A 70,628-nucleotide genomic window follows, 5' to 3' on the forward strand; every position below is an offset into this window, starting at 1 on the left:
TAGTGGCAGTTGGGGATTTCAATATGCATGTGGAGATCCCCTCAAACACCTTGACCTCACAGTTCTTCATTCTCAAATCCCATGATTTATACCTTCACAGTACCTCAGTTACTCACAATGGTGGTCAAACCTTAAATCTTACTATCACTCATAAGTTTGCCATTTTGAACTCTAAAGTTTTGAACTCTAAAATTCTCTTTAATCATAAGACATGTGAGACAAGAAGAATCAATCAAACAAAATCAAGAGAATAAAAAAAATAGAAGAAAATATAAAATACCTCATTGGAAAAACTACTGACCTAGAAATAGATCCAGGAGAAATAATTTAAGAATCAGTGGACTACTTGAAAGCCATAATCAAAAGGAGGACCTGGACATCATACTTCAAGAAATTATCAAAGAAAACTGCCCTGATATCCTAAAACCAAAGGCTAAAATAGATATCAAAAGAATTCACTGAGTACCTCTGGAAAGAGATCCCCAAATGAAAACTTTCAGGAACATTATAGCAGCCAAATTCCAGAACTCCTAGGTCAAGGAAAAATATTGCAAGCAGCCAGAAAGAAACAACTCAAATATTGGGGAACTACAGTCAAGATTACATAGGACTTAGCAGCTATAACATTAAAGGATCAGAGGTCATGGAATCTGATATTCCTGAAGGCAAACAAGCTAGGACTACAACCAAGAATCATCTGCCTGGTAAATTGAGCATAATACCTCAAGGGAAAAATGGTCATTCAGTGAAACAGAAGGCTTTCAAGCTTTCCTGAGGAAAAGACCAAACCTGAGCCAAATATTTGATTTTCAATATCAAGACACAAGAGAAGCATAAAAAAAGTAAAAAGAGAAGAGGAAACCTAAAGGATAAAATAGGGCTAAACTGTTAATATCCCTACAAGGGAAGGTGATACTTGTAATTCTTAAGAACTGTATCACTAATAGCGCATTTAGAAGGAGTATACATAGAGAGCATGGGTATAAGGTGAATTTGAGAGGATGACAAGAAAAATTAATTAAGGGCTGAGAAAGAAGATAGCATTGGGAGCAGAAGGAAAGGAGAGTTAGGATGGAGTAAATTATCACATATGAAAAGGCATGAAAGACCTATTACAGTAGAGGGGAAGATGGGAGGGTGAGCAAGGGGCATTGCTTGAACCCTACTCTCATCAGTATTGGTTCAAAGGGGGAATAACATGAATCCGGCCTCAGACACTTGATACTTCCTAGCTGTGTGACCCTGGGCAAGTCACTTAACCCCAATTGCTTCACCAAAAAGCAAACAAAAAAAAAACAAAAAAGGGGGGTGGTGGTGGAATAACATGCATAATCAGTTGGTTATAGAAATCTATGCTATCCTACAGTAGAAGAGGAGGTTAAGTAAAGGGAGGGGATGAAAGAAGGGAGGGCAAATTGAGGGAGGTGGTGGTCAGAAGCAAAACATTGTTGAGGAGGGAAAGGGTGAAAGGAGTGGGAGGATAAAAAAAGGAAAAATAAAATGGAGGGAAATACACAGTAATCATAACTGTGAATGTGAATGGAATGAACTCTCCCATAAAACAGAAGCAGACAGCAGAGTGGATCAAAAACCAGAATTCTACAATATGTTGTTTACAAGAAACACACTTGAAGCAGAGAAACACACACACAGAATGAACGTGAGGGACTGGAGCAAGATCTATTATGCTTCAGATGAAGTAAAAAAGAAAAAGAAAAGAAAAAAAGAAGGGGTAATAATCCTGATCTCAAACAAAGCAAAAGCAAAAATAGACCCAGTTAAAAAAGATTAAGAAGGAAACTACATCTTACTAAAAGGTACCATAGACAATGAAGTAATATCAATACTAAACATATATGTACCAAATGGTACAGCATCCAGATTCTTAAAGGAGAAGTTAAATGAGTTACAAGAGGCAATAGATAGCCAAACTGCAGGGGGGGGGGTACCTAAACTGTCTCTTCTCAGAACTAGATAAATCCAAAAAAAAATAAATGAGAAAGAAGTTAAGAGGGTGAATAAAATTTTAGAAAAGTTAGATATGGGGGAGTGGAACCAAGATGGCAGAGTAAAAGCAGTGACTTCCTTGAGCTCTCCCCCAAACCCCTCCAAATACCTGTAAAAAATGGCTCTAAATAAATTCTAAAGCAGCAGAACCCACAAAAAGACAAAGTGAAACAAAATTCCAGTTGAAGACAACCTGGATGATTGATTGGAAAGGTATATTGTGCCAGGGCGGGAACAGAAGAGCAGTTCAGCACGTGCTCACAGGCAAAATGGGCCTCAATGAACCTAGGGCAGGCCTGAGAGGACTGAATCATGGGCAGCTGTGGCGGTTTCTGGACTTCTCAACACATGAACACCATGAACTTAGAAGGTCAGTGGGAAAAGTCTGTGACTGCAGTAAGAGAGAGAAGCTTGGTCCCAGCCCTAGTCCTCAAGCACAGCCCTGGGACAGCAGCTGCCTCCAGAGCTTCCTGCCCACAGACTGAGGGGGAATTGGGGGGCTGATCAGAGGGAGATTGCAGGGATCTCTTTGCCAGTGCTGAGGCAGGAATCTCTTGCTTTGCCTGTGCTTGGATCTGGGCCACAGTTTTGGGTGGCGATCTGGGGGTGAGGAGGAGTGTTGGCATCATAGAGCTTGTAGTGGTGGTGGACAGGAAGTCCTCCTCACAGTTCCAAGGCAGAAAAGAATGGTTGTGGTCACTCAAAGACCTGAGTACTGGCCAGGAAAGAAGTAAACACCTAGCCCTTGATCATACCACTTTGGAAGAACTGAAAATTTACAGGTCCTTAGAAGTATCCCTGAAAACAGCTACAAAAACCCCAAAGCCTGGGGACAGTATATTCTCCACACTGGAAGCAGACCCCTACCTTAACAAAGCATTTAAAAGTCAAATAATTGGCTGGGAACATAAGCAAACTGTTCAAAAAAAAAGTCAGGCCATAGAATCTTACTTTGGTGACAAAGAAGATCAAAACATAAGACCAGAAGAAGACAACAAAGTCAAAGCTCCTACATCCAAAGCCTCCAAGAAAAATATGAATTGGTCCCAGGCCATGGAAGAGCTCAAAAAAGATTTGGAGAAGCAAGTAAGAGAAGTAGAGGAAAAACTGGGAAGAGAAATGTGGGTGATGCAATAAAATAATGAGAAACAAGTCAACAGCTTGCTAAAAGAGACCCAAAAAAATACTGAAGAAAATAACACCTTAAAAAATAGCCTAACCCAAATGGCAAAAGAGGTCCAAAAAGCCAATGAGGAGAAGATTGCCCCAAAAAGCAAAACTGGCCAAATGGAAAAGGAAGTCCAAAAGCTTACTGAAGAAAATACTTACTTAAAAATTAGAATAGAGCAATTGGAAGCTAGTGACTTTATGAGAAATCAAAACACTGTAAAACAAATCCAAAAGAATGAAAAAATAGAAAACAATATGAAATATTTCATTGGAAAAACAAATGACCTGGAAAATAGATCCAGGAGAGATAATTTAAAAATTATTGGACTATCTGAAAGCCACGATCAAAAAAATAGCCTAGACATCATCTTTCAAGAAATTATCAAGGAAAACTGCCCTGATATTTTAGAACCAGAGGGCAAAATATAAATGGAAAGAATCAACCAATCATCTCCTGAAAGAGATCCCCAAAGGAAAACTCTTAGGAATATTATAGCCAAATTCCAGAGTTCTCAGGTCAAGGAGAAAATATTGCCAGCAGCCAGAAAGAAACAATTCAAATATTGTGGAAACACAATCAGGATAACCCAAGATTTAGCAGCTTCTACATTAAGGGACCACAGGGCATGGAATATAATATTCCAGAAGTCAAAGGAGATAGGATTACAGCCAAGAATCACCTACCCAGCAAAACTGAGTATAATCTTTCAGGGGACATTCAGTGAAATAGAGGACTTTCTGGGACAGCTAGGTGGTGCAGTGGATAGAGCACTGGCCTTGAAGTCAGGAGGACCTGAGTTCAAATTCAGCCTGAGACCAAACAGTTAACACTTACTAACTGTGTGACCCTGGGCAAGTCACTTAACCCCAATTGCCTAAAAATTAAAAAAAAAAAAGAAATAGAGGACTTTCAAGCATTCTTAATGAAAAGATCAGAGCTGAATAGAAAATTTGACTTTCAAATACAAGACTCAAGTGAAACATGAAGAGGTAAACAAGAGAGAGAAATCATTAGAGATTTATTAAGGTTGAACTGTTTACATTCCTGCATGGAAAGATGATATTTGTAACTCATGAGACCTTTGTCAGTATTACGGTAGTTGGAGAGAAAAAATTATATGTATGTATGTATAGACAGGTAGATAGGTAGATAGATAGATAGATAAACAGACAAATAGAGGGCATAGCGTGAATTGAAGATGAAGGGGTGATATCTGGAGAATAAAATTAAGGGGTGAGAGAGGATTATACTGGGAGAAGGAGAAAGGAAGAGGCAGAATATGGTAAATTATCTCACATAAAACAGATAAGAAAAGGCTTTTATAGTACAGGAGAAATGGGGGAAGGTGAGAGGAAATGAGTGAATCTTATTCTCATAGGATTTGGCTTAAGGAGGGAATAACATACACACTCAATTGGGTATGGAAATCTATCTTATCCTACAGGAAAATAGGGTGGGGGAAGGGGACAAGAGAGCAGGGGGATGATAGAGGGGAGGGCAGATTGGGGAAGGGGGTAATCAGAAGCAAACATTTCTGAGGAGGGACAGGGTCAAAAGAGAGAATAGAATAAATGGGGGGTGGGATAGTATTAAGGGAAATATAGTTAGTTTTTCACAACATGACTACTATGGAAGTGCTTTGCATGGCTACTGAGTTGTTTGCCTTTTCAATGAGGGTGGGTGGGGAGGGAGAAGGGGAGAGAATTTGGAAGTTTCAAAAACACATGTTAAAAAAATTGTTTCACATGCAACTGGGAAATGAGAAATATAGGAAATGGGGTATAGAAATCTATCCTACCCTATAGGAAAACAGAAGGGGAAGGGGATAAGAAAAGAAGGGGAGAGACAGAAGGAAGGGCAGATTAGGGGAAGGGATATTCAGAATGCATGCCATCTTGGGGTGGGGGGAGAGGCGAGAAAGGGAGAAAATTTGGAACTCAAAATCTTGTGGAAGTGAATATTGAAAACTAAAAATAAATAAATTTTAAAAAATTTAAAAAAGTATTTAAAAAGTTACATATGAAAACTTCTGGAGGAAATTGAATGGAAGTTGAAAGGAATATGCCTTTTTCTCAGCAGTACATGTCACCTACACAAAAACTGACTATGTATTAGGTCACAAACCCTCAAAATCAAATGCAGAAAGGCAGAAATATTAAATGCATCCTTTTGGGATCATAATGCAATAAAAATTATATTCAACAAAGGGCAGTGGAGAACAAATCATAGAAACAATCAATGATTTCATTAAAGAGAATGACAACAGTGAGACAACATACCAAAATTTATGTGATGCAGTCAAAGCAGTACTTAGGGGAAAATTTATTTCTTTAAATTCTTACATCAATAAAATAGAGAAAGAGCAGATGAATAAATTGGGGCATGCAACTAAAAAAAAAAAACTAGGGAAAAAAACAAATAAAAAATCCCCAATTGAACATTAAATTGGAAATTCTGAAAACCAAAGGTGAGAGTAATAAAATTGAAAGTAAGAAAAGTATTGAGCTAATAAATAAAACTATGAGTTGGTTTTTTGAAAAAAAAAACAACCCAAAAAGATAGATAAAACACTGGTTAATTTGATTTTAAAAAAGGATAAAATCAAATATCCAGAATCAAAAATGAAAAGGGTGAATTCACCACCTATGAAAAGGAGATTAAAGCAATCATTAAGAAATATTCTGCCCAATTATATGCCAATAAATCTGACAATCTGAGTGAAATCAATTAATATTTATGAAAACATAAATTGCTTAGATTAATAGAAGAGGAAATAGAATAACTAAATAACCCCATCTTAGAAAAAGAAATTAAACAAGCCATGAATGAACTCCCTAAGAAAAAATCTCCCAAGTCAGATGGGATCACAAGTGAATTCTACCAAACATTTAAAGAACAATTAATTCCAATACTATGTGAACAACTTGGAAAAATAAGCAAAGAAGGAGTCCTACCAAATTTCTTTTATAATACAAACATGGGGCTACCTAGGAAAAGCTAAAACAGAGGAAAAAACAAACCGTAGACAAATTTCCCTAATGAATATTGATGCAAAAATTTAAATAAAACACAAGCAAGGAGATTATAGCAATATACCACAAGGATTGTACACTATGACCAGGTGGAATTTATACCAGGAATGCAAAGTTGGTTCAATATTAGAAAATCTATCATCATAATTGACCATTTCAATAACAAAACCAACAGAAATCATATGATTATCTTAATAGATGATGAAAAAGCTTTTGACAAAATATAGCACCCATTCCAATCAAAAACACTGGAGAGTATAAGAATAAAGGGAGCTTTCCTTAAAATGATAAGTAGTATCTATCTAAAACCATCAGCAAACATTATCTGTAATGGGGATAAGCTAGAAGCCTTACAATAAGATCAGGGGTGAAGCAAGGATGCCCATTATCACATCTATTATTCACTATTGTACTAGAAATGTTAGCCATAGCAATAAGAGAAGAAAAAGAAATTGAAGGAATTAGGATAGACAATGAGGAAACAAAACCATCATTCTTTGCAGATGATATGATGAAATACTTAGAGAATCCTAGAGAATCAACTAAAAAATTACTTGAAATAATTAACAACTTTTGGAAAGTTGCAGGACATAAAATAAGCCCACATTAATCATCAGCATTTCTATACATTACCAACAAAGCCTAGTAGCAAGAGATAGAGAAATTTCATTTAAAATAGTTGTAAAGAATATAAAATACTTGGGAGTCTACCTGCCAAAACAAACCTGGGAACTGTATGAACTCAATTATAAATTTTTTTCATGCAAAAAAGTCAGATTTAAACAACTGGAAAAATGTCAATTGCTCATGGGCAGTCTGAGCCAATATAATGAAAAATGACAATTCTGTCTGTACTAATTTACTTATTCAGTGTCATACCAATCAAACTACCAAAAATTATTTGATAGAGCTAGAAAAAAATAAGAAAATTCTTCTGGAAGAACAAAAAGTCAAGAATATCAATGGAATTAATGGAAAAAAAATGCAAAAGAAGGTGGTATAGCAATACCAGATCTTAAAAGAATATTATAAAGCAGTAATCATCAAAATTATCTGGTACTGCTATGAGCAAATTAGGATAGCATGGAATAGCTTATCTGTTAGATCTATGGATAAGGGAAAAATTAGGACCAAAGAAAATATAGAGAGCATTACAAAATGTAAAATATATAATTTTGATTATGTAAAATTAAAAAGTTTTTGCACAAACAAAACCAATGTAACCAAAATTATAAGAAAAGTAGAAAACTAGGTGGGGGGATTTGCAACAAGTATCTCTGATAAAGGCTTCATTTCTCAAATATATGGAGAACTGATTATAAAAATACAAGTTATTTCCCAACTGATAAATGGTCAAATGGATATGAACAGGCAATTTTCAGAAAAGAAATCAAAGCTATTTATAATAATGAAAAAATGCTCTAGATCACTATTGATTAGAGAAATGCAAATTAAAAAAAGACTTTGAGATACCACTTCACACCTATCAGATTGGGTAATATGACAGAAAAGGAAAATGATGAATGTTGGAGGGGATGTGGGAAAACTGGGACACTAATGGTGTGTTGGGAGAGTTGTGAACTGATGCACCCATTCTGGAGAGCAATTTGGAACTATGCCAAAAGGCAATCAAACTGTGCATACCCTTTGATCCAGAAATATCACTGCTAGATCTATAGGACCCATTTGTATAAAAATATTTATAGCAGCTCTTTTTGTGGTGGCAAGAAATTGGAAATGGAGGGGATCCCCATCAACTGGGGAATAGCTGAGCCAGCTGTGGTATACGAATATAAAGGAATATTCTTGTGTTATAAGATGACAAGCAGGCAGATTTCAGAAAAGCCTGGAAAGATTTACATGAACTGTTGCAGAGCAAAATGAGCAGAACCAGTAGAACATTGTACACAGTAACATAAACATTGTGTGATGATCAACTATGATCATCTAACTCTTCTCAGCAATATAATGATCCAAGACAATCCCAAAGAACTCATGATGGAAAATGCTATCCATATCCAGATAAAGAACTGATGGATGCTGAATGCAGATTGAAGCATACTATTTTCACTTTATTTATTTTATTTTATTTTTTGTTTTGGTCTGTTTCTTCTTTCATGACATGACTAATATGGAAATATGTTTTACATGATTGCACATATACAAAATGAGAGGGGAAGGGTGAAGGGAAAAATTTAAAATCAAAACTTTATAAAAATGAATGTTAAAAATTTCCTTTAAGTATAATTGGAAAAAATAAAGTACTATTAAAAGAAATATCTGAGGCCAGATTTGAACTCAGGTCTTCCTGACTCCAGGACTGGTGCTCTATCGACTGTGCCATCTAGCTTTTAACTAGTCCCTAAAAGACACTAAGAACTCCCCACAAAAATCTAGGGCTATTTAGTAGTGCACAGGGAAATCAATCAATTAAAACAGACATACCCCTCTCAGAATGGAAGCAATCAGTTATAGCATAGTGCCAAAAATGATATTTACAATGAAGACCTTGAGTCACTAAGAGTTCAATGTATGTGTTTAATTTTTTTTTCTATTCTGAACTTAATAAATACTAAATAAAATGGGCATTTCCATATAGATAGAAGAAAGTTGTATCTGAAACTGCAGATCTCAACTATGTTCGGCTTGCTTTTCTTTTTAAGTAGGTAAGTTCAAACTGTAGTGTTCAAAGCTATTTGGCTTGTCTGCACATTTTTCTGGAAAAAAAAGGGGGGGGCAGCTAGATGGTGCAGTGGATAGAACATTGGCCCTGGAGTCAGAAGGACCTGAGTTCAAATCTGGCCTCAGAAACAACACTTACTAGCTGTGTGACTCTGGGCAAGTCATTTAACCCCATTTCCTATCTAAAAAAAAAAAAAGCTTCAATGATTTTCTTTCTTTCTTCTTTGGTTGCCCTATCCCTGTTCCCTGAACACTCCTTCACCTCCCCAGTGGAAAAAGAAAAACCAAGCCCTTGTATAGTCAAACAAAACAATTGCCCAACACAACTGTGTTCAAAAATGTATTTTATGTCATACCTTGAGTTCATCACCTCTTTGTCAAGAAGTGGTTGCCATCCTTTGTTACCAGTTCCCTGGAAGTGTGGTCAGTCTTCGCATTCATTGATCAGAGTCCTTAATTCTTTCAAAGTTTGCTTTATAATGTCATTGTAAAAATTGTTCTTATTGTACCTACTTCACTTTGCATCAGTACATACAGGTTTATCCAGGTTTCTCTCAAGTTACTCATTTTATCATTTCTTACTGTGCAAGAATATTCCATTATGTTAACATATAATTTATATAGCCATTCTCCAATAGATGCACAACTCCTCCCATTTTCTGTGCTACTGAAAAAAAGCTGCTATAAATAATCTTATACATAGGTCTTTTTCTTTCTTGACTTCCCCGGCATAGAGGTCAAGGGGTATACACAAAATAGCAACTTTAGGGGCATAGTTCCAAATTACTTTCCAGAATGGGTGGACCAATTTATAGCTCCACCACCATTTGTGTGCCTTTTTTCTTGTATCCCTTCCAACTTTTGGGACTAAATAACATTCAATTATACTCTTAAGAAGCTGAGAAATGTGCAATGAAGTTTTTAAGAGATTTACTTCAAACTGATTTAAAATACACTATTTTGTCTCCTAGAAAGGGGTTTTAATTATCTGGGAAGTTCTTTTCGTGTTAATGCACTGATATAATAGACGGTATAAAAAAATTTGAAAAGATTCACTTAAAAATAAGCTATTTTTTCTTTTAGAAAGAGGTTTTAGTTATCAGGAGTTATCTGGAAAGTTCTATGCATTTTAATGCACTGGTATGGTATATGGTATTTGGGGCAAAGATGTCACAACATGTCAGTTGAAAGCATTGTCAATGTGACTACATGAATGCAGCAACATAATAGTAGCTTCACCTTCATGATATCTCCTCTCTGCCTTTTTAACTAAAAGCATTTCCTTATTTGTATAGTGATTTCATTTATTTGATGAGAGATTCCAGTCTCTCCTAGCCAAGACCAACAGGTTTCCCCAGCTTTGTCCCCTATACAAAGCCGGGATTTTGGCTCTGTAGAATCATGGAACAATGACCTTCCAAAGACAGGAGCTAAACAGTAACCTAACTGCAACTTCAGCAGAGAAAGCCTAGTTCACACTTGTCTTCAGGGCACCACCTCTCTATCTGGCACTTACAACTCAAACATAGTCTTTTAAAATGTCACAGAGCAATGAAAAACACGAGAAAAGGACAATGTCATAGTCTTTTTATTCAAAGTTTTCATGACAATACATAGAAATATAATTATCCAAAAGAACAATGTAAAAACTAGCTATCCCCTCAGGAACAAAGAAAGATTACTCCAGTGTGATGACCCTAAATACAGGCTGAATGTAAAGCATCCAAACTTTTACAATTTTAATATTTCGCCCTTTTAAGTGTCAAGTTCTACTTAAGCCACCTTCCATTTTTTTCCCATTTCCTTACATCTCGAATTTCCCACACAATTTGCTCTGGTTCCAGTTTTGGTAAAATGCCACTAAATACACTAATGTTTCATTGGGGCATGGAAGTGTCCTTGTATTCTCAAAGGCTATACCAACAGAATTCAAATACTGGCCAGATTCATTCTAAGCTAGAGAGGCTCAAGACATTGAATCAGACTAAATCTCATCTGAGGTTCAGCCTAGGTAAGTCTGGTAAAGGTGCCAGGGGATGAATATTTTTGAACACAGCAACTCACTAGACTTGTCTGCTAAAGACAGGAGGAATTATGGTCTATGCCAGTGAACTTGAGTGCTCACACAAATTAGAGATATTAGGTCAAATGTCACCGGTAAAGCTACAAATGAAAGTAAAAAATGTATACTACCACAGCAGGAAAAGCACTGCATTAGAAGTCAAGAAGAACTGGGTTTGAATCTTGGCTCTGTTACTAGTTGTGTGATCTTGGGCAAATCACACATTGGGGCCTCTGTTTTCTCATCTGTAAACATGAGGAAGTTGGATTAGAAAATGTCCTTCTAGTCCTAAAGTTCTATGATATGTGCTACTTTAAAAAAAAAACAATAGGAAGGAATTTTGTCATATGATAGATTTTTTGTCATTTATAGGGGAAATTTTAATTCTCTAGATTTGGGATTTCTCTTTGCCTTAGTTATGATGGGCAAATCATTCATACCCATTTTCCTGTACAGGGGTGGGATGGTAAATCAAGCTAACATAAATCAACTTTTATCTGGCTAATAGGAGTGAGAAGAGTGTCTAACATCTATTGAATTCGCTAGATGACAGGTATGAGGAAAATCACTTATGTTAAATGAATAATACAAGTAACTACTATTAATTAAGAATCTAAAAAGTTATTTTCCCAGAAAAATATCTACAAAGTCCTGAAACCACAAATTCTTCAATATTCTAAGTTACCAAAATATTTTTCTGTGTAAGAAATATTTACATGTATGCATATCTATGTGTTCTGAAACATATACATTATCAACACAGTGTTGACCTTAAGTATACACAGGAGGCACTTGATAAATTTAACTGGAATTGAATCAAGTCTTAACTAAATTTTCTTTGGCAAAAAAGTCTTCAAAAATTAAGAAAGAACAAATTGAATTTTATCATCAGGCAAAGTAAAAAGTATGACCTAATTAAGATAAATATTTTTGAAAGGGAAAAGTACAAATGTGTAACTCATTCTTAAGTTCCTAGCATGTAGGAAGTAAGTCTGATTCCTTCAAAGACCCCTCAAATTCCACGGGAATTTGCCATTGGTTCTGGGGGGGTAAATTCCATGTATCACTGGCAGATTTTGGAGAATTTGGATCAGTGGAAGGGTTGTTTGTAGGAAAATAACTGTAATATAGGTCTAATGACAGCTATAATGGGTCTTAGTTGCCTAGTTTAAAAAGAACTATCCTATATACTTGCGTTCATGCTACATGAAAAGTAATCCAAATTAACCTAGAGAAAGAGTGGCTAGGATTAAGCACTTGAGTTTTATGTATGTATTTTTAATGATTGCCTGGGAAGAAAAGGAAATGTGTGGTGCTTTCTGTGAAGCCCAAATCTGATAAAATATAACTCAGTGTGCTCAGATAAAGTCCTCAAAATCAGTTCATCTCACAGATGGATCAGAATCTTTGGATAACTATCATGGCAGACTTTGGGGAACAACACAAGACTGGATAAGGAACCTCGGGGGAAATGGGTTGTTGTAGATAATCTGGCATAAGTAAGATATGAGGCCTCCAAAGAGCTTTATGAGGATGAGAAAAGGGGAAAAAGGCAATAGAAACTCATCCAATTTAGGAAAACTTTGTAACTCTACTTTTCAACAATGTTCTTCAGTAGGCATTTTCCTTCTCATTGGACCATAAGCTCCCTGAAGATGGGGTCCATATTTTATTTCACCTTTGTATCCCCAGGGTCTCTGGTGCCTTGAGCACTTAGTGAAAAAGTGACTAATTCTTGGGTTCAAATCCCCTTTCTGTTGATTGCCATTTGTGTGACTCATGACAAGTCACTTAGCTTCCCTGGGTCAATTTCCTGATCTGTAGAATGGGTGTTTGGCTAAATGGCTTCCGAGTTCCCTTGTTTCTCTGGATTGATGTTAGGTACTTCTTGTTTACTTAACTGAAGATGGATTGTATCTATGTAATTAGCTTCATATTTTGCAGCTAACCAGTCTCCTTCCTCCAGTTATTTTGTTTGTTGGCAGCTAAGTTGCACAGAGAAAGCCAGGCCTGGAATCAAGAAAACCTGAGTTCAAATCCAGCTTCAGACACTTATTAGCTGTGTGACCCTGGGCAAGTTACTTAACCTCTGTTTGTCTCAGTGTCCTTATCTGTAAAATGGGGATGATAATAGTAGCATCTACCTCCTAGGGTTGTTGTGAGGATCAAATGAGATAGTAATTGCTGAGCACTTAGCACAGTGCCTGGTGCATAGTAAGCACTATATAAATGTTAGTTAGAATAATAATTATTACTAATACCCTCAGTAGAACACTGAAGATCCTTGAGAACTGGGATGGTTTTTTCCCCTATCTTTGTATCCTCAGTACATAGCACAATGCCTTGTACAGAGAAGACACTTAAAACATGTTTGTTGAATTGAACTGAAAAGAATTATCAGGTCACTTATTTGACGCGATCATTTTCATAACCCTAGTAGGTCAAGAGGCATTTCTGTTACACAGGCCTAGAAGCAAACAAAGGACTCTGCCATCCAGGCCTCTGCTCACTAACTCAATCTAGCTGTTTTCCAGTTATGAGTGACTGAACACCTGTGTCAGTTCTGTGAGCAGGACTCACCCAGGGGCTGGGCACTTTGAAAATATAAAATGGCTAGCTGCAAGTGGAGGGGCTGATTATTATTTTATGAATAAGAATGCTGGACAGTGCTATGCTTGGTGACTCTGGTAGAAGACATGGTCACAGCAGAATTGGATGGAACGGATTCCTGTAAATCTAAATTTTGCAAGGGGCTTAGCGTCCCGGCTCCAGAAACTACAGTCTTTGAGGCTTGCAGATTCGAGGCAGGTGTGAGCACTCTTTCTGTTACTGTCATATTCTGTCCTACTGCTAAACTGGGGACATTCTGAATGGGCTGCAGGCTTGAGCTCGGGGCCAGTAACCTCTCTCTCTCCCTCACGACAACATAGTGTGAATCGGGCAGATCCTGAATGCCTCCTAGACCACTGGCTATGCCACCACTAGGCTGGATCGTGTGTTCGGTGACCACTACATTGCTTTTATTAGTGTGCTGCTGGACAAACTGCTGGTCTACCAAACTAGAGGCAGGAGCATACACCCTCTCTGTGACCATGAGGTTCTGCGGTTGATTGGCATTGAGGATCAGAGTACTTGGTGGTAATGTGGAGCCAGTGGAATAGGAGGTTTCTGTTACGACGATATTACTGGTAGGCAATGGATTGGGGAGGGGTCTTACCACCTTCAGCTCTTGCCTGTTTGATAAAGATCTTTCAGAGACTAATTCCTGAGTCAAGGTCTCTGAAGTTGGCTTGCTCACTGGCTTTGAAGCCTGGGAGCTGGTGCCAGAGAAGGAGGAGTGGGACTTTTCTGCCTGAAGAGTATTCTGCTCATAAACTGACTGTGAAACTGTATTCACACTAGCTGGGGTGGTAAGTTTGTGCCTGAGGCCAGTTTCACTATCTGTCTCTATTTTTTGGCCTATACATATTTCTGCTAGCGTCTTGAACTTGATTCCCAAATCATCCAGGTAACGGTCATCCCAGTCTGCCTCGATGAAGCTGCAACAGCCAATAGAACCATGAAGAGATTGTGTTTCTTCCTGAGAATAAACTAGGAGACAGTCTTTCCCTGTTTGAATTTCATCACTGTCAGCATAGGAAGCAGCTTTCTAAAAAGGAAATGAGAATCAAAACATACATAGCTGAATAATAATGTCACTTTCAAATAACTATATGTATCAGAATTTAGAATAAAGAAAAAAAACTTTTAAGTGAGATCCCAAAATCTTGGGTAGTTTAGAAAAACAAATTCTTTTTTCCTATTTCCTCTATTTTCTTAATTTTATCAAACAAGATAATATATGTAAAGTGCTTAGCACACACACTGCCTGGCACATAGTAGGCTTATTTCCTTCCCTCTCCCTTTCCAACTGTGAACACACCCTTACCAATCTAATACTCTTTAAGTAACGAGAAGGGGGAAACATTGAAAAGAAAAGTGAGGTAGGAACAGGAGAACTGGCATAATTTATAACCATTTAGCCACGGGAGAGCAGAATTAAATTTGTAGAAGGAACTAGAAAAGCATCTTTTGATCTTCCTGCTCCTTCCCCAAACCTATAAATTCAACCAAAGCACTATGGACAGTCAGACACTGTTCTCAAGAACCCCAAACTCTTGAAAGGAACCTGTCCTCATCTCTGCCTCTTACTCCCAACTACCAAGAAAAAAAAAACCCACAAACTACCTCCTTATGGCATTAGAACATAATTTTTCATTAATTAAAAAGAAAAAAAATGTAATAATAATTAGCCTCCTTTTAATTTCCTTTAAATTTCTCATGAATAATTTTAATTATTTGATATATACTATTATATTAATCATAAAATCAAATGTTTCAGTTTGGAACAATGCAACATGTAAAGGGTAGAGACCTATTTTTGCTCATTATTTCTAAACCCGCTGTAAAAAAAAACTGAATTAACAACTGTCTATTTGCTTTTAAGTTGTGACTATTCTTCATTCATGTACACATGATCCCCAAACAGATCCTTACCTCACTGAAGTAGCTTCTCAGAAATTCTTCATTCAGCGCAACAGTGGTTGCCCTGGATCCGTCAGTCCCCATGACTCCAGCTGCCCCCATCGTTGCCGCACCACTCACAGCTCCAACTGCTCCCACAGTTCTTTTAATTCTACTGTTCAGAAGGCTTCTGTGCTCTTCCCATACTCCATCTACCACAGTCACAGTACGATGGCCAGAGCTACTTTCCCTCCTAGTTGTTTCACTGCCTGTCATGACTCCTGTTCTATTTCCTCCTCCGGCAGGTACTCCAAAATTTCCCCCACGATCTGTTGTCACGAGAGATGTCACGACCTATAAAAGCAAAAAGTTACATTGGAGATTTAGGAGGGGTGGAAGATCAGTATGTGGTTTTTAGACCCTGGGACGCACAAGAATATGGGCAGAATGAGTAGGTTACAGTGTTTGAAAGGAACAGGACACTTCCTTGCTGAGAAGGGTGGGGTTTCATTTGGACGGATTCTCTTTCTCTTCATTATGTTCATGGGAGAGCCTCCTGGAGCCTTTGAGGACCAACCCAATGCAAGAGTTATCTAAGTCTGGAATGTTAGGCTAATGCTCTACAATATAACTGAAATTCAAAAAGAAAATAATTTTATAGCATCTACTAGACATGCCTTGTCTTCAGGCGGCGCCCCTTCATTGTTCCATGGATGCAGCATCTCTACAGTATCAGGTATGGCTGTGAAGCCTTTGGCTCCTCCTCCTGCTCCTCCACAGTGACACAGAAGCAGTAAGAGGGGTACAACTGGAAAGGAGAAAAAAATAAGTAGAGGATAAATTAGTTTCCATATGCTAATAATATTGGGCATTCAATTCAGTCTGAGAAATATGTTTGGCATTTACTCCTCACTTTGCCCTGTAACTAGATCATAGCTTGAGAGCTGGAAGGGAGGATATCTAGTCCAATCCCTTCATTTTACAGATGAGGAAACTGAGGCCCAGACATGAAATAACTTCCTTAAGGTTACATATGTGGTAAGTGGTGCACCCTATATTTGAACCTATCTCCCTAATTCCAAATCCAATAGTCTTTCAACTGACCCACACTACCCCTATTTCTGATGCCCTGTACCTCATGCCTAAGTTTTCCCTCTTCATCTTGTCCCTCCTTACACTAAGTTTGTTTTGTTGGGAGCTCAAGCAAAGATGAGGGACTCTTGGCCAGAGGTGTCAAATAAGCTGCCGGCTGGCTGCACTGCAGCCTACAACACTCCTGAGTGCTGTCCAGATCAGATCAAACAGTACTTGAGAAATAAATTTAACAAAATAAATAAAAATCCAAAGAACATGGATAGTGTTAACGTGTGGTTTTCTAAGTCAATGAGGCTCGCAGAGATCTTTATGTATGGTTTAGTGGCTTCCATTTCTATTCGAGTTTGACACCACCACTCTTGGATGCATAATAAGAGTGTCTCAAAGAGTAAAAATAGACAGTTTCAGTTCTATGGAGATTGTCTAAGGTGGCTGCATGTTTTAAAGAAGTGCAGTGACATTTATTCTAGAGCCATCATAGAATATTTCTGTCTCTTCACTATTTTCAAGCCGGTATTCATCAACATGGGCAGCTGGGTGGCACAGTGCATAGAGCATGGGGCCTGGAGTCAGGAAGATTCTTCTCCCTGAGTTCAAATCTGGCCTTAGATACTTCCAAGTTGTATGAGCCTGGGCAAGCCATTTAACTCTGTTTGCCTCAGTTTCCTCATTTGTAAAATGAACTGGGTAAGGAAATGGCAAATCATTCCAGTATATCTGCCAGGAAAATCTCAAATGATGTCGTGAAGAGTTGGGCATGACTGAAAAACAACTGAACAACAAATTCGTTAACAAGGCACTCCTATTTTCAGGCCCTAGTTCAGGGTTTCTTAACCTTTTTAGTGTCTAAGGCCCTCCGCTTTTAGAAGTCTAGTCAAACCTATGGACCTTTTCCCAAAATAATTTTTAATGCGTAAAATAAAGTACATAGAGTACAAATGAAATCAATTACATTGAAATACTTTATCAAAATAGATTAAAAAACCAAATTCATGGACCCCAAGTTAAGAACTCCTGCTCTAGCATAAAACATTTGAATACTATCAATGTACTATTAGCTAAATAATCACAATCAATTTCAAGGTTCATTGCTAAGTCTTAGAGCTTGACAGGTAGATCTCTAATATGGGCAAACTTCTCTAAAAAAAGAATACTCTGAGTCTAAAAAAACAAACAAAAACAACAAATCAAACTACATTTGAATCTTGCTGTGATGTTTCATTAGAGAGCAAAATTTGGTGTAAGATAGGTCTTGTCTTAGATTCCTTACAAATTCAGAAGCACCAAAAGAATCTCACTATAAGGCATTTTTGTATCTTAGGTGGTTTCAGGTCATAGGTTTCCATCTTGTTTGGGTTCTCAATGAAGAAAGAAAGATGACCTCTTTCTATTTTACAGAGGCGGAAATCAATGTCATGAGAATTACTGACTTGATAAGATTCAAACAAGCCTGAAGTTGTGACAAAAACAGAGATGGGTATTTCTGAATCCCTTAGTCTAAGATGGCTGCCTCGGCTTTGGCTCATTCATCATGCCTTTCTTTTTTCAAAAGGTAGAAACATTTATTCTAATAATGGCAGGCAGCCAATTCTGCATTAATCTATTTTGCTGACTTTATGTGAATTTACCATCTTTCAAAATTCCTTTTTAATGTAGAAATGCTGGCAAAAACAATGAGTGTGTGTGTGTGTGTGTGTGTGTGTGTGTGTGTGTGTGGACACACACACATATCTGTAAGGCCACTATAAGCAGTGAAAAGACTGGGATCAAAATATGGTAATGTCTTGGTATAACAGAAGGCAGGCACCCAGGATGTTGTCTGCTGACCCAGTGTTCAAACTATGAGTTACCTGTCAAGGTTCTTAAGATACCAAGAAGTCAATAACGAGAGGTTGTTTTAATACTTACGTAGCAACAGAAGAAGTGCGAAAATCATGAGCCAAATTGCTCCAGCCCCCAGCCCCACATAGGGGTCGGCCAGTGGTTGAACACAGCCACTACCACTCACACAGCTGCAAACTGTCAATGCAAGGATCTGCTTTTCAGGACAGTTTAATCCTTGATTATCACTCACTGACAAGTGGATTTCACTTCTGCCCACTTTCAATTTTCTTGGTATCAACCATGCGCTTGTATCTGGGGTGTACAAAGGAGAGAAAGAGGAAAAAGAAAGATAATGTTTAATAATGGGCATTTTTTCCAGTCACTAAAACACATTCTGCTCCATTCATACATTTAATTTTTATCTCTGCCTTTACTTAATGAGTTTCTACATATAAATCATACAGTTTAGTAGAGAAGGATCAAAACTACATTAGAGCCAAAAATGACTTATTTGGGTGAAATGACATTTCCATTATTTTTTTCTGCTTTTTACAACCCTGGGACGTCACAAGTCTGATGTTTCTTTCCCTACTATGTCACCATACCTCTCATGATGCTGCCTCCTCTATCATGCTTTCCCTGATTACACAACTAGAAATTACCACTCCCTCTTCTGAATGCCTTAAGCATTCTATTTCTTTCATGCTTAAAGCATTTATCTTTAACTGCTTTCAAGTACACTTGGTACTGCTTGACATCAGGAGAGATTTAAATTGCACCTTTCACACTTATGAGCCATGTATTTTGGGCAGTCATTTATCCTTTCTGAGTTTCCAATTCTTAATCTGTAAAATGAGAAAAATAATACTTGTAGCACCTGCCTCTCACAGGTTTGTTTTTTTTTGGTGAAGATCAAATGACATAATCCACAAAAGATCTTTGTAAACTTAAATGTTAGCCATTATCATTGTGTACATACTTTATCTCTATTAGATTTTTAAGTTCCATAATAATTTATACATTCTCTATGGCACCTATAGCATCTTCCACATTGTAGATAGTATCCGAGTATTTTACTATAATATAAATGTTATTATTCTTTGACCACAAAATTATGAGATTTTGCCATACTGACATTAGACCTTTACTTCACATTATTACCATATGCTTGAGATGGGTTTCAACACAGGAATTAGGGCAAACTGAGTTCCTCACCTGACCACTGATTATATTTAAGAAAAAGTGAACCTTCCCTCCTACCTCCCTAAAGCCTTTTCAAAGATAATCACAACAGTTTTTTGGCCTCTAGAATGGGTGGTTTCTGAGTTTTGGTACCTATTACAAGTCTCAACTGAGTCACTGGTAACTCAATAGGGACCTTAAGAAGATTGCAATCATCAGGATGTGAGGGCCCCCTACCCTTCCCACTACTACTAACCACAGCTAGCATTTAACAGATTAGGACTTTAAGGTTTGCAAAGTGTTTTACAAATATTTTCTCATTTTAACCTCAAAACAACCCTGGGATGTATTACTTTCTGTAGCTGCCCTTCCCACTACTAATTATGGCTAGCATTACAGATGTGCTTTAAGGTTTGCAAAGCAATTTACAACAATTATCTCACTTTATTCTCATAACAGCCCTGGGACATAGGAAACTACTCTCTGTAGCTACAAAAGAGAAATTATTCCTTTGTCTGAAAGGCTAGATCCAAAAACATTTTTGGAGCTACAGCGTTTCATTTCAGTGTGCAGATGTCTAATATCTAGGTAAACATGAAAAAGATGAGTCTACTTTTCAGATGAAAAAGGAAGCTGTAATTATCAAAATGAAATGGGGCTTCCGGATTACGTTTACCTTCTTGGTGTCCAAAGTACCAATTCTCTGCCATTCCAGGCGGTTCATCAATGACAGTAAATCTGAAAGGTGAACTATTTGGATAACCATCTAAGTCCTTAGCAGTAACATTCACATACTCTGAATCATCACAGATAGTCTGTACTGGATTTATGAGTTCTGGACAGTTATCATTAAAATCTTTTACCACGATTTCAATGGTGCCAGTGACTGTCTTTCTAGGAACATCTGAAAAAAAAGAAGCATGCAATGGTTAAAATCTTGAAAGAAGTCTGCATTATGTTTTCTTCACAATCAGGTATGAGGAAAAGAATCTCATAATCACATCTTTTTTCACATATTACACACACACACACACACACACACACACACACAAAACTCATATTCAGATGACATAAGATTTTTATCAGGCTCTAAGTCAGAGATGGAGAACTTGTGGCTGAGACCACATGTGGCCTTCTAGGTACTTGGGTGCAGCCTTTTGACTGAGTCCAAGTTTTACAGAACAAATCCTTTTAAGGGAATTTGTTCTGTGAAGTTTGGATTCAGTCAAAGGGCTGCACTTGAGGACCTGTGGCCTTGAAGCCACAGGTTGCCCACTCCTGCTCTAAGTGAATAGAAATGCCAATATACCCTTGGAAGATTATCTGACCTCCTACACAAAATCAGAAAGCAGGTCTGAGTATTAGGGGAAAAAAAAAACATAATGGCATAACTATTTAAAACCCTACCTTTAGTTATAGCCAAGATCTTTGCAAAGTAAGTGCCATTAATGACATATTTAGATTCATAATCAGGAATTTTAGCAAGTTTGATTTCAGATGTGATTGAATCCACTGTGATCCAATTGTCGACATCTTCTCCTTTAACATACCTGTTCAGAGATCACAAATAAAAATGTTTAGGTTGTGAACAAATTAACCATTCTCTTTTCATAGAAAATATGGAAGAGCCAAATTTAAACTTGATGTCAAGAAAAATTTCCTAATGATTACAGACAGGCATCCGTAAACAGAATGGACTGTCTTTCTTTAAATCCCAGCTTCTCATCTTTACAGGAGATTTTTCCCAAGCCGTCTCAGCACAGAGCCTGGAACATAGTAGGGCACTTAATAAATATTTATTGATTGTTTGAATGAAGAAGGGATAGGCTTCCCTTCCATCTTCAAAAACAAACTGTATGGCCACTTGTCAGTTATGTGTCTATTTCTTCTAGGTATGGATTGAACTACATGGCTGCTGGGGTCCCTTCTAACTCTCAAATGCTGAGATTCTTTCACTTCCAATTCTAGGTTTCCAATATCTGTTTCTTTTGCAATGTGCATACACACACACACACACAAACACACACATCTTGCCAAGGGAAACAGTAACTGATTACAATTTCTTTTGGAATGAAGGAGACATGGTGCCCAGACCTAGCAAGGAAACAATCCCATGATACCATAACTTGGTATGAACACATCCAGAGTACTGTGTTCAGCTCTGGGCACCCCATTTTAGGAAGGTCACTGACAAACTGGAACACATCCTGAGCAAAACAGCTGGTACAAGGAGAAGCCTGGAGACCATGTTATAAAGGGTAGATGGAAGGTACTCAGGACCACCTAAGCAGCTATGTTCTGCTTGGCACCAGAGGGCAGAGCTGAGTGAAATGAGTAGAAGCTGCAGAGGGTCAGATTTATGCTCAATATTGAGAGAAACAGGCTAACAATTAGCACTGTTTGAGGTTAGAGCTTAGCACAGTACCTGACACATAATGGGCACTTAACGAATATTTATTGATTAATTGAAGGTGAAATGGACTGCCTCGGGAGGCAGTGGCATGTTTTTCCCATCCTTAGAGGTGTCTAAACCAGGGTAAGTTGGGCTACTTTTCAGGAATGTGAGAGAAAGCATTCTTATATGAGTATGAGTTGGAATCAGTCCTTTCTGAAGCCTATTCAAACTCAGGGATTCCATGAAACTTTTGGAAAGAGGTGGTGCCTTCTCTGAGAAATACAAAGAGTGGGGCCCAGAGACTGATGGAGTCTCTGAATTCCACCATAATTTTAATGAAAGTTAGAAAAACTTATAAAGAGAAAAAACTTAACAAATATCTTACGTTACTTGGGCTACTTGTCCAGTGTCCTCATCGTAGGCTTGAAATCTTCCAATAGTTTTGCCTATTTCTGACCTCTCCATATGTTCACTGATTTGGATCATGATTTTTTTGCTTTTAAAATAAATACCCTCCACAACATTTGTCACTTTGACCTTGATAGGAATGGGTTTTGCTACAAACTTATTTCTAATTGATTTGTGAAATGGTGCTTTGTTGGTGACAATCATCTTCAAGTCAAGAGTCTTCATTACTTCATAATCCACTTCCTAGAAAAGAAAAAAAAATGAATGCCCTTCTGCTTTTATCAAAATCTTCAAGACCTGAACCTAATAGGAAAAGCCATTATTTTCAACTTAAATTTGCAATCAACATTTTCCAACCTTTGAAAACTCGTAATACCTACCTTAATAAGAGTCACAATTCCTTCATTTGTTTGAGTATCTGTTTCTACACGAAAATAACCCCCTTCATTTCCTGAAACGAATGTAAAATTTGCCAGCCAATTATCCGAGCCTACTTCATCCAAGTCAGTTACTTTTATACGCATGACTTGCACGTTTGCTTGATTTTCTTTAATCGTTACCGCATACTACAACAGATGGACACATTGCTTTGCATTAATTATTCTTCATTCAGTCCAACAACATAAGCTGAAATTATGGCATTGGTACACAAACACATATACAATGCCTAGCATAAATACTCACTGTCTCAGATTCAGTCACAGGTATATTGTCATTGACATCTAAAATTTTAATTTGTACTGTGGCTTGATTCACTGGCTTGTCTGTTTTTTGTCCATTTCCATCAGTTGCTGCGACAATCAGACTGTAGTGGCTTTGTTTCTGTTTTTAGGAGTGAAAAATAACCATCAATTAAAGTCAATTACTTTACACAAATATGAGTTTCTGGTATCATGGAAAGAACAAAGGATTTAAAAGAATCAGGAGATGTGAGTTTTGTCTCAGGGTTCTGTCAATTACTAGCTGTGTTTTGGACAAGTCACTTAACCTCCTGGGGCCTCAGTTTCCATATCTGAAAAAACCAAAGGATTGGATTAAATAACCTCCCTCCCCCCTTTCTTTTTTTAATTTTTATTTTATTTTTTGTTTTTGGTGAGGCAATCAGGGTTAAGTGACTTGCCCAAGGTCACACAGCTAGTAAGTGTTAAGTGTCTGAGGCTGGATTTGAACTCAGGTCCTCCTGACTCCAAGGCCAGAGTTCTATTCACTGCACCACCTAGCTGCGCCGCCCCCTTCTAACTCTACAGGTTTATTATCATCTGTTTTTGATTGTTTTCATAAAAAAGCACCACTGTAGCGTTGTGCTGATCTTGGCCTCAGACACTTACTTAGTATCTGTGTGACCTTGGGCGAGTCACTTAACTTCAGTTTCCTCATCTGTTAAATAAGGATAATTACAGTATCTACCTCCCTGGATTATCATGAAGACCAAATGAGGTAATATTTGTAAAATGTGCTTTGAAAACCTTAAAGTGCTTTATAAACAAATGCTTAGCTATTAATGCACTGTTTGCTGGTGTAGCAATAAACTGGTCCAACCACACTATAAAATAATTTGGAATTATGTGAAGAAAGTGACAAAGATGTCCAACCTTTGATCCTGTGATCCCCACTGGTAGGCATGAAGAGGTCTGTGATAAAAAAGGCTTCCCCCAACCCCCAATTATAGAGCAGCACTTTTTGAGGCAGCAAAGAAGTAAAGACAAAGGTACTCATCATGAAGAATGGCTACATAAAATTTGGTGCAAGAATGTTGTGAACTATGACTATACCGTATGAAATTATGAATAGGATAAATACATATTAGCATGGAAAGACTTGTGTGAACTAATGCAAAGAGGAGTAAGAAGAACTGGGCAAACAATATATAAAATGTCTACACAATGTAAATGGAAATAATGACAAAACAACAATGGAAACTGAACGCAATGAAATTACTATTGCCATGGTTGGCTCCAAAGTGATATGAGAAGGTACCTTCCCAGCCCTTCTTTTTATAGGTAGGGAACTATGAGTGTGGAATGCTATACAATGTTGGACTCTGATGATGTGCTGGTTAATCTTGTCGACTCTTAAAGCAGGTGGAGGAATATTTGGGAATATAGTTAATGTAAAAACAAAAAAAAATTAAAAAGATAAAAGCCAGGTGTGATGGTATACACTTGGACTCTCTGCTACTAGGGAGGTGCTTGAACTCAGGAATTCTGGGGAGCAGTGTACTAGGCCAACTGGGTATCCATTCTAAGACCAGCAGCAATATGTGAGCTCCTGAGAGTGAGGGGCCACTAGGCTGCCTATGGAGGGAATGAACTAGTCCAGGTCAGACATGGAGCTGGTCTAAGCTGTTATGCTGATCGGTAGCCAGATTGGATCTGTGAATGTTCACTGTGTTTCCAGGCTGAGGTGAGATAAATAGACTGAGACTTTAAAAAACAAGTAATACCAAAGAAAGATAAAGGGTGAAAAAAGGAATTCAGCAAAACTAACCATATCAACATATCAACCATGTCTGATTTTATATTCATTATTCCACATCCATCATGTCCCACCTCTGCAATGAAGGGAAGAGGAGAGATCTTTTCAACTCTGTTTCTAGTACCAAGCCTGGGAACTATAATTACAAAACATTTAGTTTGTCTATTCTGTGTTTTCCATTTACACTGTTGTAGTAATCATGTACATTATTTTCTTATTTCTTTTTATTTCATTCTGTATCAGTTCATGTAAATCTTCCCATGAGCCTTTGAATTTTTTCTGCTTGTTTCTTATGGCACAGTAATATTCCACTATGTTCATGTATACAGTGTTTTAGTCATTTCCCAATCAATGGGCATACACTTGGTTTCCAAGTCTTTGCTACCACAAAAAGTGCCACTATGAATATTTTAGTGTAAATGGGACCTTTCTTTCTGTCTTTAACTTCTTCAGGATAAATGCTTAGCAGTGGAATCTCTGAGTCAAAATGTAAGGCATTTTAAGTCATCTTTTACATATTATCCCAAATTGCTTTCTAAACTGTCTAGAGCAATTCATATATCCTCCAATGGCACATTAGTGTGCATTTTCTTACTTAGTAACCTCAATGGTTCCCATAGGTTTAATTACCATCTTTATGCAGATGATTCCCAGATCTGTTTATCCAGCCCTTGTCTGTCTCATGAGCTCCAGTCTCACATCACTAAATGCCTTTTGGACATCTGCAACTGGGTGTCTCACAGGCATCTCAAACTCATTATGTATAAGGGAGTTCATTGGCTACAACCAGCCCAGCAGTGACTCAACCAAATAACAAGGATCTAGAGATGCCAGCCTAGAATTCCACACTATTGGCTTTGGACTTGAACTTTGTGGGATTAATGCCAAGTAAGAACTGAGCTAAATTATGAGCCTAATTTTTCTCTTTGTCCAGAGGATGAGATGGTATAGGGTAGATTATGGGGGCAGCTAGCTGGCCCAGTGGATAGAACCGGACCTGAAGTCAGGAAGATTCATCTTTGTGAATTCAAATCTAGCTTCAGACACTTACTAGCTGTGTGACCCTGCGCAAGTCACTTAAGTCTATTTGTCTCAGTTTCCTCAACTGTAAAATGAGCTGGAGAAGGCGATGGCAAACCACTCCAGTATCTTTGCCAAGAAAACCCCAAATGGGGTCATGAAGAGGTGGACACAACTGAAACAACTGAATAACAACAACATGAAGAAAGAGTGGATTGTGTTCCCAACGTGTTGGGGAAAATGTTTTAATATTTTTTTTTCTTACTGTATATCTGAAGCAAAAAGCCCTTTGTAAAAGTAGCTAAGTGGAACTGCAGTGCTAGTCACTAGGTCCCTAAAATTGTGGGGAGCATAGTCAGTGGGGCCTTAAGCCAACTGCAGAGAAGAGAGACTTCCCAACACCTTCAGGGTTCAGGGTTCTACTTTCAGAGAATATGATGTAGGTTAACAAACTTTGCTCACAGAGAGGAGCCAGTGTTGTTAATATTACACAAGCCTATATCATTACTTGAAGAGGGCACTGAAAAACTACATGAATTACAAACCAGGAAAATGATAAATGTTGGAGAAGATGTGGGAAAATTGGAACACTAATGCATTGTTGGTGGAGTTGTGAAATGCCCCAACCATTTTGGAGAGCAATTTGGAACTATACCCAAAGGGCTATAAAAATGTGCATACCCTTTGACCCAGCAATAGCACTTCTAGGGCTATATCCCAAAGAGATCACACAATGGCAAAAGGACCCACATGTACAAAAATATTCATAGCAGCTCTTTTTGTGGTGGCAAAGAATTGGAAATTGAGAGGATGCCCATCAATTGGGGAATGGTTGAGCAAGTTGTGGTATATGAATGCGATGGAATATTGTGCTATAAGAAATGATAGCAGGCTGACTTCAGAAAAACCTGGAAAGACTTATATGGTCTGATGCTGAGTGAAGTGAGCAGAACCAAGAGAACGTTGTACACAATAACAGCCACATTGTGTGATGACTAATATGGATAAACTTAACCCTTCCTGGCAATAGAAGGATCTAAGACATCTCCAGAGGCCTTGTGATGGAAAACGCTATCCACACCCAAAGAAAGAACTATGGAAGCCGAATTGCTATTTTTTTTCTCTTCTGTTGAGTTTTGTTTCCTCTTTCTGATGGTTCCTCCAATTGGTTTTAATTTCTACTTACAACATCACTAATGTGAAAATATGTTTAATAGGAATGTATATGTATAGCCTATATCAGATTATGCGCCGTCTTGGGGAGGGTGGTGGGGAGGATGGAGGAGAAAAATTTTAAACTCAAAAGCATATGGAAGTGATTATTGATAAATCAAAATGAATTAATAAAAAAAAAAAGAAAAACTACATGAATTGCCATAGGGCATACCAGTCTTTGGGAAGTTCTTTTGTGTGTGAACACATGACCACACATTTATTTAAATTAAAAATTTTGCTATTTCATGACCAAAAATAACTAAAAATAGAAGAGCTTATTATCCTTTTTTTCCAAACTCTACCCGTTCCTGAATCTCCCTATTACTGTGGAGGGCACCACCATCTGAGTTACTCAGACTATCAAGCTAGGTGTCATTCTTGACTTCTCACTCACATTCGTCTCACATATCCAATCCTTTGTCAAATCTTGTCATTTCTATCGTCAGAACATCTCTTGTATATGGTCCCTTCTCCCCACTTCCATAGCTACCACAGTCCCTCCTTATCTCTCAATTGGAATATTACAATACTTGTCTGTCTGGTCTTTTAAGAGTCTTCCTACTCCTGGTTCCAAACCATCCATGATTTTCCTTAAGTGCAGGTCTAGCCATGCAACTCCCTTACTCAATGAACTTCAATGGCCCCCTGTCACCTCCAGGATCGACCAGAAAATACTCTGGCATTTAAAGCCTTTCACAATTGGGCTCCTTCTTACCTTTTTCAGTCATCTTACATCTTACTCCCCTCCATGTAACCTACAATCCAGCTACACCAGGCTATTTGCTATTTCTTGAACATGAGATTACATCTCTTGGCTAGAGCTGTGTATGCTGGCTTTTGACCTTGTCTGGAATGCTCATCCTCCTCATTTCTGCCTCCTAGCTTCCCTTGTTTCCTTTAAGAATCAGCCCAAATTTCACCTTCTTTCCCAGTGCCTTCAACCACCCCACCTACTGCGAGTGCCTTCCAGCTAAGGCTACTCTCCATTTACACTACATATATCCCGAACTTACACTTTTTGTATGGCATCCCTGTCATTAACTCGTGAGCTACTTGAAGGTTGGGAAAGGATTTTTGCCTTTCTCTGTTATCTGTAACGCTTGGTACATATTGAGTATTTAGTAAATTTGTGCTGATTGATCGACTCTTTTAGTGGAGGTAATAATAAAGCAAGGTAGAACAATGATAGTGAAATTAAAAAAAAAAACAACAAAAAAAAATGCAGGAGACTCAAATACACATTAGAGAATATCAAAGTACTATTTTACCTCTCTATCCAGAATAAATGCTGTTGTTAGAATCTCTCCTTTGTCTTTATCAAGGAAGAAGACAAAAGGCTGGGCAGGCTCCTGAGAGACAATCTTATAAGAAATTTTGGAATTGATATGACCTTTCTCATCAGCATCTGTTGCACTAACTTTCATCACAAGTGTATCTGAAACACAACAAAAATATTTTCCACTCGATTCAACCTCCTCTTTCCATAGTTTTATACTTGATATGGGCTTTAGTTTAACTTTGAAATTCAGGCTGGAGTTGCCAAATATGTGAAGATAAACCAAGGAAAACAATTCATTATTTGCATTTTGTATTAGAGGTAAGTATGCTTCTGTTTTCCTACCTTTAAAATGTGCATATTTATACCTATTACCCCACCATCACCACCGAGGGCACATATACGCACACACATGCATACATACACACACACACACACACACACACACACACACCCCTTGTATAAACCTTTTGAGTTTTTCAAAAGAAAGATTGTACTTAGCATAGAATAATTTTATTTTTTAAAAATTTATATTCATCATAGTTCTTTTATTCCAATAAGATATACAAGAGTTAAGAGTACACTTACTCAAAGTCACTTTAAAATTACTTTAAACGTTCATTAATAAAAAAGCAAGAACTTACTTGCTGCGCTTAGTTCTTCAACAGACCCATAAAAGACATTTTTGGTGAAAATAGGCTCATTATCATTTATATCAAGAACCTTAATTCGCAACTCTAGTGGCCTTTCCACCTGGTTCCCCCTCTCATCCAAAGCATAGGCTGTCAGCTGAAATTATATTGCACAGTTAAATAAGGAATGAAATATTTCACGTTAAGTAAAATTTAAAGGTGATTTGAAAATTAAGGTAATAAATCCTACAACATTAAAACAAACGCAAAATAATCCCACTTACTATATACATTGGAACTTCTTCTCGGTCAAGAATCTTTGTAACATTTAAATCACCAGTATTTTTATCAAAGACAAATACATTAAAAGGTTGTTCTGTAATCCCTGGTCCAGTGTAACGATATGTAACTTTTATGTTTTTTTCCTCGGCAATATCTGAATGTATCTGGCAGAAAAATGACAGATTGAACATATTAATAAGTTATTTAAAACCCCTCTAAATTTTTAGGTAAAAACTTTTACAAAGGACAAATTTCCTTTGAATGGGTTGAGATGCTACAAGATAGGGTCACTTTCTTCTTGAATGTTCTTAAAATCTGGAAAAAAGTATTGACTTTTTTATAAATATGAACAGTGATACCTCACTTTTTGAAGGGAACCATCCAAGGAAACAAGCCAAGAACAAGGACGATACTTTGAGAAGTAGATATAGCTATCCAAGTCTGTGCACTAAAGCTGGGGGAGTTTATTCAAGTGAGTGCCTTAGGCCCTTATGCCTGAAACGAGGCCTCTTGTTTTAGTTTAGTGATTCTCGTTTAGTCAATTTTAAGGTAACTGTTTCTCTTATTTCCCTGACCACCAGAGAATCATACTGAAGATGACACCACACAAGGACTGAAGTCCATGACGCTCATTCTATTCATCAAAGAAGTGCTAAAGTATTTTTAGAATGCTTTCAATCAGAGACTGCTTGGATAATCATTTTGACATTAAAAGGGGACTAAATAAATAAAAGTTATCTGGAAAATTCACTTACGTGAAATATGAGAAATGCCTCACTCCCCAATGAGGTTGGACAAAAGACATTCTGATGATCTTAGATAAAAGAGGATAAGCTTTAATACTAGTCCATGGTTTATGAAAACCAAGGATGTTATAAACCAGTAACTTAAGGCATCATTTTAACATTTACCCAAGATCTAGGAGAAAAATCTGGATTTGGTCCCACCACACAATCCATGTATTTCACATAGCACACGTGCATTTTATCTTGCCTCTCAGACTTACTTTGGCAATTGGATTCCTCTTTGAGAGGTCCTCCCCTTCCCTAAGGGCCACAGGAGCAGTGGTCCACTCTCGCTTTTGTCGGTGTAAGTACCTTTGTTGAGAGATCTGATCATTTTCATTACTTGTATGTAAAACCTATGGAGATAAAACAAGGTAGATATATATGTATATATATATATATATATATATAATTTTCAAGTATAGTTTACCGTAAGTGTATTTGTCCAAACTAACTTTCAAATGCCCCCTCCTAATTATAGAAAAAAAATAGATAACAACTTTAAGTTGTAGAATATCAGTTTTTTTTTTACAGTAGTAAAACCTTTTTGGCCTCTACTTCATTTTCACTGAAGGCTGAAAGACACACAACAATTATTAGAGCTCACAAATTAGTAAAGTACTACTAATTAGTTACATCACAATTTATTATTAAATAATTTTTGTATTTAATTTTAGAGTATACACTGGTCAACTATTCAAAGTTATAAGAAAAAAAATTCTTAATGAAAAGCTGACTTAAATTTGGCCAATACCAAGTAAAATTACTGGTTTATAAAATTTACAGGTTTAAGGAATGACAAAGGGAATAAGCTTCTCTTGTTTTCAGAAGCCACCTTGGCAAACTCTTTTGAAAATGTTCGTCACCAAAGCAGTCAAAATGACTATAAAAAAATCAAAACAACAATAACCTTTGACCAGAAGACTAAACAACTTAACCAAGATCAGACCATGAAATGAATACCTTAAAATTAGGGCCTTTCCTCACTCATTCTGATGTTTAAAATCACATGGGTGACGTGGGGGGCGGTAAGGGCAACATTAAGTGAGAGATTATCTTAAAATTTTCACAATAGCCATTACAAGATCTTCTTTATAAGAGGTGAAACATTTCTTTTATGAATAATAAGCTTCTGTTCTCCAAATAAACTATTCCCTTTCCCCCACCCCTGGTGCCTACCTCTAAATGAAGTCCATGTCCAAGGTGAAAGCAGATCTATAAAATAAAGATATGTTTATTTACTTATAAGATATAGGTTTATAGAATAAAGATATGTGTTTACTTACTTATATACTCAATACATCCTATCACCATGATGGCTTGAGTATAGCAATAATATTTCAAAGAACAATATGATTAAAAAATACAGTCCAGGAAGTTACAGAAATGAAAAAAAATGACCATTATTATTACTCTACTTCAGAATCTAAATTGATTTGAATTCAACACACTAAACAATGTGTTGCTGAGTCACTTCAGTTGTGTCTGACTCTTCATGACACCATTTGGTGTTTTCTTGGCAGAGATATTAGAATGGTTTGCCATTTCCTTCTCCATTTTACAACTCATTTTACAGATGAGGGTTAAGTGACTTGCCCAGAGTCATACAGTTAGGAAGTATCTGAGGCCAGATTTGAAATTGGGAAAGTGAGTCTTCCTGATTCCAGGCCTGGCGCTCTACCCACTGTGCCACCTAAAGAACAATAATTAAATTATGATATGTTTTATCAAGGTACTTGGATAACTTTTTCTTTCAGACCCCAAGTACACTCATTTTAAAATCTGACATTATAAACTTACAGTGTCTTCACTAAAGTCTCCTGTAGGGTTGTTTCAAACTTCTCCACATTTCTTAACTCCCCACAATCTTGACATAAGACATTTCACATGCCTTATTCCAGCTCTCTCCACCTTAACATTTCTCATCATTTTCATCCATCTTCGATTCCTTCCCTTTTGTATCAGGGAAAGAGGAAGCACTCCTGCTTTCTAAGTATTCTATGGGTACCCTTAATCAAATCACCTCCACTTCCATCCAGGTACCCTGCTGCTCCATTCTTCTCTTACATTTTCAAGGTCTCATCCCACTGCACTCCTCCCCTTTGGTTAAAAATTCTTTCTATCAATGACACAGAATTCAACTGTTTTCTGTTCTTTCCATTTATAGTGTTGTTGTCATTGTGTATCTTGCTTTCCTCATTCTCTATATTTCCCTTGGCATTAGTCCATACATCTGTCTATGCTTCTCTGAGTTCTTCTTATCTGTCACTTTTTCATGGCAGAGTAATATTTCATTGAGGCAAATAGATGACTCACTGGATAGATGGCTGGGCCTTGAATCAGGAAGATTTATCTTCCTGAGTTCAAATCTGCTCTTTGACACTCACTATCTGTGTGACCCTAGGCAAGTCACTTAACCTCTGTTTGCCTTAATCCACTGGAGAAGGAAATGGCAAACTATTCCAGTATCTTTGCCAAGAAAATCCCAAATGGGGTTATGAAGAGTTGGGCATGACTGAAACAAATGAATGGATACTATCATTCTCTCCATTTTCAGATGGGAAATTGAGGCTTAGACAGTTTAAGTAACTGTTCAAGGTCACACAGTGAGTGTTTGAGGTGGGATTTGAATTCAAGTCTTCATGACTCCAAGTGCTTTATCTACTATGCCACTTTAGCTGCCGTTGAAAATCCATTATCATCAAGGCCTCTGAAAATTAAATATTTATGGGTAACAGCCTTCTTAGACTGTGTGGTGAAGGAGAAAGAAGTCTGGATTTGGAGCCAGAGGACCAGGATGACTTATCATGCTTCTTTGGGCAAATCACTTAGCTTCTGTGGCCCTCAGTTTCATCATCTGTAAAATGAAAGGACTAGGCCTGGTTGGCCTAGTGACTTATGAGATTCCCCACTAGTCCTAAATCTATGATACTGTTTTCCTCATTCCTTTAGAGCTCCTTGTTGCAGAGAATGGACAAAAGTATTGTGCTTAATTCTGTTTGGCACCTTGGTTCTCTTCCAGAATCAGGACTGTATCTGATCAGAAGGCGGAAACTTTGGCAATCAAATGTCAGCCCCTAAACAGCCTTTCCAGGATCTGTCCCTGAAAGGTCATTATTATTTCTTTCTTCATAGCTTTGCTATGCAGATGGAGAAGTCTTCCTTATTCATGGTAACAGCTGCTGACGGTGGTATATCTTTATTAAACTTATTTGCTCTGGATTCAGAGGCACAAAGAACAACACAGTTATACTGAATGAATAATTTATAACGTAACCTTTCATTTACAGAAATAGAGGCTTAACCCATTCTTAATGACAGTATGCAATGTGGGCCCATTTCTTTAATAGCTTGCATTTGTATTGTGTTTTAAGGGTTGCAAAGTTCTTTACAAATATTATCTCATTTATCTTCATAACAACTTTGGAAGTTAGGTGCTATTATTATCCTCATTTTACAGATAAGGAAACTGAGGTTGACAGAGATTCAGTGCTTCGCACAGGGTCAAACAGCTAGTACATGTTTGAGTCTGGCTTTGAACTCAGATCTTCCTGACTTCAGGCCCAGCACTCTAGCCTATGCTTCCTATATGTGTCCCAATGATCTCAATCTATGGTGGACATGAAAACTCCGGACTTAGATTCCAGCTCTCTAACTGCAGGTTGTTAGCCCAGCTTCAGGGGTGGGGAAAGGGCACAGGAGTTCCAGGGCCATATAGAAACTAAATCCATAAAATTCCAAAATGCCTGAAAATTTTGATCTCTTTTCCTCCTTTTCCCTTTTCCCTCCCCTCCATTGTCCCACTCTGACATTCATTCTTACATCCTGTAGGCACCTCCATTTCACAAACAAACAAACAAACAAACAAAAAAATCCCCAGGCACCAATCTAACCTAGAACCAAATCTATCTCATCTAGCACCCTAGCCTCACAATTATCCTTCATTTTCAAGTCTCCCCTTGAGCATATTATAATTTGTCATAACCTGCCTCAAAGATCTCAAGGTCTGAGCTTCCCCCCTCTCTGATCACAGTCTATTTACCTCCCATCTCTTCTACTCCTTCTCTCGCTAAATCTGATCTTTGTCCCTCTCCTCTAACTGTTCTGAATTCAAATCCTCCAGTGCTCCATGGCTCTTTTATGTTCTGCTGTTCTGTCATAAACAAATCCTAATTCGGATCACCAAATGATCACCCAATTGCTAATTCCAATGGCATTTTCTAAATTCTACCCGACTTCTGCAGGAAACTCAAATGTAATACATTGAAAACCAAATGTCTCCCCTTTCCCAGAAAAAATAAAAGACCTTCTTCTTGATATCATTATCTCTATTAATTACATTTACACTCAGGTTTAGATTCTGGCCACCCAGAATCATTCTTGACTACCTTTTCCCTCAAATTGCCAAAGAATCACCAAATTCTGTCATTGTCAAGATCCATACCTACATCTCCAGCCTCTTATTGGACATTGCTAATATACTCTGCTCTAGACACCAGGCCTGGAGTCCTATGTCCAAATCTGTACTATACTGTAAGAGGAAGCCACAATGGTCATGGGATCAGAGATTTAGAGCTAGAAAAGACCTTAGGATCATTCTGGTTGGACCCTCTCACTTTACAGATGAAGAAATCGAGGCCCTGGAGGTTAAGTGATTTTCTTAGTCACAACAGGTAGTAACTGTCAGAGGAAGGATTTGAACCCAGTTCCTTGGACTCCATTGCCAGTGAGTGCTCTTTCCATTAGACCAAAACTATGCCATAGAAAGTTAGTTGGAGAACAACACTTAGTGAGGCATGTTAGTTCTTTCCAAATATATAACAGGTTGTCATGAAAGGGAGTGTAGTTGTTGTGTGAGATAATGAGCTCCCCATCAATGAAAGTATGCAAATAAAGACTGGATGGCTGCCTGCCAAGGATTACTGTGCAGACCTAACTCACCGGTTGGCTAACAGGAAAATACCGAGAGTTTTCTCAAGAAAAACTCACAACTGATTTTTATAACACTGAATGTTCTGGGAGGAACCAGTCAAACAGAAGGAGAGGACACAAGGGTAGGGGTGGGGGTAGTGTTGGAGGGAAGGCACTAAGATTAAGAAGGAGTAGAAAAGCCATTTTGCAGAAGGTAGGACTTTAACTGAGACTTGAAGGAAGCCAGGGAAGCCCAGAGGCAGAGAAAAAGGGGGAGGGCATTCCAGGCACGGGGATATAAGGGTCTGAAGCAGAATCTGAACCCTGGTCTTCCAGAATATAAATCCAACATTCTATCCACTATAACACAATGCATTTTTCTAACTCCCACCATTTTCAGAAAATCAAAATTCACTTTAATAAAATAGCTGCATGGGCCCTACATTTAATACCTGATAATATAAGAATTAACAAGTAATAAAATCTATGATAACTCCCTTCTGGGCAGTACTTCTAGTGATTTAACTAACTCTAAGAGCCTCAGAAAAAAATGCCATTGAAGAGGTTTGCCTTCTGTTCACTGAAATCTCACGAAAAACACTTTCCCTAATATTAGCTGTGACTAGAACAGTATAGACAGCATCTGCAGAAATGCTCCTATATTTATGGGTACTTTATCTACCTGGAAGTCCTTTGAGTTAAAAAAAAAAAGTTATCTCCTTTTCCTACACAAACCACCCTAAATCTACGGAAGTGTTTTTTTTAAGCTGCTGAAATATGATCTATGCTTTCTGTTTGATAATGGTTAGATAACTTGCACAAGTTAAGGGAAAAAAAAATAGGCAGAGGAATGTGGAAAAGTTTGAACAACTTTGTAAAAACATAATCCAAGCTGTTAAATGCCTCCTTTGTTCAGAGAGAGGAAAACTTCAGAATGGATAGCTGGTTCTGACTTTCTATCAATGTGCCTCCACCTGCATCTAGCAGAACATTCTGCATCCCTAGTGAACTCAACCACATTGCTACAACACTGCTCTAGGGTGCCCACCACTGTGTTCAAATATTGTCTGGGACCTTCTGGAACCAGCACTAGAAACCCAATGATGTCCTGATTTGCCTCAAGAATATGGTTACTTCAGGCAAAAATCCAACTCCATTCATTTTAGGGGGAAAAATACAAAAAGCTACATAATCATAATATAAGGTTTAGTTCCTGGAATACAGTATTACAATCATATGTTAGCCCCAAACTACAAAGAACCTGCGTTGTTTACAACTTGCCTATCATCTTGATCATGAATGAAAGACAAAAGATGGTGATGTTGGTGTTCAGGTGAGCAATTCTAACTACTCAGATTTTTAAACAAATATTTTCTGTGGCCCTCAGGCATGGGATTGAAAAATTCTCTCAACACTTTCAGAGAAACATGAGAGATAAGATTTAATTCAATTCAACAATTAAGTGCTTTCTAAGTACAAAGCACTGGGGATTAAAAACAAATTTTAAAAACCAGTTCTAGTCTTCAAGAAGTTTACATTTCACTAGTGAGGGACTCCAAAAATGTATGCAGATAAGTGAAAATCTGCAAATTTTAGATATACAACACCAATGACTAAGGGGAATCAAGAAAGTCTTCATGGAGGAGGTGACACCTGAGTTGAGTCTTGAAGGGAGATAAGGATTCTGAGAGGTAGAGAGTGTAAATGTATGGAGGCAGTATATGGAATGGTATGTGGAAGAGCAAGTAGGTCCAGTCTGGATGGAATGTGGGTGGAGTAACTGGAGGGCAGTAATGTGAAATATGGTTCTAAGGGTAGACTGAAGGCAGGTTGTGAAAGCCTTAAAATGGGAGGTCTCAGTGCTTCAGGGGTAACTAGGTGGTACAATGGATATAGTGCTGGGCCTGGATTCAGAAGGACCTGCATTCAAATCCAGCTTCAGATACTTACAATTGTGTGACCCTGGGCAAGACACTTAATGCTGTTTGCCTCAGTTTCCTGATCTGTAAAATGAGCTGGAAAAGGAAATGGCAAACCACTCCACTGTCTTTGCCAAGAAAACCCCCAAATGGGGTCTCAAAGAGTGTGAAACTACCGAAAAACAACTCAGTACTTTTTCCTAGAGTCAAAGGAAAGTCCCTGAAAGTTTTTGACCAAGGCAATGACACGCTCAGACCTGTGCCTTAGGAAGAATACCTTGGCAGCTGTGTGGAGGGTAGATGGGAATAGGGAGATGATAATGGATTGAACTGTGATGGCTGAACAGTGATGATTGGATGAGTGGAAAGAGAAAAGGAACTGATGGGAGAAGTAGGTAAGATCACCAAGACTTAGCAAGTGAATGACTTTAATTAGGGACGAGATTGAATTAATAAGGGACGAGATTGGGTGAATGAAAGGTAATAGTAACCTCAATAGAAATAAGGAAGTTTAGATGTGGGAGGGGGGAAGAGGATGGGTTCCACTTTGGATGTATTAATTTTGGAAGGTACACAAACATTCAGATGGAGATCTATGAGCTAGCACTGATTCTGAATTCAGAGAATCTGGGTTCAAATACTGCCTGCCATGCTTGCAACTATATGACTTTGGGCAAGTCATTTAACCTCCATGGGCCTCAATTTCCTCATCTAAAAAACCGAGGGATTGGGACTAGATGCCCTCTGAAATCTCGTCCAGTTCTAAAACTATGATCCAAATGTTTAAACTATGATCCAATGTTCGACAAGTAGCTGACAAGTGGTGTTGGACTACAATTAGGTCTTGATGTCAAGAGGGATTGCTCAGGGCAGTCTGCATAGAGATAGTGATTGAACCTGCGGGAAAAGATACGGCCTAGAGGGAGATGCAAATAGGGCCCAAGAGAAAGATTTAGAAGAGATCTATCCTTAGATGGAAAAAATGGTACAGCAAGGTAGACTGAGGACAGGTCAGACAAGGAGGAAGGGAACCAGCAGAGGAACCAGAGGGGGAGACCATCTGAAAGGAAGGAGATTATCAACAACAACAAAAGCCGTGAAAAGATCCAGGAGGGTAAGAAGTGAGGAGAGGGCATTTTTAGTAAATCGATGGTGTCAGAAGACAGACTGGGAATGAGTGGTGAAGCAGTGAAGACTGTTAGTATATCGACTCAAGAAGTTTGGAGAGATATAGGACTGGATGGTAGGGTCAAAGTAAGATTTTAATTTTGTTTTATTTTAAGGTTGGAGGAAACCACAGCATATTTGTAGGTGGCAGGAAAATAGCTAGCACCAATAGCTAGGGAGAGATAGAAATCATAGGTGGGATAAGTCATCTCTAAAGTCCCTTTTTTTGTAACTAAAATAAAACATTTTGCTCTCTTCTAACAAATGGAGAAATCTACCTGTGGTTGGCTTTGTCCTACTTGACCCTTTATCATTAGTAACAATGACGCTATAAAAAAAGTGAAGACTGAGTGGTTTCCAATTCCCCCTCCTGGACTGGGAAAATACCCATTAAAATACATACTATCCCAAAGGAAAGGTCTTCTATACATCAAATATTCATAACAGGACTTTTTGTAGTAGCAAAGAACTAGAAACAAATGTCAATCGATTAGGGAATGGATAAACAAAGTGTGGTACATAAATGTATCGTAATATTACTATGTCATAAAAAGATAAATGTGAAGAATTGAGACAAGGATAGGAAGACGTGAACTGATGCAGGATAAAGTAAATGCTGATGATACCTAACATGCAGATAACATTTAGATAATATTTACTATGTGCCCAGCACTATGCTAAGTGCTTTACAATTATCTCATTTGATCCTCACAATAACTCTGGGAGGTAGGTGCAATTATTATTTATCCCCATTTTACAGATGAAGAAAAAGAGGCAAAGGGTTATGTGACTTGCCCAGGGGCACACAGCTATTATCTGCAGCAGGATTAGAATCAAGATCTTCTTAACTCCAGACCCAGCACTCTATCCACTGAATCATCTAGCTGCCCCAATGTGAAAGAACAAGGAAAACAATAAATGCATCTACAAAACAGAATTGGAAAGAACAAAATAATGAAACTGGACATTGTATAATAATAATAACCACACTTGGACCCTAGGAGGAAATGAGGAAATTCATCTTCCCTGTCTTTTTGTTATAGGTGGGGGACTACGGGATTTGCTTGTGGGATTAGTTTTGCTGAAGTGTCTCATCTCTATTTTAAAAAATTCTTCGTTACAAGAGGTGGCTTACTGAATATGGAGGAGGAAGAATACACTTGTGAATGAAGGTCATATAAAAATAATTGTCAATAAAAAAATTTTTAAATGGACCACTAAGGCCTTATGCATCATGTAGAGCATAAACAATGAATTATATTTCCACAAGGCGTGACAGCTTTGCAATGATCCAGCCACTGTCTGTCCAAGCCCCTAATTGTCGTACACATGCTTTTGGAGTTTCACCCCAGCCGACACAACAGAATTCCCATTTCTGGAATGATCTCCCTTCTCATTTTCACCTCCTGGCTTCTCTGGCTTCCTTCAAGACTCAGTCCAAACAATACTTTCTGAAAACAACCTTTCCTCCTCCTTTTTACCCCCCAAACCCCACATCTTACAGCCCTCCAAACACCTTCTCTCTGGGATTGCCATTAATTTACCTGTACATATCTTGTATGTACAGTCATTTATATATTGTTTCTCTCATTAGAATGTGAGCTCCTTGAAGGTAGGGACCGTTTCTGCTTTTCAATGTATCCCCAGTATTTAGCACAGTGTCTAGCACATAGTAAAGGCTTCATAGATGCTTGTTGACTTGATCTGAAACTGAATAGCTAACAGAAGGACTGACCCAGGTCACTGGTTTATTTTGGTCTCATTTTTGGGGGCAATAACAATGTAGGTAATTTTATTTTGTGTTTTGGATATGGCACATTAAGAGAGATTTCACAAAGAAAAGAAAGAGTATTGTAAGGTTGAACCATGTAGTCATGTTTCAGTTATTTTTGGTATGCCTTTTAATTTTTTTTCTCCTGGTTCCTTGTCTTCTGACTGTGAGTCTTGAAAAGGATGTCATTTGTGGGGGTTTTAGGTTCTGAAAGGGAGGAAGGATGGAGGATGAGAGCTTGAGGGGATGACAGGACTGAATGAAAATATTTTTTTTAAAGATGGGGGACTTGGGAATGTTTATGGGCAGCAGAGAAGGAGCCTAATAGATGGGGAGAGATTGTAAATTAGAGAGGATTGGGCATGCTTATTGGGGCAAAGTTCTAGAAGAAATAGGAGAAGTAGGGATCAAGGGCACAAGTAGAAAAGTTAGACTTGCTGAAGAGACAGCCTACCTCTTCATTAAAAAAAGGAGAAAATGAAGGATGATTTCAAGAGATCCTGAGATAAAGCTTAAGGGAGAAGAGGAAATTCACTGTGAAATGGCTTCTACTTTCTCAGGGAAATAAGAAGCAAGGTTCTCTGTTAAATATTGACTGAGTATCCTCAGAGTACTGAGTACATCATAACCAAATTATAACCCAATTAAGTTTTGGAGGCGTTATGAGCAAAACAACGATTATGATAAAATAAAGAAGAGGGTTTTGTGTTTTATCATCAATTTCTTGAACATTCTAGAAAGGATCTATTGAGTTACTATGTCTTCTCTCATTCAGTAATTCAACAATCGCTGAGGCCTGACTCACAGACAAGGTACCATAGGACAAAAAAAGTAGAATAAGATAAAGCTTAGATCCCTGTAACTCAGATACATAGAAACATCTGTAAGTGATAGTATATATAAAGCCAAGTACAACTTTTCTGCTTACCAGAAAATAGGAACTTCCCCAACTCTGAACAAAACTGTCAGCAAATATCTCAGTTAACTCCCAAGTTCTAAGCTACCAACACCATGAAGTCACCCTTTAGTACCTGTGGGCAAAAATGTGGTTTATTGTACCTGTAGTAGCCACTCTGAAAGAGTGAGAAATGGTTACTAAGTGATTGAGTCATAAAATTTTTATGTCAAGGACTATTCCTGTTAGGACAGGCCACCTCCTATGAAAATATTAACCATATCTCTACCAATTCCCTTGGAAATTACTACAAAGTACAGTCTATCTAAGGTACATGTCCTCTTTAAAGTCAGGTGGAAATAAATGAGAGTTCTTAATGCAATACCTGGAATAGAGATCTAGATAACATCTTAGTTGATTTGCATTTTTTACTGTTCAGTAAATACCCACAAAAATGCATTATTGCCAAAATGCATTTGTTTAAGTCTAAAACAAACAAAAACACTCCATTAAAGGGTTTGACCATAAACTAATCTGTTCAAACAAGAAGTACTAATTTTTACTATTATTTTTATTTTGAGGAATAATGCTGCAGTTCTACCAATTTAACAGGTTGTTGTGAAATAAATGCTTTATTAACTATAAAAGTACTATATAGACACAATAAAGTGTAGAGGATATGGAGCTGGCCTTGATGCCAGGAAGATCTGGGTTCAAGTCCTGTAAATGATAGATTATGGCTGTATGACCCAAGACAAGTCCTGAGTTTCTCAGTGTTCTGGGCAACTCTCTAAGACTGTAAATTGTAGAGGTGGTGTCACCCTGCACTGGTCAAAGGAGTTCCTTTACCCAGAAGTTATCGACTCTATACCAATTAAATCACAAGATCAATCATTATCCCTGAAAAAAAATAAATGTGGACTATTAAAATTATTAGGGTTTTAGGGGATATTAAGGATCTTTAGATCCTTAACTAATCCTTAGTTAGATACAATATTTACTGGGTACCTACTATGTGCAGGGAATTCTGAGGAATATAAGAATAAGTCCGTGCTCCCAATTTGCAATGTCTACCACCATGCCTCCAGAAAAGAACTCTAAGAGAAGAGAAATATAAACAGTAATGCCAGAGTAATTCAGGAACTTTTAGGAACTAGGAGGGAAGGAATTTCTTTAACTTTTATGAAAATTGGTTCTCTTCAAAGTCAGTTCCACACGAGGGCAATCACAATAAGCTATTCCATCAAACTAGATTAATTTTGTGTGCTTTTCTTTCTCCTTTCAGGTACTAAAGAATCAAATAACATCTTGGTCAACTCACTTGTAAACCTTTTCAATCATAAAGGAATTAGTACAAAAGCCAAAACAGACAAACAAAAGAGAGAAGTTTAGTTGTTTGCTGCTATTGTACCCGATTTAAAAGTTATTATTCTCCTGAGACTGCACTTTAGGAATTAGAGTATTTCTAGAAGAGTATCGTAATCATTAGGGCTGACCTCAGGAGTTAGAAGTGATCTGATGTTGCATCTGGGCCAAAAGGAAGTCATTTTAGGAAAAGACAGTCTTCCAGGGTGCCTAGCAGTCTAAAAGAGTTGAACTATCAAAGGAATCTATGAAGAACAGAGTGCAACAAGTTCAAACATTCCTGGTTTTTTGCCTTGGTTTTTTTCTTCTTTGAAAATCTTTGTTAAATTTCTGCATTTAGTGCTCAGTTGTTACCTTATCTCCTAAATAAATTAATGACAATTTGTTTGAAGTTTTTAAAGCCACTGACAAAGAATAACCACCAAGAGACAATATTCTGGTTTAATTATTAATGGAGTGAGCATGAGACAATATTCTAGTTTAATTGTTAATGAAGTGAATATTGAAAAAAAATCTGACTCGCTACAGTAATGTAAGTGATCATTCTTCTGAACAATACTTTTTATTAATAAAATAAAATGTATGTACAAAAGAACATTACAGATCTAAGGACCTATTTACAATGTTTGCTTTGTTTTCCAATTTAAGGTCTGGTTATGTACCCAACACTACATGAAAACCATGACATGATGCTACTTGTACAAGAAAGCACTAGGGACCCCCTCAGAGGACAGTAATGTCCTGTTTTCCAATCCAATTCGATTAATACTAAGAGTCAAACATGGATGTTATCCCATAGACTAAAACGGGATCAGAAAGTACTTTGGCCATAACCATTTAATTTCTTCCATCTTTAAGAGGGTACTATCTAGTCTGCAGTAAAGAACTTAAAATCTAAAGTCAACTCTGTGCATGGCCTGCTATTTACTCCAGTCAAGCAGAAATGCTAAGCACTATAGGCTATTACTTATGCCAACTTTCCATACAAAAAGGTCTAAATATTTCAAAATACCCTAAATAGGAACTGTATGAAACAAAGGGGAAAAATGCAGATATGTTTAAGTCTAACACCAAGAATTTTAAGGTTAGTCCAGTTTTCAACTGCCGAGATTATTGGGGAAAAGAGGAGGGGAAACCATTAAGTATATCTAATACTGAAGTTCTTAACATACTTTTTGGTTGCTGTGATTTTTTTTTAATGCTGATTCAAGTGTATAATTGCATGTAGCACATGAAATCTTACACCACAAAAGTAATTATGAACCAGTACAGGCACATCTTAAATCTCATGCTGTATAAAAAAGTTTAGAAGCAAGTAATTCCCATGACAACAGAAACCCCAGTACTCAAAGTGCAGGCTCTGTGTGCTCAGTACAGTAACACGCTCAGTCCTCTGCACCTGATATGTCACCTTCTATACTGTTTCTAAGAACCGAGGCTACCTTTTGCCAGAATCCTCAATGGATGTGAAGTATTATATTAGGAGGATTAGTTACCTAAGAATACTTAATTAGGCATTTCCAAGTGTTTTGTTATATTGCTAGGTTCCAGGGCTTTATACCCAGTAACGAACAATCCTTCTTCCTTCCCACAAGTACTAAAGGGACAAAGTCAACTGTATTTCAGCAAAATCATTTTATAGTCAGTGATAGTGGGGGGAGAGGGGGAGCATAAAAAACTACAATGCAACTCTAAAGTTATACTACTTGTGCCTCCAAAAGGGACTTTAATCTTAATTTGACCTCGCTATAAAAAAAATACTGATTATCAAGATTGAAACCTGAAGCTGTTTAACCATCAACTGCCCAAGATTATTGAAATTTAACAAGATTAAAGAAAGGAAATCCTTCATCAATTTTTGGCCTCCATTTCAAATTCCTGCTTCAGACTTTTCAGGTAAGCATGCACATTTCCAAAACCACAGTGCCTGGCCAAATACACCATCACACCAGTTGTACATCGTCCATCTCGTTGCCTACAAAAGCTTCAGTTGCAGATTCCACGACAAGGTGGTCAATGCTTTTTTGACCTCTTCACTATAACAATTTCAAAGACAGGGGCCATAGAACTGTCCCTAACTCCAACCATTTTGGGTTTCTGCAGTTTGTCTCAGTATCAATAGTTTCCTAAGGACATTGGCGGCAGGTGGAACCTAATGAACTGTTTTAGATCTTGTCTGGGGAGGAGATGAAGATGTTTTTCAGCTCTTCCTCTATAATCTCTTCCACTGGATGAACAACATGAGAAATAGTCATGGTACCTGTGCAACAACTTCCAGGTGTGACATCATCATCCAAATATCCATCCATGTTCTTCCTTCTTCTCACCAACTTGTACTTGTCCTCAAAATCTATTTCATCTTCTAAGTGCATATTTGGGGGTCCTACGATCAGAGACCTTGACCTAGTCATGTGGATGAGCTCTTCCTTCAGAGTTTCAACTTGAGGGATCTCTTGGTAAGGAGCTCCTTGGATTTGGCTTCAACCATGGGCTACTAGTTGGAAGCGATCTCCTTTCAGTAAATAATCCTTTGTTTCTTTAGAAACTTTCTAATTCTGACATTAGTTCTGTAAGCACTGCCTTGTTTTCCTTTACATTTGGCATCCTCTTTTCCAAGAAAACTTGAGGTTTTCTCATCTTCTGTGTCAGAACCAGAATTGTAAGTGGGAAGCTCTGGGGCTTTGGGAAGGGGCTGCTTTCTGCTTCCTTGTCCCTTTGGGGTCTCAGGTTGGAAACCTTAGAGCTACTTGCAAAGGACCCAAACGTTTCATTGACTCCCAGTTCTCCTCCCTTCATCATCAGAATCCAATTCATTCCATCTTGGACCTCACTTTCTGAGAAGCTGCAGAATGATTCATCATCAGAGTCAGCATAAAAAATGGTGGTCAGTTCTTTAGTGATATCTGCCTTCAGTTTGCGTTTGTGTAAAATTCCACAATCCTCTCTTAGGTCTCCCGCCTCACTTTCTGGAAAGCCACAGAAAGATTCATTATCAGAGTCCTGTAAAAATATTTGCCAGTTCTTCGCTGATATCTGACCTGAATTTGGGCTTTGTGTTTGCAAAATTATCAGAAGCAAAACTGTCACAACTGTCATCACAGGCTTCCATGGAAGCCAATTTCACATTAATGAATTTTTTTTTCCATTTTTTTCATCACCTTTACAGAGAGGTCTTTTTGCTGTATGCCGAAAGGATCCATGAGTGGCAGTGGGAGTCCACAAAGAGGATGCTTTAAAGGGAAGGGACCATTCCCAGGGAGTTGGGGTGGGGGCAGCAGAGAAGCGCCCACAGTGACTGAGCCAGATGAGTGACAGTGAGGCAACGACCAGCGTAAGTAAGTGATCATCCTAACAAAAATATTCTTTATCTTTTCTGTTTTCCAGGTCTGTGTACTAGATGAAATCTATCTCCATGTAAAAACTGCAACTCTAGGTGTATCTTTCCCAAATACAACTTAACAAGGCAGAAATTTTCTTCAGAAAATGGACTTTAATGAAGTTATAGATTAAAAAAAAATAACTGCAGGGTTTGTTGAATAACATACAAAACACAGGGATATATACTTATACAGGAAAAAGACAAGGAGATGTGTGAATTCTGCTTAAAAGGTAAACATGAATTTGTATGCCCATGGATACAGACTAAGACAGGCAGAAAAGAGGCCCAGTTCTGTTCCTGGTCCTAGAGCACTGGTCCTGGGGTCAGGAAGACCTGAGTTCAAATTCAGCCTCAGACGTGTATTAACTGTATGACCCTGGGCAAGTCACGTAAACGATCTGCCTCAGTTTCCTCAACTGTAAAATGGGGATAATAATAGCCTACTTTCTAATAAACTATACTTCCCAGGGTTGTTGTGAGGATCAAATGAGATAATATTTGGAAAGCCTTGGCACAGTACCTGGAATATAGCAGGCACTTCATAAATGCTCATTTCCTTCCTTCCTGTCCTGTTTTATTTTAAAATAGACTCAACAACTCAATTATAACCCCAAAGTTGAAGTGATTCCCTAATTCATTCTTGATGTCACTAAACAAGAAGATGGGGGGGGGGGTGCTCCTTGAATTTCATCAGAAATTCTGAAAATCATGTTACCCTTTGGCAGGTGGCTTCAGGCTACCAGAATGAACCTTTTTTTTAACCTGAGATATATAAAAATGCATAAAACTAGTTTGTTATACTACATTACATAATGGTGTTAGTTTTAAATGAAATATGGCACTAAATAAAAAAAAAACTTGGAGAATTACTAAAAATAATATTCTTTACCAACTTGTTTTTATGATTTAATATCTATCTTAGTTCTCTATTGAAACAAACTTATATGTGTTATGCAACTCATATTTGTTATCAAAAAAGCACCAGAGCTACACTAGGTTAGTATTGTCTTTAAAAAATAAAACAAAACAAACATCCTTTCTAATTATGAATTCACAGGTAATTTCTTTTAAGGGTTGCCAGATGAAAGAATTTTGGACTTGGAAGCAGAAAGACTTGTGTTCAAAAACTTACTGGCTATGTGAAATAAGGGAGTTGGGCTTTATGGCCTCTCAGGTCCTTATCACCTAGAAATCTGTGGTCTTATGAACAAATAATGAAGGGTGCATTTCTAGGTTAAATTAAATTATATTTATCTCCAATGAGCCATTATTTTAGGGTTTATACCGATATTAATGTTTAGAGATCAAGGACCTGCTGTCAAGAAGAACTAAGTTCAAATCTGAGTTTGAGTACTTGGTAGCTGTGTGACCCTGAGCAAGTCACTTAATCTTAGTCAGCCTCAGTTGCCTCTCATCTTAAAAAATGGGGATATCACTTACCTCCCAAGGTTGTTGTAAGGATAAACTACTTTACCATCCTCAAAGTGCTATGAAACGCCAGTAATTATTAGTGAAACCAACCAAATATTACTTTTACACGTTCATTAAAAGACAATTTTTGTACACTGAATTTTAAACAGGTATTTTCATGTTGAAGATATTGAGGACAAACCTATATCAGCCAAATTAAGAACTGAGGTCATTGAGAACATTCTAGCCAAAAATTTTATTTTTAACTTCATTTATGAGCTATTTCAGCAGGAAACTTATTTGAGGACTGGAATGTACATATAATTTTGTGCATATATATGTATATACATATATACACACATCTATATGGAGGAGTAATTTCACAAACTTGAAATTTAGCTTAAATGATAATTGGTAAAAATTTCCTTTTGTAGATTATATTTCCTATGACTACTTACTAAAAACCCTTCTGCTTTATTGAAACATCATTTGTAATCTAAAGAATTCATCACCATTATGCCAAACTGAAGTGGATAAGCCTCTTGGTTCTTAGCTAGGCTTGCTTGTACCTGGACATCAGACAGTGATTTTTAGTAAGTGTTCTTTTCCACGGGTCATACTTTGGTTGCTAAATCTAGTATGTGAAAACATATGAGCTAGTTAATCCTGCTTAAAAATAAGCATCTAGATTCTTAGATTAATATGGCATTTAAAAAATTAATGAGGAGGCAGTGTGTTCAGTGCAAAGAGCTCTGGAGTAAAAGTCAGAGGTCCTACTTTCAAACCCCAGCTCAACTACTTACTACCAGGGAAGTCATTCACCACCTTGGGCTTCAGTTTCCTCAAATGTAAAACAAAGGTGGGCTAAGTAGTTTCTAAGATCCTTTCACACTCTAAATCTGTGACCATGTGAGTGCTGATATAATTAATAAGTGTGGGAAACCAAGAATTTTCCTATTCCCCCATTAAGAGCAGGGAATTTTTTTTCTCCTTTCTTTGTATCCCTAGTGTTTAGCACTTACTTGTCACAATTAGCTGACTGACTACACATCTTAAAACGACATATTAAAAATTCCACAATTAAAGAATTCAATACAAGTGGAAAAGCCTGAGTTGCTAGAGTAAAAAATATGTTAAATTAAGCATTCATTTTTCCTCTGGTATGTACTTTGCTTTTGGCAGGCTCATCCCAAGCCTTGAATTAGTTCACTATTATGTATTTTCTTAATTAGTAGTAACTAATAAACATTAAACATCAAAAATGTCCTAGGTACCATGCTCACTTACTAATCTCTATGTTTACTAATTTTTTTTTTTTTAGGCAATTGGGGTTAAGTGACTTGCCCAGGGTCACACACCTAGTAAGTGTCAAGTGTTTGGTCTGAGGCCACACAGGTCCTCCTGACTTCAGGGCCCATGCTCTATCAACTTTGCCACTTAGCTTTCCCGTAGGTTTACTATCTTTATACATTACCAAGAATTTTTGTTTGCTTTGTTCTTTCTTGAGATAGGAATGAAACACAATTTTAAAGTCATAAAGATTTTATAACAATGTCTGAATGTGCAAAGGTTTTGGCTTTAAGATGGGTAAAATGGAGGGTTGATGAATTGTTTGGATAATGCAAGAAATAATGGTGAAGAATTGAGGAAATTACTTCGATAATTCAAGGACAGAGAGAGAGAGAGAGCGAGAGAGATATTTAGAGGATAATTGGTCAAATCCAGTCAAATACATTTAATTTAAATCATATGAGTAGGACTTGATTTCATTGCTTTTTTCTCTAAAAATAAATTTTTGTAAGTTGATATAACATAAACATATTACTTCAGAAATAAATATAAGGTTGTTTATAAAAGCTAAGTATCATTCATTTGGAAGCAACAGATTGTTTTATTAACATATAATAAAACAATTTTTATGTTTTATTAACATATAATAAAACAATTTTTATGTTTTATTAACATATAATAAAACAATGCTGATTTAGTTTTGGGCAGTTAGGTGGAACAGTGGATAAAGCACTGGATCTGGAGTCAGGAAGACATCTTCCTGAGTTCAAATCTGACCTATGACATTTATGGCTTTGTGACCCTGGGCAAGTCACTCAACCCTGTTTGCCTCAGTTTCCTCATCTGTAAATGACTTGCAGAAGGAAATGCCAAACCACTCTAGTATCTTTGCCAAATGGGGTCATGAAGATTTAGAAACAACTCAACAACAATAATTTAATTTTATTATTTACCAAAACTGACTGAAACAAATATTTGCAGTCATTTGGAGTTGAGTATCCTTTATCTTTTCAGCTACCCCTGTATGAGACCAGAGAATCCTTCAAAAGGAAACACTCCGCCACACTCATATTCATGTATTTCTGGCTAAAATGATTTCAACAAAACAGGCAAAAATATTTTATAAATTTTTTGACCATCTGCCATAAATACAAAATATACAGACTTTTTAAACAGTAAAAACCAAATAGACTATTTCCACCAGATTCATTCAACAAGTACTTATTCATTTAGAGTCTAATATATATCAGGCATTGGACTAAGTGGCAGAGATCAGAAATGAGTATAACTTCAAGGAGCTTACATTTTAAGGAATAAACTATTTCCCCTTGTCTTTATATTTTATTCTTAAGCACTATTTTTTGGAGAGACAATTCCAATTTTGAAAATGGAAACTAAGTTTAAGAATCATGGGCCACCTAGGCCAGGGGCCCCTTCCTTCTTAGGATAATTACTTTTAGTACATAAAATACATAGGATTACAAAGGAAACCAATTATATTGAAATCTTGTTATCAAAATATTAAAAAAAAACCACAAGTTAATAGGACTCCAGGTTAAAGAACCCCTAATCCTAGCCTAAGAGGCAGCTAGGTGGTACAGTGGATAGAGTGCCTGGTCTGGAGTCAGGAAGACTAATCTTCCTGAGTACAAATCTAACCTCATATACTTATTAGCTGTGTGGCCCTGGACAAGTCACTTAACCCTGTTTACCGCTGTTATCTCATCTGTAAAATGAGCTAGAGAAGGAAGTGAAAAACCACTCCAGTATCTTTGCCAAGAATGAGGTCAGGAAAAGCTGGACATGACTGAAACAACTCAGCAACAAAAATCCTAGACTTTTCACTGTGTAGAGTGTTGTTTTTCTTTGACCTTAAAATGAGCATTGTTCTAGGGGATCAATGAGGAAGATACAAAATCTAGGGGACTGGTTCCTGCCCTCACAGAGCTTATATTACATAGTAGAAGGATGGCACAAACAAGATACCTAGAACAAAAAAAAAACCAAAACAAAACCCAAAAATACATGGACAGAGCAGCAAAGTGCTAGGAAAGGCCCAAAGGGTTGTCATTACCAGCTATTTCCGTTTTTAAAAAATGGCATAGGTAACCAGCATATGGGTTCTTGGGGTCGTCTATGACCACTGCTTTGAGGGAATTAAAAAAAAATCAATCTATGAAAACCAAATTATTTGTATCCTAAATCTAGAATGTGAGTTCTTATTTAGTAGTAACTAATAAATATTAAACATCCAAAAAATGTCCTAGTCTCTGTGTTCAATCACTTTTCTCAATATTTCTTATCTTTTTATACTAACAAGAACTTTTGTTTGTTCTTTCTTGAGATAGGAATGAAACACAATTTTAAAGTTATAAAGATTTTAGTAACAGTGTGAATATGCAATAGCTTTTATCTCCCTTCAAAGAAGGGAGAAGGCAGAGCCCCGTTCCTTTTGTCTTTATCCTCCTCCCCCCTTTCCCGCGGCCCCCTTCCCCCATCTACAAGTGTCTGCAAAGTAGTAGGAGCTTAATAAATGCTTGTTGAGTGCAACTGATTGAAACCAAACTATCTGGCTTTGGCCCCAGTGCTCCGGCCCTGACTTTGCCTGGGCTTGGGCAGCCTAGGTAAAGGCTTCCTTTATGAAGCTCCAGGATAGGGAACTGCTTCCTTTATGTATCTCAAGGACAGGGACGGGGCTCCATGGCTAATAATTGCCCTGCCTTTCCCCCCTCTGGGGGAAAGGAGAACCGAACTGGCTTCTGTCCGCCCGCCCAGGTGCTGGGCAGCCCCGGCTCCAGAAGCCGGGCATTAGGAAGCTCCCGGCCCGGGTGTGGCGGGAAGACAGAACAAGGAGAGGCACAGACAAGCCCGGACTCCCACTTTCCTGCCCGGGAAGATCCGTTTTTGGGCAGCCGGGGCACTCCCCGAGATACCATCTCGCCCCAGCCCTTAGCCAGCCTCCGGGCGCGCAGAAGGAACCAAGCTCCAGCAAGTTATTAATCAATCAAGCAAGCTCGCTAATGAGCTCAATTGAGCTGGAAGTAACAGGTCCCGGGCGCCGCTCTCCCTCCCTCCGCCTAGGACGCAGGCCTGGGCGTGCACCAGCCCGAGGAAACCCCAGGGGGGACTCCAACTCACCAGGAGCAGCAGCGCGCCCAGCCTCCGGGGTCCCCGCGCCTGGTGCGCAGCCATAGCTGAGTCCTCTCCAGCTGCGTCCTGTGCCCGGGGCGGCTGTCCCGTCCCGTCCCGACCCGTCCCGTCCCGACCCGTCCCGTCCTGTCCCTTACCACCGCCCCCAGCCCCGCTCCGCCCCAGGGCAGGTCCCTCCCAGGCCCTCAGCTGCCTCCGGGGTTCTCGGCGGCACCGCCCTCTTTTCCTGCGGCGCCTACGGCGCGTTCCCTGGGGGCGCACTCCTAGCTCCGAGGTCGGTGGCAGTGACCAGGTGTGTCCCACCTCCTTAAAATAATGGTGCTTCGGGCCGGGCCGATAAGCTGAGGTTAGGAAAGGCTCTGGCAAGAGCTCACTGACCTCTCTTCCCCTTTTCCTCCTCCCCCAAACGCCCACAGGGGCACCTGGGACCGTGACGTCCCCAGAGAGGGGACCTTGGTTTGCAAGCTCCGCCTCGCTGCTTCCTTCTCCTTCTCCTCCTCCTCCTCCTCCGGGGAACCACCTTCCCCATATCACTATGCCTAATGGGGTCTGTAATTGGGGAGGGGAGGCCCCTGGAGGGGGCGCAGGGCCTGGGACCATGCAGCCTCTGCAACCTTTGCTATCCCGAAGGTTGGGTCCGCCCCTGCACCGAGGGTGTTAATCTGCTCTAGTGCTGCCTGCAGCAAGGGACGAGTGACTCTAGGAGAGTGCCCTGCGGGCTGCACACTGCGGGTGGGAACGGTGCGTGCGTTTCCAGAGCCCTGCAGGTAAAGGTGGAGTTGCGCAGAGTAACCCGACTGCTTAACAACTGCTGCTTTCCAAGGCAGAGGCTTCGACTTGGGGAGAAGTGAAGATAAAGGATTTCAGGCGTTTGCCTGGCAAAAGAAAGCTCCCCGTACACTATCCCCGCCGTTTGTGCCTCCAAACAGGCTTATCTGGCCGTGGGAGGAAGAGAGTTATTAATAGGCGAGAACTCAGGCAATGTTCTGAATTCTTTCGGCTACCACTGGCCTAGGCTGAATTTGAATATGTTTTTTAAAAATGCTTTTTTTTTTTTACATTTTTATCACTATTTTTAAAAAATTAGTATTTTATTTTCCCCCAATTACATGTAAAAACAATTTTAACATTCCTTTTTTAAAGCTTTGAAATCCAAATTCCCTCCTTCCTCCCCAAGCCCCGTTCATTTTGCAGGCAAGCAATCCGACATAGGTTATACATGTGCAGTCATGCAACACATTTCCATTTCATGTTGTGAAAGAAAACATAGACCTCTTCCCCCCCCCAAAAAAACCAAACAAACACTACAACCAGAAAAATAAAGTTAAAAAAGTATCCTTCAGTCTGTATTCAGACACCATCAGTTTCTCTCTGGGGATGAATAGCATTTTTCATCCTAAGTCCTTCAGAGTGGTCTTGGATCATTGTGTTGCTGAGAATAGCTAAGTCATTCACCGCTGATCATCTTACTATATTGCAGTTATTTTATACACAGGATATTTCACTTTGCGTCAGCCCATGTAAGTCTTTCCAGGTTTTTCTGAGAGCGTACTGCTCATCATCTCTTATAGCACAATAGTATTCCAGCAGAATCACATACCACAGTTTGTTCAGCCATTCCCCAATTGATGGGCATTCCCTCAATTTCCAATTCTTTGCCGCCAGAAAAGAGCTGCTAGAAATATTTTTGTACATATAGAGCCTTTTTGGTTTTTTTTTAATCTCTTTTGGTTTACAGACCTAGTAGTATCACTATTTTAATTGTTTATCTAAATTAGCAAAGAATTCTTTCTCCACCTTAGCTCATTCTAGCAACTGAGTCATGAGTGTCTGAAGAAAATATCTCAGGTATTAGGAAAATTCTAAGTAGAGACCTAGTCTGCTTCTACAGTGGCAAAGTATATGCTTTTCACAAAGGCCAGGTTTTAGAATATTTGGAAGCATATGAAGTTCAAAGTGAGAGTTAATTAGTATTTGTAGAAATTGCTGTGCAGGGAGTAGTGTCTGTGTGATCTTTCTTTGTTCATATTCTCTTTTCTCTGTCTCTCCCTCAAGAAGTCCTTCCAAACTTCCACCTCCCACTTTTATGCAAATCTCACTCTCCCTAAAAGGCCCAATTCAACTCGAGGAGGATGCACAGAGGCTAAAGTTTTAACTCTGTACACCATCCAGGCCAATGCCCTCCTGTTTGGCATTTAAAGCCCTACATAAACTGACTCCAGCATACATACTAAGTACACTTATTACAAATTACTCCCCTTCACAGACCCTATATTCCAACCAAAATTGACCTCTTTTCAATCACATAGGAGATATTCCACCTCCCTTCTTGCCTTTGCACACTCTGGCCCTCATACCTGAAATTCACTCCCTTGCTATTGCCCCTTCTCAGCAACCTTAGCTTACTTCAAAACTTACTTCAAAAGTAACATCCTTCAGGAGACCTTCCCTGAACACCCCTAAGCTGCTCATGTGCCCCTCCCCCCAGTGCTCTGAAATCACCTTTTATTTACTTTGAGTATATTTTTCATTTACTTTTCTGTATACATGTTATTGTTCCCTTGCTCCCCCATAGAATTTAAGTTTCGTGAGGGCAGGGATTATTTCAGTTTGAGGTTTTGTTTTGTTTTTTTTTTTTTGTCTTTGTATCTTTATCACTAAGTACAGTGCCTGGCACATGCTAGAGTCTAGCAAATCCTTTTGTTAAAGGGATTTGTTCTGTGAAATTTGGATTCAGTCAACAGGCCGCACTTGAGGACCTAGAGGGCCATGTGTGGCCTAGAAGGCCCCAGGTTTCCCCACCCCTGTGCTAGATGTCATATAAACGCTTGCTGACTCATTTCTCTTGTTCCTCTGAATTCATAGTATTTATTGTCTGCACCATTCATTTGGTGCTTTCTCAAATATTGCTCATTACATTTGATTGTTTTCTTGTATTTCTGTCCTGTTCTTGTATTATTTTTTTTATATGTATCTTTTTTTTTTTTTGTCCTAGTAGTGTGTTATAGTGGAAAAAGGGCTGGTTTTAGTATCAGAGGAGCTAGGTTAAATCGTAGCTCCACCATTACCTTGCTAAGTCACCTAATTTGTTTCTACCTCAATTTTGTCTTTTGTAAAATCAAGAGTTTTTATTAGATGGTCTGTAAGGTGCCTTCCAGCTTTAAATCTATGGTACTATAAACTAATATTTAACCTGTTTGATGATACTTCTTTATGTCCTTCCTACAATAGGTACTTAAATATTTAAATGAATGAATGTAAGAATAATCCCTAGAGCCATTATTCCATTTCTTTCCTTTTCTGTTCTTTCTCCTAAAGCCAAAGATATTGGTACCACTGATTGGGATGCTCTTTCACTATCATCAAGGCAACTCTTCTGACCAGAAGTGCAGTCCTTTCGTATCAAACATTGCCTAAAAAGTATATTAAGTTCCATTAACTTAGCATAGTGCCAGGCACATAGTGTTTAATACATGTTCTATTATCTCTCTATCTAATTTCTCTTTGTAATCTGTGCCTATCTATCTGTCCATCTATCTATCATCTGGCAGCTATGTTGGACAGTGGTTAGAGTGCTAGCCTTGGAGTCAGGAAGACCTGAGTTCAAATTCAGCCTCAGACACTTCCTAGCTGTATGATCCTGGGCAAGTCTCTTAGCCTTGTTTGCTTTAGTTTCCTCATCTGTAAAATGAGTTGGAGAAGGAAATGGCAAACCACTCCACTATCTTTGCCAAGAAAACCCCAAATGGTGTCACAAAGAGTCAGACACGACCAAACATCATTGAACAACCATCTATCATCTGTCCAAAACAATAGGTAGCTTTATGCCCTTCTACTTGAAACCTGAACCCAAGACTTGTTTTCTTGGATTCCCATCAAGTGATGGAAGACTGAATTTTCAGCATATGAAACAGAGAGGATTTTTTTGGGTAGGGGGGTGGTTTAAAGTTCTATTTGACTTTATCTGGCCCTTTACTGCTGCTTGTTCAACCTTGTATTCCTTTTAGTTAAAGGGAGCAGTACCTCAATCCTGTGAGTTTCAAGAGGTCAGTAAGGCACCTTGGCATCCTGGTTTTAGAGTCTGGGTTTGCAGTGCAACATTAATGTCCAGAAGGGTAGGGAGTAATCTCCTGGTCCCAGGCCAGCAGTAGCCGAGAGGAGGACTCATCTCTCTTGGTGCATCTGGATTTGAACTTGGTTTGAACTTTGCCAAGATCAATGTTATGTAGAAACGGAGACAAGAGTGTGTCCCAGTGGGTCTTCAAAATAGAGCACTAACAAAGTACAAAACATTCCCCTCAATAACTCTGGAACCTAATAGTTTGTAATAGCCAATCTTGTGGCCTTGCTCATAATAGATACTTAATAAATGTAGATGCTCAATAATTGCTGAATTTGATTCATTCACAGTTACTTATGAAGTTCTTAAAAACTAAATTTTTCATTCTTATCTTATCATAAATGTGAGGTCAGTGGAAATGGTTTCCATCAGTGGCTCATGCTTCACTCAGTAAGTCTCAAAACTAGTTCACTGGTTTCCATAAAAAAGATCTAAATGCGCTAGAATTATGAGCGGTTAGGTGACCTGTTGGATCCTCAAACTCAGTACGTCCCAAAATGAACTCAGGCACTGTACTAAGGGCTCACTTTCCTATTATTTTCCTATAATTTCACCACTGTTATTCTCCCTCCCAAACACCAGGAAGTGACCTCCTTGATGTCTCCTTTAACCACATACATCTAATGTTACCAAGTACTACTGACTCTAGCTCCACAATCTCTCTCACAAATGACCATTTTTGGCAATGGAATCCAGGTCTTCACCCTTTATCTGGATTATTTAGATTGCCTCTCTACTTCCAGTTTCTCCCTCAAATTTATCCTATACACTCTTGCCAGGTTAATTTTCCTAATACACTGATCTAATCCCTCTTTCCAGTGACTCCTTATTACCCACCAAACAATATCCTAGTCCCTTATGGCAGCATTCAAAGCCCTCCATAAACTGCCACCCACCTTATTCACACACACACACACACACACACACACACACACACACAGAGTAATGTTGTACAATTGTAAATTCACTGTTCCATGAACATATGTTGCTCTTTCTTTATGGTCTCAGCTCACCCACTTGTCATACTTGGAACGCCCTTCCCTTCTGCTGAAATCTTTACCAACCATCTTTCAAAACCTAGTTTATTGTCTCTTCTGATACTCTGCCATCCTGGGCCAGAAATGTTCTCCCTCTCCTTTGGACTCCCAAGAAACTTTGTACCTCTCTTAGGCACTTAGGTGAGTTCAACGGCATGAAACTCTTAACTGTCTGTGACTCAGTAGGCAAATCTCTGGGAGTTGGCTGGAAGCACACAGATTATAACTGATTTATCTAGAATTAAACGGCTTTTAACTGCCAAATGTGAGAATTGAATTTAGTGGGAAATTTGGGTTTGTCAAAAGTTTAACCCGCCTTATTGCTACAATGTTACCCAAGTATTAAACTATAGGCAGATAAGTAAATGAGCTGTGATTGCCTCCAGGAATGAGTCTCCTAGCTTTCTTCTCAGGAAACTGATCACGCCCAGTCAGGGACTTAGTTGATAAGGCCTAGGGAGTTGTCTGAGGCACTTAGAGGTTAAGGGACTTCCTCTTGGTTCAACAGTTATCGAGAGTCAGAGGCAGAATTTGGCCCCAGGTCTTTGAGCTTGCTGCTTTAACCATTAGCCTGGGGGTAAGGAAAATGGGGGAGGGCTGGGGCGGGAAGTCTTGTAACTACTTACCACCTTCTCTTTTGTATTGTGGTATTAAGTACTTGTCTTCCCATTAGATTAAAAGCTTCTAGAGAAAAGGGACCTGCTTATTTGTTTGTTTCATTCATTCGTTTATTGGCAGCTGATGGCACAGCTCTGGAGCTGAGAAGACCTCAATTCAAATTCTACTTCAGACACTTACTAGTTGTGTGACCTTGGGCAAGTCACTTAATCTCTGTTTGTCCCAGTTTCCTCAACTGTAAAATAAGGATATGAACAGCACCTTCCTGGCTGGGTTATTGTAAGGATCAAATGACATAATATTTGTAAAAAGCACTTTGCACTCTGTCTGGCATATAGTCAGTGCAATATAAAAGCTTATTCTCTTCTCTTTATTTACCTTGGTATCATTAGTGCTCTATGTATGTCACAAGGTCCCATAAGATTTAGGACTGGAAGACACTTTATTTTTAATTTTTTTTAGGCAATTGAGATTAAGTGACTTGCCCAGGGTCACACAGCTAGTAAGTGTCAAGTGTTTGGTCTGAGGCCGGATTTGAACTCGGGCCCTGCTGACTCCAGGGTTGGTGCTCTATCCGCTTTGCCACCTAGCTACCCCACCTCCTATCTATTTTCATACCACTATAAGCCTAGTCTTGGTCCTCATTACTTCTCACCTGGACTATTGCAGTAATCTTCTCATTAGCCTTCTTTATCCAGCCTCTTCGTTTTCCAATCCATCTTCCACACACCAGACAAATTTATATTACCAAAGCACAAATCTATCCGTGTCACTCTTCTGCTTAATAAGCTTCAGTGGCTCCCCATTATCTTTAGGTCTTTTTTTGGCATTTGAAGATGATATGCTATTATAAGATATCATATGATATGTCCTGGTTCCAGATTTCATTTTTCCATATGTAATGAGACTTTGGACTCACTCCCTCAAAGCAAAGGTAGCCACATTACCTCCTCAGGGTTCGGTGCCTTGGCGAGGTTGAGCCTGACTTCTTTAATGTGATCAGCTTGAGGCCCTTCCATTCCAGTGTGTGCTCTGACCTGTTAACTGCCAGTGAACCCCAGTTCCATTTAACCAATTAATATTATTTAGCTTTTACAAGGGATATCTACTGAAAAATAGCAAAAACAGAAATACAGGTACACCTGGGGGCATACACTCCTCTCTACCATTGTGAGAAATAATTCATTTGCACCCCTACTCTAGTCCAATCAGTATATTATTCTACATAAATCATATGGGGATAGATAGGTTCTTAGAGTGGGCCTCAAACTTTAATGTAATGTTCATTACTTGTTTACCAAGTTGTGAGGCTCACTTGTACAACTACAAGAATGTTGACAAAGATATCTCCATCCTGTTTTGCTCAACTTCCAGGTCCAAACCCAGCATGGGTGGGATGCCTTGAGGCTCTGGAAAGTCCCCTGATTTATTTGAGTGCCTCTGGACTTCTCTCTCTTGTCCAACTGAGTAAGTGACCATCTTACAATCACTTAGTCAGTGGAGATGCCCCATACTTCACCCAACCTATGACCCCCCACCCACCACACCCCATATGTCATTTTTGGCCCTTCAGAGCAAAATCTATCAACCAATGAGATTCTGTATTTTGCCATGCCTCTTTTGCATATTTGGGGATCAAACCCTATAAGAACAAGGTACTGGAAGAAGGGAGCATCTCAGATTGTGAAGACCTGAAGTCCACTTCATTAGAGGGGACCATGGACACTTTAATAAAGTGCCATTGGCTCAGAGCTCTGCCTCGGTGTCTTTTAGTGTATGTCGGACAGTTTTAATTCCCATATCATCTTGGTTCGTAGGGAGAGTGGGTTCAAATTTAAAGCAGTTTCTACATAGCATTCTGTCCCACTAGGTTCACTTCCAAATGTAGCATAGCTGCTAGGTGATTCCTCATCTCACTTACCTCTGACCTGAAGGACATTTTCACAGGGAGGTAGCCAGAATGGCAGAGATAAAGGCCTTTTTGGAAGCAGGCTCCTCAGCCTATTCCACATGGCGATTGCACCAGCCAAGCACACTATGCATGTTCACTAGCCCCTATTACACATCTAAAAAGAAGAGAAAAAGACGTTTTTATAGGTAACTGTGGATCTCTAACACATAGTTTTTTTTTTCCTTCCCTAAAGCGTATAAGAAATTCAACATGTTAGTTGCAAAGCTGCCCTGCTTGCCTGGGTCTGTCTACCTTGACACTTTATTTTGTTCTCTTCTGAGCATTTTAACATAACTGAGTGATGTTCTTCCTTTTCTTTTTTTGGGAGGGTTCTCTATCATTCATTCCCATTCTCACTCCCCCCCCCCCATACTACTACTTTTCTTCATGCAATACAGCTAACTTGAAACATTAGTGACAAACAATAAACCACTTGTTTACTTTTATCAGACAGAAGTCATATATTTATCTACCTTAATTTCATAAGACACTTTAAAATATATGTCATTATCAGATATATACTTGCCTTGACACTCTAAGTATTTGTGATTTTTTTTTCTCTATTGATTCACCTTCTGCTGACCAATAACATGACCCCTCTACAACTTAATTGTTGATCTACCAGAGTTTTTGTACTTTTAGAATTTACCAACAGCCCAGAGATTGAGCTTCTCTGAGGTTGATTAGGCTAATCCTTGAACCACTGATACCCAGCCTGTCTCTGGGCCCATAATCAGAGTTTTTCCAAGTTTAAAGGACCTAACAAAGGTTCTAGGCTAGCACACTTATCAGAGTCCCTTTCCTTCTGTAATCTTAAAAAAATTTATTAAAGATAAATAAACCAATAAGGGATTTCCCATCACATTTTGAGGCCACTTAATCTGTTTGCTGGAGGTTTTCAGAAGGAGGTTTGCCCAATGGTTGAATGCCTATGTAATATATAATGAAAAGTCCCATGAATAATCTGAAATTTTGACAGTTGTGTCTTTTAAGAGGAATGTAGAAGGACAGGGCTAAACCAAAATTTTTAAAACCCCTGTCATATTGAAACCAGTGGATGTATGTTTAAAATAATTTAGGGGCTGAGTGTTGCAATCTCTTACCTTGCTCAGTGTTCCATGAATAGGGAATCTGTTTTGACAAGAAAGGCAATCCTAGGACAAAATATTCCAAGGCAGTGTTAGAAGACAATACAGGCATCTTTATCCATTACGTAGTTTAGTCAGAGTATTATACATGAGGTTGACCACAAAAGGAATGGAACAAGAAGGTGTACCAGGATCAGGGCTATTAGGAAAAAGTAACCCAGAACACAAGCTTTATTAACGTTGGGTCAGCAGCTTCCTCTCTCTGTGGGAGGGACAGACAGCATTACCATTTAAGTTGTAGAAAAGATTTAGCTGGAGTTGAGAGGGAGCCACCTGGCATGATAATAGCACACACTTTCAAAGCACTTTACAATTTACAAAGGACTTTCCTTTGGAAAACTTGTGAAGGATGTAGTACAAGTATATTAATTTTAATTTTTATTATTTACTTCTTCAAAAAATCTGTGAGCATTTTGGGTTTTCTCTCCACTGGGGCAGATCACAATCCCTCTATCCACTTTGTAGATGGTAATTGTGGAAACCTGTTCAAAATAACTTGGGAACTATACTGCAAATTATAGATCAATAGATACATGTGGATCAAACCCATGACTCATTGATATTGAGAACTCCCTGTGAGGGAATTAGCTTTATCAAGGCAGGTCAGTTATTTTTTAAGGGCTAAGAGCATAATCTAGGAAATGTCTAAATTTAGAAGCAGTCAAAGGAAGAGAATCCAGCAAGGGAGTAGAGAAGGAGCAGTGAGAGAGTTAGGAGGAGGAAAGCTCATTACATCCTTCCTCAAACCAGCTTCCCTACTTCTGTGCACAGCACCACTATTCTCCCAAACACCCAGATTCAAGAGGTTGGAATCATTTTTCATATACTTCATCTTCCTTATCCCCAGTGTCCAACCAGTCACCAGGTTCTGTTGCTCACTGAGGGCAGGTTAGACTCTCTAGATTGTGGCCCGAGAAGTACAGTGTAGAATAATGAAAAGAACATTTGATGTATAGTTGGAAGACATGGGTTCAAATCTTGGTTTTCCTGTCTGTTTGACAGTTCATCTTTTGGATGCACATGTGTAAAATGGAGATTATATTGTTTTAATCATTAGGAGATAATAAGCTTAGTTTTATGCATGTTGAGTATGAGGCATTGGGAGGACAACCTAGGATAATTTCCATCAGGCAACTGGAAATTGGGCCTGGAGTTCTAGAAAGAGGCCAAGGCTGGAGGCATCAATTTGGGAGTCCATATATTATAAAAATAAACAAATAAATATCACTTATGTAGTACTTTAGGGTTTGCTTATATTATCTCATTTGATCCTCAAAGTAATCCTGTGAACTAGGTGTTATCATTATCTTCATTTTATAGATGAGGCAACTAAGGCAGAGAGAGGTTAAATGACTTTCCCCGAATTGCTAAAGTAGTAATTGGCAGCTAGGCAGTGCAATGGATAGAGTACTGGGCCTCCTGAGTTTGAAGCTGGCCTCAGACACTTACTAGCTGTGTGGCCCTGGACAAGTCACTCAAACCTGTTTGTATCAGTTTCCTCATCTGTAAAAAAAGCTGGAGAAGGAAATGGCAAACCACTCCAGTATCTTTGCCAAGAAAACCCCAAATGAGGTCATGAAGAGTCAGATACGACTCAACAATAATTTAACTCAGATTTTGGGGCAGAGCCAAGATGGCGTAGGGAAAGCAGTGACTTGCTTGAGCTGTCCCCCAAACCCCTCCAAAAACCTATAAAAAATGGCTCTAAACAAATTCTAAAGCAGCACAACCCACAAAAAGACAGAGTAAAACAAATGCCCAAGATAATCTGGATGGTTGATTGGAAACATATATTGCGCCAGGCTGCGAGAGGAGCTGTGGGTGTGCAGGCCTCAGCGAACCTGAAGCAGGCCTCAGAGGACTGAATCACGGGTAGCTGTGGTGGTTTCCAGACTTCTCAACCCATGAACACCAAAGACTACTTAGAAGGTCAGTGGAAAAAGTCTGTGACTGCAGCGAGAGAGGAGCTAGGTCTCAGTCGCAAGTCTCGAGCGTGGCCTGGGACCGCAGCTTTTACTGAGCTTCCAGCCCACAGACTGAGGGTGAATCAAGTGGCTGATCAGAGGGGGATTGCAGGAATCTCTTTGCCAGTGCTGAGGCAGGAATCTCTCGCTTTGCCTGTGCTTGGATCTGGGTCACAGTTCTGAGGGGTGGTCCTGGGGTGAGGAGGAGTGCTGGTGTGGTGGAGCTTGTTGTGGCAGTGGAGAGGAAACACCTCACCCCTTATCATACCACCTTGGAAGAACTGAAAATTTACAGATCCCTAGAAGTATCTCTGAAAACAGCTGTACAAACCCCTGAAGCTTGGGACAGTACGTTCTCCACATTGGAAGCAGACTCTTACCTTAACAAAGAGTTTAAAACTCAAGTAATTGGCTGGGATCATGAGCAAACCTTGCAAAAAGAGTCAGACCATATTATCTTACTTTGGTGACAAAGAAGATCAAAACATACAACCAGAAGAAGACAACAAAGTCAAAGCTCCTACATCCAAAGCCTCCAAGAAGAATATGAATCAGTAACTCAGCTATTGCTGACTCTAAGTCCAGCCCTCTTAACTCACTCTATCACCTAGCTGCAGAATGAACAAATAAGGTCTCTGAGTGAGAAAGACTAGAGAACTAGTGGCAGAATCTAGGAAATGTCTGAATTTAGTAGGTAGCAAAAGGAAGAGAAGGATCTATGAGAGTTAGGAGAAAAGCCAGAATGGCTAAGGATAAGGAGAGAATATTCAGAAGAGGTTAGTCAAAAGTTCCAAATGCTGGGGTAGCTAGTTGGCACAGTGGATAGAGCACAGGCTCTGGAGTCAGGAGGACCTGAGTTCAAATCAGGCCTCAGACACATAACACTCACTAACTGTGTGACTCTGTGCAAGTCACTTAACCCCAATTGCCTCACCAAAAAAAAAAAAAAAGTTCCAAATGCTGCAAATAGTCATTCCTTAAACATTTATCAAGCACCTATTATGTGTCAAATATTGTGCTAAGAAGTAGGGACATAAAAAAGAGGCATGCCCTCAAGGAGCTCACAATCTAATGGACAGATATAACAAGTGAACAATTATGTACAAACAAACTATATATAGAATAAATAAGAAACAAAAGACCTAACAAATGTTGGTTACTCTTTGAAATAGACCTTCAGGATATAATTAATTCATAGCAAAAAATCACGCCTCACAGTACATCAGATGGAAAAAGTGTAGTCTCAGCCATGAAAGTACACCACAAAACCACTCCCACCCGAAAGTGTGAGGATTACCCACAAAGTAGGTGAGTCACAGGGCCTGATTGCGCCACCCAACTCTCCAACATTGAACACACTCCCTACAAGTTAAGCTGATAGTAACTATTTTGCCTCTTGTCCCTGAAAACCTCAGGGTTTTTTGTTTGTTTGTAAGGAAAGGGATTAAGGGAGTATTACAAATTATGAAATAGAATCTGCTACAGCAGATAATTCAATACATCTTTGGAACCAAGTAATGTATAGATTTTCTTATTTTTATAGGTTTTATATAAGTGAGCATGATAGCCTAAACATGTTATAACATTGAGGTTTTGCAGCCTTAATGAAGTTTCTGTTATCTGTTTATTATACATATAAATACAATATAGTACTGGAGGAATACTAAAAGTCAATCTTACCCTTAGAGTAGGCAACCAAGAACACTGTTATTCTCAGAAATATTCCTCCTCTCCACCATTGATCCTAAAACTTCAAAGTTAGAGCTTAATTGCTTTAACTTAAGTACATTATTAAAATGTAAATACTTCTAGTAGGAACATATTTAAATCTGTTGTAAGTCATCTATATTGCAATATTAATAAATTTATCAGATAATTTCCTTAGTTCAGTTTTTTGGGGGTTGGAGGAGACAATATTTGGAGGGAGAGAAATCAAGAGTGCACTGGGTACCTGCAGGAGGTGGGGAAAGAGTGATTTTGAAGAGGGTAAAGGGGACAAAACTATATGGTATGAGTGTATAGGAGGTGTCACTGAAGACAAGTTTATCCTTTAGTATAATTTCCCCTCAGCTAACATTTGATTAATACTTCCTTCCTCAAATATGTGCTATCCTTTACACCTTGTCTTGAAGTGGGGAGATAGTAAGAGAATATAGCAGACAATCAGCTCCTTCCCCCAAAGGTGTAGATTAAGAAGAAGGTATGTTTGAAAGATAGCATTATATATGGGACAGAGCAGAATCAGGACACATGGGTTAAAGTCTCACCTCAAATACTTGTCAGCTCTATGATCATATGTAAGTCATAATCTCTCAAAACTTCAGTTTTCCCATCTCTAAAGTGGGAATAATTATATTTGTACAGTGTTCACAAAAAACAAAACTGCTTTGGCAGCTGGAAAGTGTTGTGTGAATTGTTGGACACGAAAGATCCTGTTTTGTTTTTTAATTTAAATTCAGAGTAAAGCTATGCATAACAGAAATTGTTTCTGGAAATTCTTGAGCCGATAAGGGGAATGCCTAGGTGATCATAGACAGAAGTGATTATTTATTAGCAGTGGTGCTAGAAAGGAATCCACCCCAAGCCACACAAGCACACAGGCTTGGCCCCGTTGTATGGGAAGCATAAACATTCACTGAGAGTGTCATGACTAAAAGACTCACTGCTGACTGGATGTGATTAATGGAGATGGAGTTACTTTGTTGAAAAAGGCTCAAAAGACAGAGCTGAGATTAGTTTCCTGGTAGTTATTTCACTCATTTGACATGAGAAAGAGTGGAGTTATTATTTACAATGACAAGAGTAGAATAAGCTGGTAGCTTTGGAGGATGCAAGGATGACATAGTTATGTTGCCCCATCTTGCATGAAAGTGATGATGGCAAACTCCTTAGGAGGAAGTAAATCCAATATCATAAGACAAAAGAACCCAAGTATGCAAATTTCTAACCCCAGCCTCCTCAAATTCACTTTGAAAATTCGATTATTGGGGGGAGACTAGATTTGATATTTCATATTTACTTAATGTTATTGAAGGGTTTTTCTGGGGTGAGGTAGCAATGAATTATTATTTTGCATAGATATTTTCTTCTTATAATGAAAGTGAATAAATATATAAACATGAAAAGTGATATTAATTATTCTGTTAAGTGTCTGTCACAGATACCCATGCAAAATGAACTGGAGAATTACGTCAACTATGCAAATGATTTAGGCTAAGGACAGCTTTTGCCTCTATTATCTATTCTGTATATTCAACTGGAATGATTCTTAGAGTTTCAACTCTTTTCTCACTTTCTGTTCTCTAACAAAAGGCAGGCCTTGGGACTGGGTACAAACTAGGCAATAGAGTGAAATTACTCTGGATAATTGAGAATTGACTATAATCTCAAGCTAGTCAACTGGCTTGTGCTAGGATTTTTTGTGCTTAGAATATTCCTTTTCTATCATGATTAACATTTGTTGTTTACCTAGTTCAGAAACTCAGTCTTTGTTGCTAGGCAGTTGTTTGTTGGTTTCTCATAACACCCAATCGTTAGAATTTTCCTAAGAAGATGTCTGGCTAAATGGTTTTTGAACTTTATCATGACTTTTGATAGAGTCACACCCCTTTCATGCTGAGTCAACTGCAATAAAGGCAAATCAACAAACCTGCCGGTGACTAATTTTTCAATGGGTGAGAAAGAGGAAGAAAGTGTATCCAGTTAATTATCTTTTTTTTTCTAGATTTTTAGTAGCATTTATTTGAAGTCATGGGTAAATTTGCTGACCAGCTCATGTGTTAAATGGTGTAGAAAGAGTAAAAACAATGATTTCTGCAAAAATTTGCTTTGATGGGTATGATGTTACCAAAATGGGTTGATGAGTTGGCATTGTTTTGATACAGCATATAATCATAGTTAGATTAAATGATTACCTGCCTTGAACCTCCAATAATTGGAAGTATCAGCAGTGAATTAGTGTCCCAATTTTTCCACATCCCTGCTAACATTTGTCACTTTCCCCTTCAATCATTTTAGCCAATCTGACAGGTGTAAAGTGATATCTCAAGGCTGTTTTAATTTATATTTCTCTAATCAATAATAATTTAGAGCATTTTTTCATATGACTATAAGTTGTTTTGATTACTTCATTGGCAAACTGTCTGTTCATATCCTTTGACCATTTATCAGTTGGAGAATGACTTGTATTCTTGTAGATTTGACAGAATTCTTTATATATTTGGGATATGAGACCTTTATATGAAAATCTGTCTATAAAAACATGTATAATCATCTTTTTTCCTATTCTACTATGTTATGGAAATGCTTGTTTTATTTCTTAAATTCAGAATAAAATAAATAAAATGAAAAAATAATTGGAAGCATCAATCCATAGATTATATTTCATAATTCCTCTTAATTTAGTGAGGGTACAAGAAAGTTTGCCAGCAGTAACACTGTTTGGATGAAGGTCTTTTGTTAATAGGTTTTTAGATACTTAAAATTCATCAGGATACTGGACCATGAACTGAACTTCTGTTTGTCTAAATGGAGAAGAGAAGAAATTCAATGTCACTAATTCAATTCTATGCAAAGTTGGCCATATGCCTAGGTATCTGCCTAGTGTTATGATTAGTAGGGCTCTGGGAAAACTTCCTCCACAGAATAGTTCACGTCATACTTTTGCTTGTCCCTGAAATTTTACTATTTAGCTTCATTTTTTGGGGGGGGATTATAAGGGATTGTCTACTGTTGAAATGTTTATCCCTTGAAGAAATTACTAAGGTGTTCAGACCCATTTATATCTTAGTACTAATTTAGTTTTTCCGATTAATACTTAGCTAAGGGCAGGTTTTGATCAGTGACAGGACAAAGAGAAAGACCATTGGGAATGTGGGAGGAACTTGAATAAGAAAAGGGCATTAGAAGGAGAAACTAGAAGAGTAAATACAAAGTCATATATATATATGTATATATATGTACATATATATAGGTAGATAGATAGATAAATACAAAGTCATTATATATATGTACATATATATAGGTAGATAGATAGATAGATAGATAGATAGATAGATATTTATAATAGGGTCAGGCTTGCCTCAGTGGGTTAATTAGCTTTGTACCAAGAAGTACTCTGTTCTGTGGCCACAAACTTCACCTCTACCTTTGATCAACCATTTTGTAATGGTTGACCATTGATCACAAGGGAAATACAAGAAAGCAATAATGCTTCAGCACAAGCCATCATTATCACTAGTTAATGTCCTGCTGAAGGTGGACCAATAGCATTATTTTTTTGTATAAAGTACAGGACATATTTTTCAAAACACTTTGCTCAATCTTTATGTCCTGGCTATTTTAAGTCTGCTTGGAAGAAACAACAAAACTTAAAAAAACCCTAAAATTCTCTCAACACATTATAAAATGAAGGGGGAAATTAATAGCTATCTAGTGTATTTGAACAATGCAGCTAGGTAGGCCAGAAAATTTAAGCACCCTCCCATTCTATTTGGAAGCTTTATATCCACTTTGCCAGGGAAAATGAAATCCAGAATTGGTTTTCATCTAGTGATAGATCTGTGGAAATATCATATCAACTGATTCAGAAAAAAAGACACTACTTTTCCATCAACTGCGATTTTAGCTAAATGATCTCCATCCATCAATCTTTATTTGCATATGTAGATACAGACCAACTATTTTAATTTCAAAAGTCCCTGCAAAGAAGCATTTTCATCATCACAGTGAAAGAACAAGGAGAGAGGGGAAACCCTCCACGGCCACTTTCAGTAGTTAAACCACTTGTATTATTTTGTGTGTTTATTTCAGAAATGAATATATTTTGAGTCAATTTAATTTAAAAAAAATTCCCAAGGCCTTGGATGGATTTATTATTGTGTGAATAGAGATGCAAGTTTAGCTTATGCTGGTGCTGGAAGTAAAATAGGAGGTTATAGAAAATGATTACTGAGAGATCCAGGCATACTGCATAACTGACAGTTCTTTCAGCAAAGATCTAGTGCTTACTGTATTTGTTAACAGGGTTTTTTTGGTTCATTATTTCCTAGCATAATACTCAAGGGCAGCCATGACTCCATCCTGACAGGCACATGATGTTTTCACACCCTTGGAGAAGAGTTGGTGGAACAGGAGCAACATGTTTTGACCTGTTTCTCAGTCCAGGTACATTTATGTCAGTTCCAAAGTACTCCACGTTCCTGGCTCCATGTATATACCTGGCTGCGTTTGATGGATTTATTTATGCTATGGTATGATGAGAATAACATTAGAATTGGAGTTAGATTATCTGCTGGGTTTAAGTTCCTGCTCTGACAATTTCTATGTGACCTTGGATAACTATTTTCTGGACTTTAGTATCCTTATCTGTAAGATATGAATAATAATTCTTTCACTTTTCACAGTGTCACTATAGGAATGTACTTTGAAAATTGTGAAGCACTAAGTAAATATAAATTATTTTTATTATTATTATCTGCCTTCAAAGAATAGCTGGTTTCTGGGAGGAAAAAATAGTTTCAAGGTACAAATGATTGATATAGAGTGTTTTCATATCCATTCTCTATGAAATGCTATTCAGATACATTACTGTGACATAAAATTTATGCTGAACTTTCAGAGGCTTTGCCAGAAGAAACAAACTCTGGGAGGTTCCATGATGCTGGGAAGGCTTTGGGTACAATCTAGAGAACAAACCGAGTCTAATTTCTGAGGACCAGCCTATTTATGGATGGAGGGGCCTATCTCTTTAATTCTAACCTTGTGCTACTGATGTTTAACTCTTCAGGGAAGAGTTAAAATTGCAGGTGACTCAAATAGTAATGGAAAGATTCATAGCAAGTGCATGTTATTGGTAGGGACATTTTCCATCATTATTTCAGTTGAAAAATGGAAGAAAAGATACCATCAAGGGCATATATGATTAGGAAAGGATATGGGTTGGTCATATAGTAAGAGTGAAATAGAACAGATGGAGAGGATGAGTGCTTCACTGGTAGCTTTAAATTATAATTGTTGTAGTTGTTTGTCCTTTTTGTGATGGTTATAATTATTATTATTTTTTAAAGAACAAAGATTCCAATATATTGGAAAGTTCCTTAAGTATATACGTGTATATATGTGTGTGTGTGTCTCTCTCTCTATATATATATACATATGTATATAGACAAAGATGAAAATAACACAGGGTGAGAGATTATGTTTCGTGAAAGTGGGTAGAGTAATAATAATAGCAACTAGAATGAAATTTCTAGTTCACTGACATTTAAGTGAGTGAACACATTAAAAAAGCATTTAAGTGAAGGATTAGGGGTCTTAGGAAGACACTCTTGATCATGACTGGGAGGATTGATTTCCCTGATATCCCTAAAGAAAAGAGATCTACTTTGGCAGGAATTATGCTAAATGTTAGGATTTCAAATACAAAAAGCTAGACTTTAAGGAACTTACATTCTAATAAGAGAAGACAGTGCAGAGAGGGAAAGACAACTTTAAAGTTTGCAAGGTAACTTTATGTGCCTTTTTCTCATTTGATTCTTACAAGAGCCCTGAGAGGCAACTGCTACATCTATTATTGCCTCCATTTAAAAAATTAGATTAAGAATTTGGGTGTTTAAACTGTTGAGTACTCAAGAAGATCTATCTATGCATCCAAGTATCAATGTCCACTTATAATCCTAAATATCATAGCCATTAAATAAATACTATTAAATAAATAAAATGTTATGTGTTGCCCATTACATTTTAATTAAAAACACTGTTGTGTTCTTATTTTATTATGAAAGACTAGGACAAACTGAGAAAAACGGATCTTTAAATTCTTTAAATGCCATATTTTTGCTTATTATTATTATCATTAATGGATACTTGTGTTCTCAAATGCAACAAATACCTGCTTTTCATTATGTCATGCCAAACTAGTGACAAGAACACAAACAGCACAGATTTCATAGTAACATAATAATACTAATGATAGTAATAATGATGATGATAGCTAACATTTCTATAATACTTTAAGTTTTACAAAGCACTTTACAAATATTATCTCATTTTATCTTATTTTATCTAATAATCCCGGGAGGGAAGTACTATTAATAATAATGATAGCTAACATTTGTGTAATGCTTATTCTGTGTTAAGCATTGTGCTAAGTGCATATAATTATTATCTTATTTGATTTTCCTAACAACCCTGTTAAGTAAGCACTATTATCATTCCCAATTTACAGATGAGGAAAATGAGGCAAACAAGAGTTAAGTGACTTACCCTGAGTCACATAGACTAGACAGAGTCTAGAGTCAGAGGTTGGAGTTTAATTCAGGTCTTCTGGATTCTATGTCCAGAGCTCTATCAACTGTACCATCTTGCTGCCTTAATGGTTCACAGGAATGGGAATATGAAAACACAATGGTCCCACGAAATATTTTGTTTTTAAGTTAAGATTTTTACAAGTCTATTGTTAGAATTTTATACCTACTCTCAGTTTTG

At 38.1% G+C, this 70,628-nt stretch overlaps 1 protein-coding gene and 1 pseudogene across 2 annotated transcripts; both read right to left on the minus strand.

Annotated features, from left to right (window-relative positions):
• Window positions 1–13,139: 13,139 nt before the first annotated feature.
• LOC114031794 (desmoglein-2-like) lies at window positions 13,140–59,059 on the minus strand. Of its 2 annotated transcripts, none has more exons than XM_027846929.1 (15): window positions 59,000–59,059; window positions 31,226–31,261; window positions 30,268–30,402; window positions 29,264–29,425; window positions 28,992–29,136; window positions 28,340–28,506; window positions 23,046–23,183; window positions 22,742–22,927; window positions 22,339–22,604; window positions 20,966–21,108; window positions 20,235–20,462; window positions 18,461–18,688; window positions 16,135–16,265; window positions 15,491–15,811; window positions 13,140–14,603 (listed from the first exon to the last, which is right to left on the minus strand). In XM_027846929.1, exons 1-15 carry the CDS (start codon window positions 59,015–59,017, stop codon window positions 13,599–13,601), a joined length of 3,309 nt encoding a protein of 1,102 aa, XP_027702730.1. In that variant the 5' UTR covers window positions 59,018–59,059; the 3' UTR covers window positions 13,140–13,598. The 2 variants fall into 2 exon arrangements, with proteins under 2 accessions (XP_027702730.1, XP_027702729.1); XM_027846928.1 differs by lacking the exon at window positions 59,000–59,059 and adding an exon at window positions 51,292–51,367.
• On the minus strand, window positions 43,926–45,274 carry LOC114031796 (annotated as a pseudogene).
• Window positions 59,060–70,628: the final 11,569 nt, after the last annotated feature.

This window comes from Vombatus ursinus, unplaced genomic scaffold (genome assembly GCF_900497805.2).
Source record: "Vombatus ursinus unplaced genomic scaffold, bare-nosed wombat genome assembly UNPS02015255.1, whole genome shotgun sequence".
NCBI classification, from domain to species: domain Eukaryota; kingdom Metazoa; phylum Chordata; class Mammalia; order Diprotodontia; family Vombatidae; genus Vombatus; species Vombatus ursinus.

Coding starts and splice junctions, on each gene's coding strand:
- LOC114031794 (XM_027846928.1), bottom strand. CDS start 51,345: ATGGCTGCGCACCAGGCGCGGGGACCCCGGAGGCTGGGCGCGCTGCTG. Junction 31,262..51,291: donor TGGGCGCGCTGCTGCTCCTG/GTGAGTTGGAGT, acceptor TTTATTTTATAG/ATCTGCTTTCACCTTGGACA. Junction 29,426..30,267: donor AGAGGAATCCAATTGCCAAA/GTAAGTCTGAGA, acceptor TTTTTCTGCCAG/ATACATTCAGATATTGCCGA.